At 50.2% G+C, this 68538-nt stretch overlaps 5 protein-coding genes across 13 annotated transcripts; 1 reads left to right on the top strand and 4 right to left on the bottom strand.

The window, feature by feature from the left end:
- Positions 1 to 4891: 4891 nt before the first annotated feature.
- Positions 4892 to 9769, bottom strand: Cdsn (corneodesmosin). 2 transcript variants are annotated; one of them, XM_085832869.1, is made up of 3 exons: positions 9685 to 9769; positions 7035 to 7130; positions 4892 to 6956 (listed from the first exon to the last, which is right to left on the bottom strand). In XM_085832869.1, exons 1-3 carry the CDS (start codon positions 9767 to 9769, stop codon positions 5500 to 5502), a joined length of 1638 nt encoding a protein of 545 aa, XP_085688995.1. In that variant the 3' UTR covers positions 4892 to 5499. The 2 variants fall into 2 exon arrangements, with proteins under 2 accessions (XP_085688995.1, XP_021005574.1); XM_021149915.2 differs by having other exon boundaries at positions 4892 to 7130.
- An 18410-nt stretch (positions 9770 to 28179) lies between these two features.
- Positions 28180 to 29204, bottom strand: Psors1c2 (psoriasis susceptibility 1 candidate 2). Its single transcript, XM_021150132.2, has 2 exons — positions 29150 to 29204; positions 28180 to 28532 (listed from the first exon to the last, which is right to left on the bottom strand). The coding sequence occupies exons 1-2, from the start codon at positions 29202 to 29204 to the stop codon at positions 28180 to 28182; spliced, it is 408 nt and encodes a 135-aa protein (XP_021005791.1).
- Positions 29205 to 31342: 2138 nt separating this feature from the next.
- On the bottom strand, positions 31343 to 45293 carry Cchcr1 (coiled-coil alpha-helical rod protein 1). Of its 5 annotated transcripts, none has more exons than XM_021149591.3 (19): positions 45170 to 45293; positions 44448 to 44596; positions 44105 to 44171; positions 43794 to 44007; positions 41227 to 41530; positions 37959 to 38122; positions 37734 to 37869; positions 37480 to 37590; positions 37158 to 37307; positions 36083 to 36193; positions 35858 to 35964; positions 34127 to 34239; positions 33921 to 33966; positions 33621 to 33769; positions 33343 to 33531; positions 33163 to 33264; positions 32035 to 32186; positions 31777 to 31933; positions 31343 to 31634 (listed from the first exon to the last, which is right to left on the bottom strand). In XM_021149591.3, exons 1-19 carry the CDS (start codon positions 45243 to 45245, stop codon positions 31501 to 31503), a joined length of 2631 nt encoding a protein of 876 aa, XP_021005250.1. In that variant the 5' UTR covers positions 45246 to 45293; the 3' UTR covers positions 31343 to 31500. The 5 variants fall into 5 exon arrangements, with proteins under 5 accessions (XP_021005250.1, XP_021005251.1, XP_021005252.1 ...); XM_021149592.3 differs by having other exon boundaries at positions 31777 to 31894; positions 45170 to 45292; XM_021149593.3 differs by having other exon boundaries at positions 31777 to 31891; positions 45170 to 45291.
- Positions 45294 to 45559: 266 nt separating this feature from the next.
- On the top strand, positions 45560 to 49612 carry Tcf19 (transcription factor 19). Of its 4 annotated transcripts, XM_029470867.2 has the most exons (5): positions 45580 to 45691; positions 45863 to 45893; positions 45973 to 46525; positions 47374 to 47920; positions 49166 to 49612. In XM_029470867.2, exons 3-5 carry the CDS (start codon positions 46288 to 46290, stop codon positions 49170 to 49172), a joined length of 792 nt encoding a protein of 263 aa, XP_029326727.1. In that variant the 5' UTR covers positions 45580 to 45691; positions 45863 to 45893; positions 45973 to 46287; the 3' UTR covers positions 49173 to 49612. The 4 variants fall into 4 exon arrangements, with proteins under 4 accessions (XP_021004888.1, XP_029326727.1, XP_021004887.1 ...); XM_021149229.2 differs by lacking the exon at positions 45863 to 45893 and having other exon boundaries at positions 45560 to 45643; XM_021149228.3 differs by lacking the exon at positions 45863 to 45893.
- Positions 49613 to 51764: 2152 nt separating this feature from the next.
- On the bottom strand, positions 51765 to 56247 carry Pou5f1 (POU class 5 homeobox 1). The gene is made up of 5 exons (XM_021149625.2): positions 55864 to 56247; positions 53091 to 53211; positions 52768 to 52898; positions 52155 to 52313; positions 51765 to 52028 (listed from the first exon to the last, which is right to left on the bottom strand). The coding sequence occupies exons 1-5, from the start codon at positions 56245 to 56247 to the stop codon at positions 51765 to 51767; spliced, it is 1059 nt and encodes a 352-aa protein (XP_021005284.1).
- Between the last annotated feature and the right edge of the window lie 12291 nt (positions 56248 to 68538).

The raw sequence follows: 68538 nt of genomic DNA on the forward strand, positions 1-68538 counted from the left end.
CATCTGGATACCCTGCCATAGCACCTTCGCCACCTACAGCTAGAATGAAGTGTTATCTTGTAACCTGTCAAACATCTGGATTCCCTGTCATCACATCTTTGCCATGTAATAGCTAGAATGAAATGTTATCCTGAAGCCTGTTGTACATTGTAATAAACTTTTGTAAAAAAAAAAAAATGAATAAAGTAAATAATGCAATGGCGCGCTGTCTCTAGTGTTCAGCAGTTCCTACCTCAGCTGTGAATTTAAAGTGAACTCAGTCAGGAATCCCACTAGAGCCTACTATTCCATCTTCATTGTACTCTGAATTCTGTATCACTTTGAATTAAACCAACTCCTTTAAAAACCTAAAAAAAAAAAAAAAAAAAAAATGCTCAGAGCACCCACGGAGAAGGGCATTTAAACACTGCTCTCAAATGACCATGACTTCAACCTTGTTGCAAGGGTGACAGGAGCTCATTAAGGATTGGTCAGGTTTTAAACACAGATGCTGTGGCTTACACATGCCTTGAGAGTGTTCCTCATGAGTCTCCAGTGTGGGGCTATTGAGAGATGCAGGACCTTTAAGAGGTGAGTCTATTGGAGGTAGGTAAGTCACTGGGTAGATTAGTGGGGACTTGTTGGCATGCACGAGTTATTGCCGTGGGAAAGGGTTGCTACTGGAGTGAGTCTTGCTGGCTCTGTCGGCCTCAGGTCTATAGTTTCGACTTCTTGGAGGCTGAAGTTGGAGAGTGACAAGTTCAAGCCCAACCTGGGCTACAGGGTGAGTTCAAAGGCAGCCTCAGCAGCACAGTGAGAGCCTGTCTGTCTCCAAAGAAAAAGGTTTAAAGGGGGAGAAAGGACACCGGCGTGATGGTCCATGGCTCGGGACACCTTGCTGCTCTTGCAGAGGCCTAGAGTTCAGTTCCTGGCATCCCCATGGAAAAGGTCACAACCAGCTCTTGGGGATCTGATGCTCTCTTCCAATCTCCTCAGGTATCCACGCTCATAATGCATATGCCCAAACACATATTAATACTAATACTCTTTAAAGTTTTGGGGGGGTTGTTTTTGGTTTTAGATTTTTATTTTTTATTTATTTATTTATTTTTTTAGAGCTGAGGACGAATCCAGGGCCTTGTGCTTGCTAGGCAAGTGCTCTACCACTGAGCTAAAACCCCAACCCTTTGTTTTCGGGTTTTTTTTATAGAGCAAGGGGCTGGAAAGGTGGCCTAGCAAACAGTTAGGAGCACTGACTGCTCTTCCAGAGGTCCTGAGTTCAAATCCCAGCAACCACATGGTGGCTCACAACCATCTGTAATGGGATCTGATGTCCTCTTCTGGTGTGTCTGGAGACAGCTACAATGTACTTACATATAATGAATCAATCTAAAACACAAACACACACACACACACACAATAGAATGCTTGCCTGTCATACAATAATTCAGTCCCCACCACTTTGAAAAATAAATTAATAAACAGCCAGGTATGGTGGCACACACCTTTGATCCTGTACTCCTGAGGCAGATACAGGCAGTTCTCTGTAAGTTAGAAGCCAGCGTGATCTATACAGCAAGTTTCAGGACAGCCAGGACCACATAAAAAGACCCGGTCTCGAAAAACAACCAACAGTGAAGCCAGCATCCTGCTCTGCCATGTGACCTCTCCTCAGTTCCTCCATGATGCTCAGAACTGGGCAGATGCTAGACCCATGCTCTTGAACTTGACCTGTGAGCTAAATTGACCTCTATTGGTACACATTCCTAGGTCTCGGGTGTTTTATTATAGCAACAGAAAGTGAGCCCATGCAAATGTATGTGAGGGGCTGGGGTGGGGGAGTGGCTCAGTTGCTACAGTCCCCGCCTGGCAAGCAGGAAGCCCTGCACCCAGCTCCTGCACCCCGTAAGACTGTACGCCGTGGTGCACACCTGTAATCGCAACACTCAAGAGGTAGAGGCAGGAGGATCAGGAGCTCTGAGTCACCCTTGTTGTCCTAGTTAGGGTTTCTATTGCTGTGATGAGACACCGTGACCAAAGAAAAGGACAGGGTTTGCTTGGCTCACACTTGCACGTCACTGTTCATCACCAAAGGAAGTCAGGTCAGAAACTCAAGCAGGATAGGACCCTGAAGGCAGGAGCTGGTTCAGAAGCCGTGAGGGCTGCTGCTGACTGGTCTGCTCAGCCTACGTTCTTATAGAACCCAGGACCGCCAGCTCAGGGACGGCATCGTTCATATGGGTCCTCTCCCATTGATTTCCAGTTTAAAAATGACCTGCCGGCTTGCCTTCGGGTCCATCTTATGGAGGCACTTTCTCAATGAAGGCTCCTCCTCCCTGCTCTCTTGAACTTGGGTGAAACTGACATAAGACTAGCCAGGACACTCAGCTTCATCGTGAGCTCAAGATCAGACTGAGCTACATTTAATCTTGTCTCAAAAATTAAATATATATATGTGTATGTGTGTGTGTGTTAGTCAGGGGTTGTATTCCTGCACAAAACATCATGGCCAAGAGGCAAGTTGGGGAAGAAAGGGTTTATTCAGCTTTCACTTCCACATTGCTATTCATCACCAAAGGAAGTCAGGACAGGAACTCACACGGGAAAGGAACTTGGAGGCAGGAGCTGATGCAGAGGCCATGGAGGGATGTTCTTTACTGGCTTGCTTCCCCTGGCTTGCTCAGCCTGCTCTCTTCTAGAACCCAGGACCACCAGCCCAGGGATGGCACCACCCACCATGGACCCTCCCACCCTTGATCACTGATTGAGAAAATGCCTTACAGCTGGATCTCATGAAGGCATTTCCTCAAGGGAGGATCCTTTCTCTGTGATAACTCCAGCTTGTGTCAAGTTGACACACAAAGCCAGCCAGTACAGTGTGTCTTTGACATTTTTTTAGTAAGAGGAGCTTATTGTTGTTTTATAATACTGGGACTTGAGCCCACATCCTCAGGCATGCTAGGTGAGCCCTCTACCACTAAGCTATGCCCCACCCTTCCCCCTGTTTGAAATAAGATCTGACGAAGCCTTCAGCTCATTCTGTATCCCAGGCTGGCTTCAAACTTGTCATTTTCCTGCTTCAAGTTTCCAAATAGCTGGGGTTACAGGCCTATACCACTAGGCACACTTAACAAAAAGTGTTTAGTTGCCTTTTTAATTTTTAAAACTAATGATTTTGTGCGTGTAGGACATGTGTGTATGTGTTTGTGCACATGGCACGGCATACATGTGGAGGTACAAAGACAGTTTGTGAAGTTGGTTCTCTCCCTCCAGATTTACAAGGGTTCTGGGGATCAAACTCAGGTTGCCAGCCCTGCGGGGCAAGCTTCTCTACCCACTGATCCATCTTGCTGGCCCTTGACCATGTTTGTTTTCTCAGTGTCCTCTAGAAAGCTGTTGGGTAGGTGTCCCTGGCTGCCTGAGGACACACACTGACTATTGGCTGATTTTTCTAGCTCCACCCCCACCCCATCCTCACCAGCCATCAGTGATAAGCCCTTCCCTGAACTAGCCAGCAGGGAAGCTTAAAGCTTAGTTCCCGGTTTTGAGGTGACATATACCAACTGCGCCCAATTTTGGTTTTGTTATCTTGAGACAGGGTCTTGCTATGTAGCTCTGGCTCTCTTGGAGCTTTGTAGACCAGGCTAGCCTCGAACACACAGATGCTTACCTGCCTCTGCCTCCCAAGTGCTGGGATTAGAGGCATGTGCCACCATGCTTGCTTTGGCTTTGTCCACATGTTTAACGTGAACTGTACCAGAGACTAGAGGAGTCCCATGTAAATTTCAGCTTCTCCTGAGTTTCTCATCCTTGGAGACTCTGAGGGCTGTGCCTCCTGGCACTGTCTGGACCAACGACTCTTTAAATATATATATTTATAAATTATATATATATATGTATACATATACATACACATATATATATAATTTCATGTATATGAGTAAACCACTGTAGCTGTCTTCAGACACACCAAAAGAGGGCATCAGGTCCCATTACAGATGGTTGTGAGCTACCATGTGGTTGCTGGGATTTGAACTCAGGACCTCTGGAAGGCAGTCAGTGCTCTTAACCTCTGAGCCATCCAGCAGATCAGTGACTCCTTAGTAGACCTTGAAGCCTGACTTAGATCCCAGGGCATCTGTGGTCAGTTCAGGGTGAAGCCACTGTGTACTCAGCACCTTCTCTCTCCTTCCTAACGGGAGGGGGAAGGGCCGGACATGAGGGCAGAAGTGAGCCTTGTGCATGGAACGAGGATCTTCCTAGAGGGACACACACACCCTTCTGTCCTTCCCAGGCTAGCGTCTGCCACAGTGCTCTCACCACAGAGCTTGGGCTGAGGAGGTGACACTGTGGCTTTGTCTATCACAGAACCTCATTAAGTAGGCCGGTGAGTCACCTCTCACGCTAGGATGTTTTCTCTCCCCACCCCCAGCTCCCAGAACACCCAGGCTCCTGCTCAGTCGTCAGGAATCTTGCCTGGCCTGGTCCAGCGTCCCAGAAACTCAAGATCGGCATTATGGCCTCTCAGAGATGTCGGAGTTTAGAAGGTGAGGCTCACTCATGGAGAAGGCTAGGCGGGAGAGGAGAGAATGAGGGCTTTTTGGAGGGAAGGGAGGACTTCAGTGTCCGTGGGGAGCACAGAGGGGACAAATTTCTTGGAGGTGAGACATGGAGAGGAAGGATCTGGACAGCAGGCAACTCGGTTGTCAGCTCAGTCAATATTTATTGTTTTCCTTCTCCGTGGGAGGAGGGGTAATATAGGAAACACTGAGCCAAGTTATGAATGGAAATGGGAGACGTGAGCCCTCTAGAGGCACGGGAGGTGTACTACCCAGGTACTAAGAGACCTTGGACCCCAAGAAGGCAAATAGTCTGCACAAAGTTCACAAAGTTTATTGAGCCCTGTCTAGGATCCAGAGGGAGCTGGGAGTCTGTGCCAGATTCTGAGGATGCTCTGGGGTACACACACACAGAGTAACATCTGTGCTTTGGGTGAAGCACAACCAGGCAGAAACTGACATGGAGAGCTGGGGAGGGGGAGGCACAGGTGTGCTGGAAATGGGTCTTGGTAGGGTGTGGTGAGACTCATGATGAATGGTGGGAACCCAACAATTTAGAGGGCTGGCTGAACGGATGGTGGGGGAGTCGCTGAGACATGCAGTTTGGTTCTCAGGCGATGGATTGGACTTTGCCTTATTTGGCAAACGGGCAGAGGCATGCTTGACTTATCCAGGCACCCAAGGTTGAGGTGTGCGTTCGAGGACTTCCCAGTCAAAAAAAGTGCGTTTTAAGGCAGGTAATCGGACAGAGAGAACACCCCAGCAGCATGGTGCAGAAGCACCAGGAAAGGACGAGGAGGATGGAGTCCACCATTTGGAGTGTTGAATAAAGTCAAGAGCATCATCTGGCTAACCGCAGCATGTGAGGCAGCTCTCCCGGGAGGAGGGCAGGAAACTGGGCCCCTGGACGTCTTCCAGTTGGGAGGTGACTGGCAATTGGAAAATAGCTGGCATGCGTGACTTAAGACTTCTCAAGTGGTTCTCCCTGTGGCTCTCCCTGTGGCAGAGAAACTTTGGGATCCATTAACTGGGGCCCCAAAGGCTTCACTTGGGTCAGAATGTTGCGGATGGAACGGCAGGGCACTCTTCCAGGGCTGTTGAGGCCACAGAGCTTGACACCCACGGAGGGGACAGGCTGAGGAGAGCCATTCAGACCCCCATTCAACGGGGAGGAGGGAACAGAAAGGCAGGGGTAACCCGAAGAGGTAGATTTGCTGCCGCAGGGCTGAAGGACGATTTTGCCAGAGGAGAGAGAGGAGCTTCCCCCACTGATGGAGCCGGTGCCTGGTGAGGAGCAAGGCCCCTGGGAAGGACCACCGCTGCAGGGGTGGTAGGAGGTACTGGAGCTGCTGGAGGTGATTTGAATTCTCGTACCCGAGCAAGGCCCCTTAGAGCTGACAGAGCCAGTGCCACAGGGCTGAACACCGCCAGAGCCCACGGGCTGGAACACAACGCCCACTGGGTAGCCACTGGAACTGGAAGAGCCACGGCTGGGGATGATGGGGTTGCTAGAGAAGTACTTGCCCTCAGACACTGGGGGCCCAGCTGCAAAGGAGGGGGCCCCTGGCGAGCCCCTGATAGGGTTGTCCTTGGTGAAGTAGCCCACGGGGTAGATTTTACCCCCACTGTAGGTCATGCCTGGGACCAGATAACTGTTGGCAGAGCCACCCACCACCTCATAGCCGCCATAGGGTTTCTGGACAGAGGTGATGGGAGGGCAGGGCTTACCTGCGGGGCCTCCATTGCTACAGGGCATGCCTTGAAACCCAGGGCCACCAGAGCCATGTTGCTCCACCACCACCACTACAGGTCTCTGGCCACCGGATACGGTGTGGGTGCCAGAGATGTAGGGCCCCGAGTGTGTGATGACAGGCCCCCCGCTGCAGGGAGAGTCGGGCACGTTGGAGCTACAGGGCCGCAGGTTGGAGCTGCTGCTCTGGGAAGTGTACGAGCCTCCAGACTGAGAAGTGCCTGAGCCTCCAGACTGAGAAGTGCCTGATGTCTTGTCACCGGTTGGTAGAGCAGAGCCACTTCCGGGTCTGTCCCGACTGCTTCCTGAACTTCCGGACTGAGAACTGCTGCTTACCCATTGAGAACTGCTGCTTACCCATCTTCCTGACTGAGAGCCGCTGCTTCCTGACTGAGAGCCGCTGCTTCCTGACTGAGAGCCGCTGCTTCCTGTCTGAGAGCCACTGCTTCCTGTCTGATAGCCACTGCTTCCTGACTGAGAGCTACTACTTCCTGTCTGAGAGCTGCTGCTTCCTGTCTGAGATCCACTGCCTCCTGGCTGGGAGCCGCCAGAGCCATAAGAGTAGCTACTCTGGGAATACCCTGTTCCTGGTTTATATATCAAGGATCCTGAAGAACTTCCCTGGGAGCTGCTGGATCCACCATGGCTGCTGAAACTGCTGGATCCACCTTGGCTGCTGAAACTGCTGGATCCACCTTGGCTGCTGAAACTGCTGGATCCACCTTGGCTGCTGATGCTGTTGGAGCCAGTCTTTCCAATGAGACAAGGGTCATTTGGAGAGGTGATCCTCGTGGGGTCCTTACAGGGGTCCGAGAGGGTCCCAATGCTCTTAGCCAAGATTCCTGGGGATGAGAGCAGTGATCTGTAAATATCTCTCACTCACCCATCAGCCCCATCTCCGTCATCTGCCCAATATCTCCCAAGAGGAAACCAGGCAAATTTGGAGGGAGAGAAAGGAAAACCTGGCTATTGTCTTTGAAGGTGTCTTTGAAGGATCAGGGACGTCTCATTGTCCAAGCAAGTTGGGGGATGAGCTTTTCGAAGAGCTCAAACTTTTCCAAGAAAAACAGATGCTGAAACTCTGAGGAGGTAGGCATTGAAGGAGTACCCTTCATAGTAGGCAAGGGAGCGAATAAGTCAGAAACGAGACAGAGTGTGGAGGCTGAAGCTATGGGGCAGGGCGGTCTGAGGCCATCGTGGGTCAGACCATAGAACCAAACGTAAGAACAGAGAGGCTGAGCAGGGTTTGGGGGCACTGGCTTAGCATGTGCAAGGCCCTAGATGTGATGGGGAAGGCCCTAGATGTGATGGGGAAGGGTGCTGAGCCAGGAAAGAAGATTATGACCCCAGGAAAAGATAATGCTAATGCAGAGGTGCCAGCTCCCAGAGAGGAGCACACTTACTTAGCTGATACTCAACCACCAGCTCCCTAGTGAGAGTCCAGACTGCATGAGGGGTGGCATCCCTGCTTCCTGTCCCAAGTGTGGCCATTCCAGTAAATCAGGGTGGGGGCCAGGATGTGGGGGCACTCACCTGTTGCTTCAGAACCTGCCAGTACCAGTGTGACAGGACACTGCACCCTGAGCCACCCATGTTCTCACTGTTCCAACCCAGGGACAGAAGCATGAAACCTCCAAAACACATGACCACTATCAACCCCACCCCCACCCCCCGCCCGGTATTCATACTGCAGTGCCTGCTGCCCCCATTTCCCTCCACATTGAAGACTCTTGCTACTTTGGATCATCTTTAGGGCTATCCTCCACTAACTCTCTGCTCCCAGCCGCATGTTCCTCTTCCCTCAGTCTGTCTGCACAGCTCTCATCTCAGTCAGTGCCTTCTGCCCACCCCAACCCCTTCAGAGCTACACATTAGCAAGTGACTAGCCTTTTCAGGTTTATATATTCAGTAAGGCAAAGTCGGCCACACCTTCCTACAGGCCACTGTGAAGACCATGTGACATCTCTCTGGACCATATATGAAAACAGCAAACTAGACATCACAGTTCATAATCAATACTCGTGCAAGAGCAGTCCACCAGCAGCCAGACGGCTACCACCGGCCACTTCCCCAACCCCATCTCAAAAAGAAAAGCTCTGAATGCTGAATGGTGGTAGCACAAGCCTTTAATCCCAGCACTTGGGACACAGAGGCAGGGTCTTGGATCTCTGGTCTCTGAGTTCAAGGCCAGCCTGGTCTACAGAGAAAGTTTCAGAATAATCAGAACTACACACAGGAGGAGGAGGAGAAGAGAAGAAAAGAAAGAAAGGAAAGCAGGCAGGCCCTGGTTTACCCCCACAACAAACCCTTCCCTTGCCTCTGTCCCTCTAACCTTAACACAGGCCACAAGCCACCCAACCTGGGCTCAGATTCCTGGATACCCTGCCTCTACATGCAATCTAAAGCCAGTTACCTTCCAGATCCTCAGCTGCAGAGTGGAAACAGCCAGCAGAGTCTACCATGCATATTTCAAAATGCTAATGTATTTAGAGTGCCAGCTACAAGGCTCTGGGCTAAGGGTGATACATGCCTGTAATCCTAGCTCTCAGGAGGCTGAGTTGGAGGTGAGGCTGGGCTACAAAGCAAGACCTTGTGTCAAAAAAAGAAGAAAAAGAAAGAAAGAAAAGGAAAAGAGAGAAAGAAAACAAAAAGGACCAAAGATCCTAGATCACTTAGCAAGCATGAGGCCTGGGGCTTCACTTCCAGAACCTCGGTAAAAAATAAACAGAAGAAAATAAATAAGTAGCCGGACGTGATGGCACACGCCTTTAATCCCAGCACTTGGGAGGCAGAGGCAGGTGGATTTCTGAGTTCAAGGCCAGCCTGGTCTACAGAATGAGTTCCAGGTCAGCCAGAGCTACACAGAGAAACCCTGTCTCAAAAAACAAAGCAAAACAAACAAAAAAAAAAAAGAAAGAAAAGAAATAAATACATGCAAGTTGATCTAACTAAAATGCGTGTAAAGGAGAGCTCTGAAAATGGTAGCAATTGTTACTTCTGTAAAATGAGCTGACTGTCTCTTCAGGTGGTCATATATAGCCACCTAGAACTTTGGCAGTGTCACATGCATCATTTGCGTCAGAAACTGAAGCTAGATGATATTAAACCCCCCTATAGGTTTCAGAAACAAGCTCAGAATGGCTTGGAGGATGGCCTGGCTGCAGAACACCCACCTGCTCAGCCACTGTGGGGCAAAGAACAAAAGAATTTGCCTGCAGTGACCACAGAGAGGGAGCCAGCAAAGATGAGGAGTAGTCCCAGATAGAAAGGTCAGAGTCTAGACCCCTACCTATGCCCTTGTTAGGGCCCTGTGCTCCAGACACTGGATCCCTCTAGCATCCCTGCCCCATGGTCTGTATCCCATACTGTCCCCCTCCCAAGGCCCCAGACTCCTACCTGGCAGAATAAGACCGGCCATCAGCAATGCCATCAGCCCGTGCCCTCCCACACGCCCCATCAGGGGTGCCCGAGAGGAACCCATTGTGCACAGTGTGGCCTCCTGACTGACAGAAGCTCATGGGCACCGGGACCTTTATGCCGGGCTGGACATTCTCTGGGCAGGAGTCACTGTGGGGAGGAGGAGGGGTGGAGGGGGAGGCTGCCTGAGGGAAGTTGGTGTGGCAGGAGAAGCTGAGGCAATCCGGTGTCACATCTGCCTACTCAGCAGAAGAGGTGACTGCAGTGCAGGGGACCTGGAGCCACTGGGCACTAGCCCCTACCCCAGCTGGCCTTCCTTAGCTCTCCATTGCCTAACCCAGAACCAGGTGCTCTGCCCCCGGGCCACCTCCTGGAAGCTGGCCACTCTCGCCCAGGGACCCAGTCACCCTGCTCTTCCCTCCCTGGCTTGCCCAAGGCCCAAGCTCCCAGTGTCCCTCCATCGAAGAAGAGTAGACAGCACAGCTTTCCCTCCTGGCCCCTGAGAAGCACCCTGCCTGCCCCTGCTCAGCCTACTATACAATACAACTCCACGGGGGCTCACACGATAGCTCCTATCAGCTTGGTTCCCTGGGATTCCATGCCTCAGCCTTCTCCTGCTTCAGATCTGAAGACCAGCGCCCCACTCCAGACTCCCCTAAAGCCACCAAACACCAGCCTGCCACAGGCCTATTCAATTGTCCCATTACCAAGCAAGCCTTTTTTTTCCTTTCAGAAACTGGGCATCCATACACTGAAAACCTGAGGGCTCTTTTCTGGGGGCTATTGGGTCAGCGGGGAGAGGGAGTATTAGGTACCAGAGCTTGGACCAGGGAGAGGTCTGGGTTGGGACCCCTGTCATAGCTGAGCCTCGGTGACTCACAGGCCACTCACAGTCCCCGTCCCATGGTAGTGACCCAGACTAAGGAGGATGAGCAAGAGGCCAATGAGGCTAATTGGGAAGGTGGTGGCCAGGCTGCCCATTAGCCTGCTCCTCCTCAGCCTAGATGGGCAAACCGAAAGCATCTGAGGCTTGTGCCTGAGTAGGATAAAGGACAGCCAGACCAGATCCTGGGTCCCTGGAGAACAGAAGGACAGAGCCGGACCCACTAAGAGGAACATCGTTTCCCCTGACCTGATGTCCTTCCCTCCTCCTGCAGTGCAGGCCCCACCCCAGCCAATTGCTCACTTGTATTGTGGGAGTATCAGTTTCAGAGGAAGGGCCCCGAGTTTCCCTTGCTCAGCCCCTCCTTCTTTCCAAACGTCCATCTCTTCACAAGGTATCTCTGTCCCTCCAGACCTTGGGTTGGTCCCTCCCGCTCTCCCTGCCCTGCCCCGATCTGAGCCATGTGGTAGTAAATGTGGCCTTGTGTCAGTACTGTCTGACACCCCAGCTCTCCCTGTGCCACACAGGACAAAAGCACTTCAAACGGTCGATGTAAGCCACTGAGTTCTTGTTTTATTTAAGTTTAAGTCTAAAAGACCATATGCAGGCTGGAGAGATGGCTCATCGGTTAAGAGCACTGACTGCTCTTCCAGAGGTTCTGAGTTCAATTCCCTGCAGCCACATGGTAGCTCACAACCATCTGTAATGGGGATCTGATGCCCTCCTCTGGTGTGTCTGAGGACAGCTACAATGTACTCAGATAAATAAAACAAATAAATTGAGAGAGAGAGAGACACAGAGAGAGAGAGAGACAGAGAGAGAGTGAGAGCCGCTGCTCAGCACTGTCTAGCCCTTCACTTCTCATTGGTGCCTAGAGGAGAGGATGGAAGGGGAAGAGGTCCAGGGAGCACCACAGAGAGTAGAAACCAGAACAACAAGCCCTGAGATGGGTAGTGGACGGTTTTATGTATAAAAAACTACATGCGTGTAGTTCCTGAAAAGGCCAGAAGAGGGTGTTGGCTGACCCTGGGACTGGAGTTACAGATGGTTGTTAGCCTGTGTGGAAAGTGCCGGGAATCAAACCCAGGTCCTCTGGAAGAGCAGTCAGTGCTCTTCGCTGCGGAACCATCTCTCTAGCCCACTGGAATTATTTTAAATATTGACTGCTTTCAAAGGCCCAAAGGATCAAACATGAGATGATCAGAGAGAATAAATTAAACAGGACCAGAATGCGGTCCCCTGCAGCGTGGCTCCCTGGCTGGAGCTCTCGGTTCCTCTCGCCTGTGTATTCCCTTTGGAAAGGCAAGGCAGACATTCACTCTCAGCCCTCACCCCGAGACAGGGATAGTGGAGAGGATGCTCTTTCTGGAGCCTGCGAAGTCTCCTCAGCCCCTCCCTAGACTCTCAGGCCCCAGCTAGGATCTGGGGAAGGAGTGGGGCCGAGGCAGGGTGAGGAGTGGCGGGAACAAGACAGGGAAAGGAGCCTTTGTGGTCTGAGAATGTGGGTATCCCCAAATGGGTGGAGAAAAAACAAACCGCTTTCCAGCACAGCTTCCCTGGAGCCTCAGAGTAGGCACCGTCTTGTTTTCTTCTTCACATTCCTCCCTGTTGCCGTCAGACCTTGGCCAACACAGCCAGGCTGGGGGAGGCACAGTCTCTCTCGGCCTCACGCCAGCTCCCAGCCACCCACGCAGTCACGTTCCTCACCCAGCCTCTCTCCTCCTGTCTTCTCTGTCCACCCTCTTCCCATCCTTCACCGCCCTGCCCATATCTGGGACCTGGAAGCCTCAATCTGTTCTCTGTGTTAGTACTGAAAGCTTGTCTGTTCCCCCTTATCCAGTCTCCCTCCCTCCCTGTCCATCATCCACAGTCTAAAAATAGTACATGGAAGAGGGTGGAGGGATGGCTCAGTGGTTAAGAGCACTGGCTGCTCACCCATAAGGAGCTCACAAATCCAACTCCAGGTCCTGGCGCACCCACATGATGCACTTACACATAAGGGCAAAACATCAATACACATTCATTAAGTAAATATTTCTAAAAAATAGTAACAATGCGGTAAATTGCAGAAATAAGCAATTTGTTGATCTGTGAATAACTCAATACAGTATATCATTATACTTGTCAGCTTAACTGTTTATCTTTTATTGGGTCTAATTCATAAATTAACCTTACCATAGTGTACAGAGGATGTTTGAGGCTACCTCAGGTATCATTACGCTCTTGGCTTGTACCCTACGCAGATAAAGGAGCTGCTATTCTAGGCCAGGTCTCTCCCTGTCACCATAAACCCTGTCAACCCAGGCTGCAAAATCCTAAAACCAGTGGGGATCAGAAGTTGAGGCAAGGGGTGTTAACTGAGTGACTGCACAGGCCAGGGTTACCTCTGGAGGCTGCTGGCTGGCAGAGGGAGACTCACTGGGTGCTCTGTCCGAGCGTGAGTGCTTAGTGGATTGATTGTGTAAGAAACTGGGAAGTGCAGAGCAATCCCTTCCCCAGAGGAAACCCAAAGTCAAAGCAAGAGCCTTCGGATGGGTAAAATTTCCACAGAAGGGGGTCTTTGTAGGCGCAGGCTTAGGCTGGGGAGAAGGAAGTGAATGACAAAGAGGAAAGGCTGAAGAGCCTTCCTGTGTAAGGACAGTTGGAGAGAGGTTGTCCTTAGCTCCTCCCTTCTCTCCCTGAGTCCTCAAGAAGAAGGTGACAGCCCTGGCCCCCTCCCACTGGGCATGTCCTCAGGGCTGTTTTTCCTGTAGTGGGGATGGGCGGCCCTGACCAAGAGCACTGAGGGACAGAATTTGTCTGTGTGTTCAGTCCCTACCAGACTAGGCCCCCTGTGACAGAAATCTCTCTCAGCTTCACTCATCCCTGGGAGCACTCTGCAGATATCTACAGTTTCTACCTTACAGAAGACAACCAGCTTTCTTCACTCTCTCCTCACAACCTGTCTGGCTCCCAAACACAAAGAACATTTCCGTAGGACCTCAGACTCTGGCACAGTGAGCGACAGATGTGTGTACCTGAATTGCCAGTACTCATCCTTGGGGGCACATGGTGATGTGGGGTGCATGTATTACATACATGTTCGTGTGTGTGTGTGTGTGTGTGTGTGTGTCCGAACAAATGCACACGGAAGCCACTGGTCTACATTGAGCATCTTCTCAGTTACCATCTACCTTTTAAATCTGTTCTTTGCAGTCAAGGTCTCTCACTGGCCTGGAGCTCACTCATTGGCCAGGCTGGCTGGATCCACCTGCCTACACCTCCCCAGACCCTGGAATACAGGCTTTTGTGTAGCTGCTATGGATTCAGACACAGGTTCTCAAGCTTGCCAGGCAAGCACCTTACTGACAGCCATCTCCGAGGCCAGTGGTCGGTGGTCAGTGGTGTTTTTTGGATTGTGGGTTGTATCCAAGCCACACTGCCTCTTGAGGCTTCCTCAAGGTTATACAGCACCTCTCTCTGGGTCTTATGCCTGCCTGCCTGCCTGATGCCCCTCCCCTTCCTGCCAAATGCAAAGCCCCAAGAAGTGCTAAGGGGGACCTCCAGGGGCGCCATGCTGGTGAGCAGAGCACAGATACCAGGCTTGGTTATTGACTCCCTACTGGGCCTCAGTCTGTGCTGCCCTCATTCCTCCCAGGTGATTGACTCCCCTAGGCCACTCTTCTCCCCTTGTGGATTATATTTTCCCCCAAGGGAAGCAACATGTCTCTGACACACAGCAATGCTCACATGGCTGCATTGAGGGTATACAGGCTTTCTCCTGAACCATGAAATGGTCAGATGCTGGGCTGGGATAGGGCAGTGCCCAGTATTGGAAATGCCCTAGGGGCTCCGATGGGTAACGCATTGCCCCTGGCTGGGAGTCACACTCTGAGAGCATCTATCCTACATTCTTCCCTCAGAAGGTTCTAGAGTGTGAGCTGTTATGAAATCTACTTCACTTTTCTGCCCCTCAACTCCTACCATCTGTTTCCTCCAGGTCTTCCCTCGTGAGCCTAACCTGTCAAGATTCCATTTTCCACACTGCCCATACCTGTCCCTCTCTTAGCCGCTCACTGATCCCTCCAGGGGACCCAAGTGAGAATAGGATCAGAGACAAATGCATCTTCAGGCTTGAATTCTGAAAGGAAAATTTGGTGAATGGGGGCCCCATGCACCAGGCTTCCTGCACCTGGACTCTTCTTCCTTCATACCACTCTCCCCAAAGCAGCACAGAGCCACCTGAGGGACAGTCATGTTCCTTGAGCTCAATACATGGCCCTATTTAAGTGACATCTAATTTAGCCACCACCCCTCTCATCCTGTGAAGAGACACAGAAAGAGGGTGTGACTCGCTCTCGGATTAACAAACTATTTTCCTCTTGTCTGCTTTGTGGCACACGTGCCAGGGAAACCAATGCTCATCACCTGCCAATCAGCACGCCTATTAAGTAGTCATTCTTCCATTGTGCCCCGGAATGCTTTTTAATTGGTCATCCAGAATCGGAGGTCCAGATCCCTTCCCAGCCAGGACTGAAATGCAAGAGAGGCCGAAGGGAGGGAAGGAGGGAGGGTCCGACACAGTCTGATGGTTTCATGGCCTCCAGGGAGGCTGGAAGGACGGGTACTGAGAGGGACTTCTAGGCCAGCATCACATCCCAGTGGGTCATCTCTGCTCTTCTGTTCTCCCTAGAGTCTGGTAAGTCAGCGAGCACACCAGATGAGCAGAGAACAAAGCCAGTCCCTGGACAGCATTGTCACAAACATAAATTCAGAACATAAATTCAGAACAGCAGCACGATGCCCTCCGCACGCCCTGGAACACCGACCCAGTAGGGAAGCACTGAACTGCGCAAACTCTGCGCATGCCACACATACTCCCATGATGCCTTGCTCCCTTGTTCCGGGCTGTTCTTGTCACCCATCATCTCCTCAGAAGGGTCTTTCGTGCCTTTTTTACTTAAAAATATGTCGACTGGGAAGATGACTCAATTAGAGTCCAATCCCAGCACTCCTACGGAGAGACAGGAGATAGAAATGCGAGAATCATCCCGAAGCGTGTGGACCACACAGCATAGAGTGTGTGCTATGTAGCAGATACCAGAGTGACCATGCCTCCATAGGGTGAAAGGAGAGAGCTAGCTCCTGGAAATTACCTCCTGACCTCCACACATGCTCTGTGGCGCACGCACATAAACGATTTTGAAAGTTTGTCCTAGTTACCACATTCCCAGTCCTGCACTGCGAGCCTGACTCACCGATTGTCTATCTCTGCCTTTCTGTGTGTATGTGTATGTATGTATGTATGTGTGTGTATATATGTATGTGTATGTATGTGAGTATGTGTATATTTGTGTGTTTGTGTATTTATGTGTGTATATGTGTATGTGTGTATATGTGTATGTGCATATGTATGTGTGTATGTATGTATATGTGTTTATATATGTATGTATGCATGGGTGTATACTATGTATATGTAAATGTGTGTATGTGTGTGTATCTTTATGTGTATGTATGTGTGTATGTATCTTTATGTGTGTATATGTGTGTGTATGTGTGTATATATGTGTATGTGTGAAAGGAGAGAACCAACTGCTAAAAAATACCTCCCGACCTCCACATGCATGTGCAAACACATAAATAATATTGAAAGTATGTCCTAGAAACCACAGAGACTGACTCCCTCTCACAGATACTCTGTCTGTCTGTCTGTCTGTCTGCCTGTCTGTCTGTCTCTGCCTCTGTTTGTGTTTGTTACTGGGCTTCATAGCATGTATCACTACATGATGTCCTATTCCAGCAACCTGTATGCACCTGTTCCACAGTCACCACATCCCCCACTAGGGGAGCAGGGCCACTCTCAAGTCCCCTAACAATTGCCACCAGCTTTAGAGTTGGTTTCTGAAGGAATGAAGAGAGTGGGTGAGAGAGGAATGGTTGTGGAGTCTGGGGACTTGCTGTGCAAGCATCCCCAACAGAACTCAGATCCTGTTGGAAGGGTGGGGTGGCTCTCCTGTAATCCCAGACTCAGAAGGTGGAGATAGGGGACCTCCAGATCGACAGGGCTAGCAGGGCTAGCCATATTAGTGAGCTCTGAGTTTGATTGGGCAGCCCTGCCTCAGTGAACAAGGAGGGAGATCAATAGAAAATGATTTTTAACATCAGGCTCAGCCTCCACCAGTGCATGTACACATGTGCACATGAATGGGCCACGAAGAGGGCATAAAGGGATGATTGTAAAACCAAGCAGACTATATCAGAAGTTTTCCTGAAGTCTCCAGTTTCTCTCACCTCACTTCAGCTGCCTGGCTTACCTCAAAGGGGTCAGTCCCCCTGTGCTGACAACAGCCTGAACCAAGGAGGGCTCCTGAATAAATACCGATTAAGAAGCTCTAGGCTGCCCTCTGGTGGCCGCTTGAGGAATACCCACGCACGAGAAATGAGGGCTCCGCCCAGCACTGAGTGCTCAAAGGTCTGGGTAGGGGTAAAGGTCTGCAATCCCAGAACTCTAGTAGTGGCGTCAGGAAGATCAAAAGTTCAAGGTCGGGCTGGTGAGATGGCTCAGTGGGTAAGAGCACCCGACTGCTCTTCCAAAGGTCCAGAGTTCAAGTCCCAGCAACCACATGGTGGCTCACAACCATCCGTAACGAGATCTGGCACCCTCTTCTGGAGTGTCTGAAGATAGCTACAGTGTACTTATTTATAATAAATAAATAAATCTAAAAAAAAAAAAAAAGTTCAAGGTCATCATATAGCAAGTTCAAGTCCAACCTGGGCTAGGTGAAACCAAGTCTCAAAATACAAAATAAAAAGCAAGGTGACTAATATCTACACTCAGAAATCTGAAGCAGGAAGATAGGCCACAAGTTCAAGACCAACCTGGGCTACAAATCAAGAATCTGACAAAACACAAATAAAACCTTAGTCCAGGTGTTGTGGTGTATACATTTAATCCCAGCACTCGGGAGGCAGAGGCAGGCAGATTTCTGAGTTCAAGGCCAGCCTGGTCTACAAAGTGAGTTCCAGGAGGACAGCCAGGGCTATACAGAAAAACCCTGTCTCAAAAAACCAAAAAAAAAAAAAAAAAAAAAAAAAAGCTGGGTCCTGTGGTGTACACTGGCAGACTCTAGACTCAGCTAGTCAGGTACTGAGTGAGACTGGAGTATCCTTTGATAATGGGACTCTGAGAACAACAGAGAGCAACCATGCCTTAATACTTACAAAGAGGAGCCGGGCGTGGTGGCGCACGCCTTTAATCCCAGCACTTGGGAGGCAGAGGCAGGCGGATTTCTGAGTTCGAGGCCAGCCTGGTCTACAGAGTGAGTGCCAGGACAGCCAGGGCTACACAGAGAAACCCTGTCTCGAAAAACCAAAAAAAAAAAAAAAAAAAAAAAAAATACTTACAAAGAGGAAGTCTGAGGTGTGACTCGGTGTAGAGTGCTTGTTTGCCTAGCATGCACGGAGTTCTGGTTCAATGCCTGGCACCAGGATGGTAGTGCAACCCCAGCAGTCAGGAGCTGAAGGCAGGAAGATCAAACATTTCGAGGTCATCACGAGCTACATGGGGAATTCAGAGACAGCAGAGGCCAAAGGAGACTCTGTCTCAAATAGGAATCGTCATAAGCACCCTAATGGGTGAGACTTCCGGTGTAGGGCAGGGTTCCTAAGAATCGTCCCAAGGATTGAAAAAGAAAGGAAAAAAATAGGGACAAATCAATAACAGTGTGAGAGAGAGGCTGAGCTCAGACAAAGCAAGCTGTCAGTCAGGGTTTGAACATGACACGGGCAGATGCCCTAGCTTAACTGGAATATTTCTTATTGCCACCACGATTGACGTGTTTATTTTTTTCTCTAGACACGGAGTTCCTTGAGGGCAGGGAGGACCAACACTGCTCCTGGATCTGCCACCACACCCACACCCCTCACACAGCAGGAGCTCAATAAATGCTGAGTAGGAGAAAACAGGAACGGATGATTGGTTAGAAGTTCCCTGCCTGACAACCGTCTCTCCTCACTGTCCCTCGGAGGACACTGTCCTGCCCGGAGGCTGGACTGCCGCTTCTATAATTAGATTATCCCACGAAACTAGCGCAGCTGTTCTGATGTGGGGCCAAACATTTATGGACTGCCAGTCATGTTCGCGTTGCTATTGTTATGTAAATCTGTTGTTTTATTTCATCATTTAATTCCATGACTCCTTGTTGACACAGGAGTGCCACGTCCCTTCTGCGTGCACTCTCTGGTGACAGAAGTCACATCAGCGGGCACAATGGCGCTCCCTGGTTAAGGATTCCTCACTGCCCAGTCCCACTCAGTTTCCTCCCAGCTAGTAAAAACATGCCATACTGTCAATGCAAATACAGCCTATTAATAGGAACTGAAACCCCCAGTTACATTATCTTCTCCGTCCCACTCAACCACCTAGTGCTTCCAATGGAGACCGGGTTGGAGCCAGCAGCCCTGAACTGCCTTATCCACACTAGCATGTCTCAGGCAGGTGAGTTACCTCTCATTGTCAGTGTAGACATCTTGGCCTCTCTCCCAACTTCTTCCCTCCTTCCATTTCTCTTTTCCTTCTTTCCTTCCTCTTCCTTTCCTTCCTTCCTTCCTCTTCCTTGAGACAAGCTCGCACTATACTGCCCAGCCTGGTCTCAAAGCTTCAGTCCCGCTCCCTCAGGCTCCCAAGCAGCTAGAGCTGCAGGCGCCCCACCTACTCCTGGCTTCATCACAGTATCCTAACCTTTGAAATGGGGCTAAGCACCTGCTTCGTTGAACAACTCGTGGCTAAGGATTACAGGAACAGAAGGAGAATACAGAGCCAGACAAGCCCCAGTCCCCGACTCAGAACGCCCACGCTTAGTAGAGAAAGGCACAGCAAACATAGGCAAGCGTGGATCGTGACGTCAACAGCTCTTGGTGGGCCACACCAGGGACCGAAGAACTATTTCATTCCTTCAGTTCCCTGTCTTGTGAGACATTAGCGTTGTTGTCGCCCCTTCTCCCAAGTAGGCTAAGAATGTGCCTCTGGAAAAAAAAAAAAACAAACAAACAAACAAAAAAAACTCCCCTAGGGCTGGAGAGATGGTTCAGTGGTTAGGAGCATTGACTGCCCTTCCAGAGGTCATGAATTCAGTTCCCAGCAACCACATGGTGGCGCACGACCATCTAAAATGGGATTTGATGTCCTCTTCTGGTGTGTCTGAAGACAGCCACAGTGTATTCACATACAATAAGTAGATAAATAATTTTTTAAATATCTCCCCAAGAGGCTGGAGAGATGGCTCAGCAGTTAAGAACACTGATTGCTCTTGCAGAGGTCCTGAGTTCAATTCCCAGCAACCACATGGTGGCTCACAACCATCTGTAATGGAATCAGATGCCCTCTTCTGATGTGTATGTCTAAAGACAGTTACAGTGTACACATATAAATAAAAATAAATAATTAAAAAAAAAAATCTCCCGGGCCGGGCGGTGGTGGTGCACGCCTTTAATCCCAGCACTTGGGAGGCAGAGGCAGGTGGATTTCTGAGTTTGAGGCCAGCCTGGTCTACAAAGTGAGTTCCAGGACAGCCAGAGCTACACAGAGAAACCCTGTCTCAAAAAAAAAAAAAAAAAAAAAAACAACTCCCCTAAAAAGTACCAGGGAAGGTTGACACAAAAAACAAAACAAAACAAAACCCCAGGAGTTCGAGGCCAGCCTGGGCTACATGAACCCTTTTTTTTTTTTTTTTTTTGGATGATGTTGTTTGTTGCTTTCAAGGGTGAGGGAGGAGGCTAGGAATGTAATTCAGAAGTCATGCCTTAAATACTCAAACCCCTAGACCAGATCTCTAGCATAGAAACTGGACATGGCAGTCACCCTCTGTAATCCTACTGCCCGAACGATGACAGAAAAAGATTCAGAAATTCAAGGGCCAACTTAGCCGCACACAGAGGTCATTGATGACATGACATGACATGCTGTCTATAAACGTAACTTTAGTCCCAACCCTTAGGAAAAGAGATATATGGATCTCTGTGAATTTGAGGCCAGCCTGGTCTACAGAGCAGTTCCGGGCTAACCAGGGCTATGTAGAAAAAACTTGTCTTAAAAATAAAGTCTGGGGGCTGGTGAGATGGCTCAGTGGGTAAGAGCACCCGACTGCTCTTCCGAAGGTCAGGAGTTCAGATCCCAGCAACCACATGGTGGCTCACAACCATCCATAATGAAATCTGACTCCCTCTTCTGGAGTGTCTGAGGACAGCTACAGTGTACTTACATATAATAAATAAATAAATAAATAAATCTTTAAAATAAAATAAAGTCTGGGCGGTGGTGGCGCATACCTTTAATCCCAGCACTTGGGAGGCAGAGGCAGGTGGATTTCTGAGTTCGAGACCAGCCTGGTCTAAAACTGAGTTCCAGGACAGCCAGGACTATACAGAGAAACCCTGTCTTTTTTTTTTTTTTTTTTTTTTTGGTTTTTCGAGACAGGGTTTCTCTGTGTAGCCCTGGCTGTCCTGGAACTCACTCTGTAGACCAGGCTGGCCTCGAACTCAGAAATCCGCCTGCCTCTGCCTCCCAAGTGCTGGGATTAAAGGCGTGCGCCACCACGCCCGGCTCGAGAAACCCTGTCTTGAAAAACCAAAAATAAAGAATAGATAAATAAATAAAATAATTTAAAAATTTCAAGAGAGAATGAATAAACAGAGAGGCAAAGAGTGGGGAGGTGAGGAAGGGCCTTGAACCTGGCACCAAGGCCTTCCCTAACAGCCTACCCCACAGTATCTGTCTCTTGTCCAGGTTACAAAGTCTTCCCAGCCACCCTTTCAGTCTACTCGCTTACCACTTGTTATCCAGCTCATAAATCATAAGATATGAATTAAGGGGCTGGAGAGACGGCGCAGCGGTTTAGAGGACTGGCTATTCATCCAGAGACTTTGGGTTTGATTCCCAGCACCCACAGGGGGGCTCACTTCAGTTCGATGGATCTCTGCCTTTTTGGTTTTACCTTAGGGGTACCAGGTACACACAGGGTATGCATGATATGTTTTGTAATGGGGGAGCATGCCGTGATGGGAGAGGGTGCCTCAGCAGGTACCCCTTCCCGGGCTACCAACCATACAACAGATCTAGTATAAAATGAAGTTTACTTTTTGACATGAGAAGGGGGTAGAGACAGAGAAAGAGAGGGGTCAGAGAAGGGGGAAAAGAGAGAGAGATGTCAGAGAGAGAGAAAGGAGAGAGAGAGAACAGAGGAAAGAGGACAGAAAGGGAGAGAGAGAGAAAGATTAGTGAGAGAGAAAGGGGTCAGAGAGAGAAGAGAAAGAAAGAAGAGAAAGAGAAAGAAAAAGAGGAGAGAGAGAGATCAGAGAGAGAAGAGAAAAAAAGAAGAGAGAGAAAGAGGAGAGAGAGAGAGAGGAGAGAGAAGAGAAAGAAAGAAGAGAGAGAAAGAGGAGAGAGAGGGAGAGAGAGAGAGAGAGAGGCCAAACAGTCCTTTAGAGTCCTGGTAAAGCCAGACTCCTACCTACCTGTTGGGTGGAGCCTAACAGAAATGCTAACAATACATACATACTTGAAGACAGAAATTCATACATTCATGCACATAAAAAAATGCATTTTATTTAAAATGTATTTAACAAACAAAAACAAAAACAAAAACCCACACACGCATTAAGAATGCAAAACAGAGCTGGGCGTGGTGGCCCACGCCTTTAATCCCTGCACTTGGGAGGCAGAGGCAGGCGGATTTCTGAGTTCGAGGCCAACCTGGTCTACAAAGTGAGTTCCAGGACAGCCAGGGCTACACAGAGAAACCCTGTCTCGAAAAAACAACAACAACAAAAGAGTGAGAGACAGTTCAGGGATGGGTTCTATGTGAGCTGTGCCTAAAAGGTTAGGGACAAGCAAAAGTATCGACTAAGATTAGAGTTCGTTCAGAATCAGCCCGAGTTCCCATCCCATAGCCATCTCCTGCAGGACCTTCATGAATCACTGTCCTCCCCCGGGCCCTGCTCTCCCCAAGATGGTGACTCCTGGACCCTGCCAGGACAGCAACCGATGTCAGGTGAGGACACAGAGCGTGGAGCAACCTCTTTGCCTCACTTTGCATGCCTGGGGCTCTCCATTGTGCTTTGGGGACCCTCCTAGTCCAGCGCACCCTTGCTCCAGGTCTCGAGGCAGCTTCCTGCTGTGACTACGCCTATTCACCTCCCTGTGACTCCTCTGAACTCAGGCGTTCCCACAGCAGAGCTCACATAGCTATTTAGTCTTAGGCACCTTACTCATGGTAGGTTACTTAACATGGGAATGCAAATCCCATTCTCTCTCCTGGCTTCAAGTTCAGGCCTGTGGAATCAGGTTTTTAATCTTTGATTGCTTTCATTTTGCTCCTTGAGACAGGGTTTCTCTCTGTAGCCCTGGCTGTCCTGGAACTCTCTCTGTAGAACAGGCTGGCCTCTGGCACAGAGATCCACCTGCCTCTGCCTCACAAGAGTGCTGAATTAAGGGCGTGCACCACCACAACCCGGCTCAGCTTGCTTTCTTACTCAACCCCAAATCACTTGTCCCATAGTGACAAAGACCACAGTGGACTGAACCCTCCCACATCAAGCCTTAACCAAGAAAATGTCTCACAGACTCTGCCTACCCAGTACTCTGCTGGAGGCATTTGATAGCTTGTATCAAGTTGACAAAACCAAAAGACTTAATTGACACTCTATGACTCTATGGGTAATTTTTTTATTTTCTTATTTATTTATTTATTTTTGGTTTTTCAGAGACAAGGTTTCTCTGTATAGCCCTGGTTGTCCCTTTGTCCTGGAACTCACTCTGTAGACCAGGCTGGCCTCGAACTCAGAAATCCCCCTGTCTCTGCCTCCCAAGTGCTGGGAATACCCAGCTCTCTCTCTCTCTCTCTCTCTCTCTCTCTCTCTCTCTCTCTCTCTCTCTCTCTCAACTTCTTATACTTTTTATTTTTGAGCCAAGATCTCATGTAGCCCAAGATAGTATTGAATTAACCCTTGATCCTCCTGCCTCAGCCTCCTATGTGTTGGGATTATAGATAAGAGTCACAACACTCTGTTTAGAGGAGTAATGCCATGAGCTTCAACTTCTTTTAGATTCTCTTCAACCCCAAACCCTGGTCACCTACTGGACTGACGCCAGATCACAGGGATGTATGGACTCCTGCCCTTTGAACATTGCTAATCCCTGAACAAATTTGAGGAACTTGTAACCCCAACACTTGGAAGGCTGAAGCAGGCCGTAGGTCAGAGTTTCTATTGCTGAGATGAAACACCATGACCAAAAGCAACCTGGGGAGGAAAGGGTTGATTCAGCTACTCTTCCACATCATAATCTATCACTGAAGGAAGTCAGGAACTCAAGCAGGGCAGGGACCTGAAGGCAGGAGCTGATGCAGATACCATGAAGGAGTGCTGCTTACTGGCTTGCTCATCATGGCTTGCCCAGCCTGCTTTCTTATAGAACCCAGGATCACCAGCCCAGGGACAGCACCACCTGCAGTGGGTGGGGCTCCCTCCCCATCAATCACTAAGGGAGAAAATGCCTACAGCTGGATCTCATTTACTCCATTGCTGTCCCCTCCTTTCAGACAATTCTACCCTGAGTCAAGCTGACATAAACTACCCAGCACACAGACAGATTTCTAATTGAAGGATAGACTGAGCCACATAGTGAGAGTTTATCTCGAAAGAAAGAAAGAAAGAAAGAAAGAAAGAAAGAAAGAAAGAAAGAAAGAAAGAAAGAAAGAGAAAAAGAAAAGAAAAAGGGAAAAGAAAAAAGAAAAAGAGCCAGGTGTAGTGGTTCATACCTTCTTTAATCCCAGCACTCGGAAGGCAGAGGCAGGCAGATTTCTGAGGCCAGCCTGGTCTACAGAGTGAGTTCCGGGACAGCCAGGGCGACACAGAGAAACCCTGTCTCGAAGAAAGAAAAAAAAAAAAAAAAGGCACAGAACCTTTTTACAGACAGACGCTAAGATATAAAGAAATTCTTGCAAACCTTTTAAGTTTTATTTTTATATGTATGAGTGTTTTGCCTGCAGGCATGTGTGTGTGCCAAATGGATGCATAGCCCATGGAGAAGAGAAGAAGGCATCAGAACCCTTGAGCCTAGATTCGCAGGCAGTTGTGAGCCACCATGTGGGTGCTGGGAGTGGACTTTGATCCTCTGCAAACCCAGTGCTCCTAACCACTGAGCCATCCTCCAGCCCTGCCTGTTAGCCATTCAGCCAGTGTGAGATTACCTGCTTCCTTGGATTTTTAGCTTCCCTCCTCTCCAGTCCCTGGAATTTCACTCGAGTGAAATAGATTTTTCACTGTATTTCTTTTTTCTTTCTTTCTTTTTTTTAATAAGAATTATTTATTATATGTAAGTACACTGTAGCTGCCTTCAGACACATCAGAAGGAGGGCGTTAGATCCCATTACAGATGGTTGTGAGCCACCATGTGGTTGCTGGGATTTGAACTCGGGACCTCTGGAAGAGCAGTCAGAGCTCCTAACTGCTGAGCCATCTCTCCAGCCCTTCTTCTTTTCTTAATTCTCTCATGCAATACAGTTTCCCCTCCCACCACTTCTCCCAGCACCCAGCTCTGCCTCCCTGTTTCTCTTCAGGAAAGAACCAGGGATAGGAACAGAACACTGCATAGCAAGATACAATAAAACTAGACACAAACCCTCATATCAAGGCTGGGCAAGGCAACCCAGTAGGAGGGAAAGGGTCCCAGGAGTAGGAATAAGAGTCAGAGACAGGACTGAAGAGATAGCTCAGTGGTTAAGAGCACTGGCTGCTTGTTCTTCCATAGTTTCTGAGTTCAATTCCCAGCAACCACTTGGTGGCTGCTCACAACCATCTGTAATGCGATCCGATGCCCTCTCTGATGAATCTGAAGACAGCTACAGTGTACTCTTATAAATGAAATAAATAAATCTTAAAAAAAAAAGTCGCCGGGCGTGGTGGCGCACGCCTTTAATCCCAGCACTCGGGAGGCAGAGGCAGGCGGATTTCTGAGTTCGAGGCCAGCCTGGTCTACAAAGTGAGTTCCAGGACAGCCAGGGCTATACAGAGAAACCCTGTCTCGAAAAACCAACAACAACAACAAAAAAAAAGTCAGAGACAGACCTACTCCCACCAAGCTAAAACAACCACAACATATATGCAGACCCATATGGGCTCTGTGATTGCCACTGAAGTCCTTGTGAACCCCTATGAGTCCTGCTTAGTTCAGTCTGTGGGCCATGTTCTCTTGGTATCCTCTGGCTCCTACAATTCTTCCTCACCCTCTTCTGCAGGGTTCTCTGAGCGAGAGAAGGATCCAGTGGAGATCCCCAGTTTGGGTTCTTCCTCCAGCTAATGTTTGGCTGTGGGTCTCTGCGACTGTTCCCATCAGCTGCTGTAGGGATGCGATTCTGCTGCTGTCTTTTGTGTTTGTGGCTTTGATACAGGATCTCTTGGTGTAGTTTGGATTCCAGTAGGTGCAAGCCCATTGTATTTTTAAAATTAACATATATATACATATATGTTTATGTGTGCATGTGTATGTATATATTTTGTCTGCATATACACCTGCATACCAGAAGGTGGCATCAGACAGTTGAGAGCTTCCATACAGATGCTGAGAATTGAACTGAACTCAGCACCTTCGAAAGAGCAGTGAGTACTCTTAGCCACTGAGCCATCTCTCTAGCCCCTTCTTTGTATTTCCTTCTTGTCTTTTCCTGCTACTGCATATATCTGAGGGTCTCGTGGATCTTGGACTGTCTTCAAAACTGTTCTATGGCCGTGCGTGCCAGGGAAGCTCTCTGCCAACTGAGCCACTCCCTTTTCTCTGCTGAGCCAGGGTCTCCTGGATTCCAGATGGCATCTGACTTGATGTGCTGTTGAAGATGAACTTGAACTGCTGAGCCCTCTGCTCTGCCTCCACTTCCCTAGTGTCAGCATTACAGATGTATATCACCATGACTGGTTCAGAAGACTTGTATTAAAGCAGGGCAGTAGTGGCGCACACCTTTAATCCCAGCACTCAGGAGGCAGAGGCAGGTGGATTTCTGAGTTCGAGACCAGTCTGGTCTACAGAGTGAGTTCCAGGACAGCCAGGGCTAAACAGAGAAACCCTGTCTCGAAAAACAAAAACAAAAACAAACAAAAAAGACTTATATTAAATAATTATTCTGCATTAAATTTATAGTACAACTATAAAACACAGATATTAAAGTTAAAAAATACTAATTAGATATGGAAAACGAACTTTTTATTTATTTAATTTTTTATTTTATGGAAGTACACTGTTACTGTCTTCAGACACAGAAGAAGGTATTAGATTCCATTACAGATGGTTGTGAGGCACCATGTGGTTGCTGGGAATTGAACTCAGAACCTCTGGGAGAGCAGACTCTTAACTGCTGAGCCATCTTTCCAGCCCTGGAAAGCAAACTTTCATTGAAAATGCATCTGTAGAGGCTGGGAGGAGTCGGGTATGATGATGCATTCTTTTAATCCCAGCACTGGGGAGACAGAGACAGGTGGATCTCTGTGTGTTGGGGGCCTGCCTGGTCTACACAGTGTCAGGACAGCTAGAACTACATGAAAAGATCCTGTACACACACACACACACACCAAAACAAACAAACAAACAAAAAAGAAGCTGGGAAGAACTGTGTTTCTTTACTGGGCACCCTAGCCAGGCTCAGTGTGGGCCAGAGACCCTGTTCCAGAAGGACCTTGAATGCACCCAGAATGGAGTTCCTTAAAACAAACTGCCCCAGCTGGGTGGTGGTAGCACACGCCTTTAATCCCAACACCCAGAGGCAGAGGTAGGTAGATCTGTGTGTTTGAGTCAGGCTTGCTCTACAGATTGAGTTCCAGATAGCCAGGGCTACACAGAGAAACCCTGTCTCTAAAACAAAACAAACTACTCATACACCCTACGGGTTTACATGTACCACCTAGGGCACACAAGCCACAGCCATTAGAGAGCGGCAAGCTTTCTCTTTCACAGGAACACTAGAGGAGCAAGACCATGGGTCTGCATACCCTTGTGATGTGAAATTACGTACTCAGCCCTCCTCCCTGCACACGTGCAAGACAAGAAACACACACCATTTCTAGATCTCTGCAAGCTAAGAGCTGAGAGGAACGCGGCTGAATATTTAAAAACCTAAGCAACGGTAAAAAATTAAAAAAAAAATAAAAAAAATAAAGCAGACTAGTTTCAGAAGAAAACGTAGCTTTTATTTTTCCATTGGAAGCACCATCCTGATCGACTGTCAGTTCCCAGTTAAGAACACCAGGGGGCAGCAGAGAGCACAGAGCTCAGGCTCTGCCTAGAAGTCCTCCAGGTCTAGACAAGCAAGAACAGGCTGAGTGAGGTAGGAGTGTGCTTTCTGCTGATCAAGAGAAGCGAAGGGACAACATAATGACTGAACACGGACCACAAAGTGGAGGGAGGGGGGGGTTGCAGAGCATAGACACTTCCAACATAGAACACAATTAAAACAGAGACTGAGGAAGGGAACTAAGGGATTAGGGAAAGTTGAGATTCTAAGGGGGGCAGCCAAAGAAAAAGGTGGGCTTTGGTGTGCTCTGTGGAGGCTCACGTTCCCTAGGGTCCCCTATCTATACTCTTCCTGGGGTGGGTCAAGGTCTGGCTCCTCCTGAGATTCATGGTCCATCTCAGGGGCAGGAGGCCAGGGGTTTTCTGGGGGCTGGGTTCCTGCTGGCCAGGGGTCATCAGGCAGAGGAGGTTTAGGGGGATCAGTGCTTGGGGGCTTTGGGGGCCAGGCACCACTGTCAGGAAGATCTCTCCAGGGACGGTTGGAGCCTGGAGGCGGAGGTTCATCAAACAAAGGAGGCGCCCCTGGCCAGGGATCACCAGGGATTGGGGGTCCCAGAGGCAATGGTGGGGAGTCCTCCTCTTCGTGGGTGTCTGTAGATCCGGGAGAAGGGTCACCATTGCCTGAAATGCCTGTAGAGGAGGAAGGAGAATAAGAGATACAGTCGCAGAACACTTCCCACCCAGCTTCATACCCAAAGGTTGAGCCTCACTTAGACTAGCACAGCCTGAGCCCCAAAACAGATCTCAGAGTGACCCCCAAAGTGCTCTCCATACATTTCCCAAACACTGAGGCCATCTTCACATGGTGTGAAAGCCCTAGGCTCATCGGGACCACTGACAGGATCATATTTCCAAATGGTTCTCTGTTCAACCTTGGTTGGGTTACTCTACTGGAACCTCCCCCAGGGTGGTCTGCACTGGAAGTGGTCTTGGCCCCACCTGTCACTCAGGCGCCATCTGTAATAACCAGCCCTCAGTCCCAGTGACTCCCTAGGCCTGGTGACTCCACACAACTCCACACAACTCTATCGCATCCCTCCACCTGACCCAGCAACATATTCAGAATCAAGGTGCCCCTGCCTGCAATCCCCTGCCTGAGCTTCCCCACTAGGGACACTCCAAGAATCCCTTCTGCTCTGCGTTCCTCTTACTCCTTTCCTCCTGGGGGCGTCCCCTCCCTAAGGGTGGGTCATTTCGACCATTTCCATCACCCCAGCTGTGCTCCTGGCCTCTTCCGGACGACTCACCTCCTGCACATAGGCAAAGGACCAGCAGGCCTAGCAGCTTCCAGGTGAGCATCATGGCTGTCTACTGGCCCCCAAGGCGGGGTGCTGGAGTCTAAGTGCTTGAGAACCCAAGAGGCTTTATAGCAGAGGAGGTAGAGGGGGTGGCCAGTCTGTGGGGAGGGGCCAGCTCAGCACCCTAAGGGATCCCTACCAGAGCCTAACTGGTCAAACCTGTTTACAAAGAACCTGCCAGTAAGCATCCCTCTTTTCTGTCCCCCAGTCCCGGGCCCGGGGCAGCCTTGTCTCCCTATGAGTGACCCAGACCCCAGGAGGCTCCACCCTTGTTTTCACACCTCCTCCATCCACACCCGGCAGGAATCAGGACCCACCTGTCATCTTTATAATCACAAGGAAGGCTACCTTTCATCCGTGATAGTTATTGGAAGCCACAAAATGGGGGCAAACCTCGCGTGGGGAAGCTTGGTAATTAGAGGCAGAGGCGGGACGCCTGGGTCAGAAAGCACCTTCTAGACTGGCATCTCAGCCTCTGGAGCTCCGTCCCCCCACTCCCCTCTGGACCATGCTCTCTGGCATGTCACCCCAGTCAGTCACTGGGAACTTCCCAGGCAGTGACATCTAAGGAATTCCAAGGGGTGCCACCTGGGTGACGGGAAGCCAGGATATCCTGGTTCCTGACCCCATGCAGAGGTGACTGCATCAACACCAAAGACTCAGGAAGAGCTCCCCCCACCCCACCCCACCTTGTAACCTTAGAAATCTTCCTTCTTCAGGATGGCCCTGAGCATCAGGGTCCTTAAGACACACCCACCACCACCACCACCACCACCACCACCACCAAGAGAGATTGCTTCAGAAGGCTTGAGAGTGTCTGAACTACAGCTCCATTCTCCACACATCTGTCCCCACCTGGTCGGTTTGGGATTCTACTTGTGGCTGATCAGGGAAACTTGTTTTCCACTTGATAGCCCTGTCCCCAGAGCATCCACCTTGATCCTGGACCATCTCCCTCAGGCTCCCAAGGTTTTAACCCATTGTTACTCTTCCTCCCTCCTCTCACACACAGATTTTTTTTTCTTTTTTCTTTCCTTTCTTTCTGGTCTACAGAGTGAGTTCCAGGACAGCCAGGGTTACACAGAGAAACCCTGTCTCAAAAAACAAAAAAAAAAAAAAAAAAAAAGAAGAAGAAAAAGAAAATGTGAGTGTTTTACATAAAAGTGATGCACAGGGAGGTCAGAAGGCATTGAATCCACCAGAACTGGAGTTATACAGTTGTTTGCCTCCATGTGGTTGTTAAGAATTTAATCTAGATCCTCTGGAAGAGCAGCCAGTGCTTAGGCCCACTTAGCCATCTCTCCAGTCCATCCCAAAGCCCTTCTGGAACTGTGCCCTGCCCCTGCCAGGAACCCCCTGCCATCCATCACAGTGGCCCTGGGCTAGGACAGCATCTGTTGAGATTCCTTGAATGTTGACTGTTTAGTATCTTGCTCCAGGCATTCATCAACACCCAAAGAAAGTGAAGACAAAGGAAACTTGGTCTGGGTAGCAGTGGCACAGGCTTCCAACCCCAGCACCGGTGTGTGTGTGTGTGTGTGTGTGTGTGTGTGTGTGTGTGTGAGTGTATGTGAGTATATGTGAGTATATGTGAGAGTGTGTGTATGTGTGTGTGAGTGTATGTGTGTGAGAGTGAGTGTGTATATGTGTGAATGTATGTGTGTGAGAGTGTGTGTATGTGTGTGTTGGCGGGGTGCACAACACAATAGCAGGCAGATCTTTGAGTTTGAGGGCTGCCTGATTCAAGAAGTGAATTCTAGGATAGCTAGGGCTGCACAGAGATCCTATCCTGGAAAAAAAAAAGGAGGAGGGGGTAGACAGAGAGAGACAGAACAGAATGAACTTGGGTCTCTGAGTTCAAGGCCAGCCTGTTCTACATAATAAGCTCTAAGGCATCCAGGGCTACTAAGTCTCAAAGGTCAAAACAAAAAACAAACAAAACCAACAACAAAATCTAACCAAACCTGGGGTGGGGGTGGGGTGTGTGGGTGGCGGGCTTCTCAGAACACTTCCAGGGCAGTTAGGAAAGAGGTTTGGAAAGAGAAAGGGTAGGGGTAGGAGGCCAAGCTTCTCACAGCCCCTGCCCCAGGAGCTGGCTCAGGGGAAATCCCGGTCTCCCAAACATCTCCAGGCAACTCCACTATTGCCATCTTTATTCATTACAGAGTTTGAATTTGGTGGAAGCTGGGGTTCCAAGGCTTGCTGGGGGGCAGGGCTAGGCTGGCCCCACCCCATTTCCTCCGACCCAACCCTCCTGGGGGTCCAGCTCCAGGCTGGCTTCATTCCTCCTCCTGACAGCTCTAGCTCAGCAGTGGATCTGAAGGAGGGTGCTTGGTGTTCTTGGTGTTCTGGTTATCTTCCACACAAATATCTTCATCTCTGGAAATGGCCTCGCTCAGGCCTTGCAGGTTATCAAGCAGGATGGTCAGGGAGCCTGAGAGAAGAGACATCATGGGGTGCACACCGGGGTGAGAGCAGGCTGCATGTTGCCCAGGGCACAGGGCTGCACTGGCTAGGAGGCCCTGAGGGAGATTCCTGGGCACTGGCAGCACAGATTAAAAGCCAGTGTATTCTACCTTTCACAGATTCCTTGCACGAAGCAGCTGCCGGAGACTCAGATGATGAGGACTCCACAGACCGGGGGCTGCACTTCTTATTCACTCCAGAGGGAAGCACTGCTAACAGGCGCTGCTGCTTGTAACAGAAGAGGAGACCCTCCTGCTTCAAGGTGGCCTGGGGAGGAGAGGGTGAGCCGCCGGCCCAGGCCAGCTACCCGCCCCTGCACACCTTACACACCCACCAGCTACCGTGACTAGCTCCCTGCTGTCCCCTACCAGCATCAGGTTCTTGTCCCTCTCCAGCTCCTGCACTCGCCGTGCCAGCCGCTGCCCCTCTTCCTTCCGGGCTTCATCCTGCAGGCGCCTGAGCTCCTGGTTGCGCTCCTTTTCCTGAGTGGCTTTGTGCTGGATCTGGCGCAAGGAAACCACTAAGGAGATGGGAGGGGGTTAGCCCAGAGCCCCAAAATGAGTCTTGAGCTCTCAACTCTGTCTCTAGGGGTCTCTTCCACACCACGGGTGGGCTGATGTCATGGGATCCTGAGCTCTCTGAGCCCCAAGTACTATCTCCATCCCTGATGCCAACTCCTTAGGCAAGATGTGGACAGGGGCGCCGGAGTCACATCTCCTGTAGCTAGTGCTCATGTGATCTGTTGATGTTGTTTTGAGACAGGTTTCCCTATGTTGTCCAGGCTAGCCCTAAACTATCCTGCCTCTTATTTTCAAGTGCTGGGGTGACAGGAAAGTGCCACCATGTGTGGCTAGGGCTCATGTTCTTACGACGCTAGGTATCATGATTAGATAATTTTCTATCTGTGGGGTGTGCAGCTAAACCATCATGTCTGCTGCAACTTACACAACTCAAATGCCTACACGTGTAACCATGGGAGCACAGGCGAGCCAGCAGGGGTTGACTGTGTTCTACTTAGGGAAGACATGAACATTCATCCAAGTGTTAAGTTTCTGGGGAGGGCAGTCGCCAGAAGTGGGGACACAACAGTGGTGTCTGTTGAGGGGCAGTGATGCAGGCCTGGAGCCAGAGTTGTTCCTGATCTGGTGCTGGCTGCTGTGTGTTCACTGCATAAGAACTCATTCATGTCAGTCCTACATTACTTCGCTACCTACACTTGTCAACAAAAAGCTTCAAAAAAGGTAGGTGTGCCGGGTGTGGTGGCGCACGCCTTTAATCCCAGCACTCGGGAGGCAGAGGCAGGAGGATTTCTGAGTTCGAGGCCAGCCTGGTCTACAAATTGAGTGCCAGGACAACCAGGGCTATACAGAGAAACCCTGTCTCGGAAAAAAAACAAAAAACAAAAACAAAAAACAAAAAACAAAAAAAGGTAGGTGGGCTGGGGAGGGGTTACCAGCCCTGTGTCTCAGTGCTACCTTCCTCCTGGCACATCTCACCAGCCTTGGCCTGCTCCCTCCGGGCCTCGTTCAGCCTCCTCTTTGTGTCTGAGAGCTGTTCCCGAAGCCGAGTTTCCACCTCGGCCACCTTCTCTTGCAGGGCTGCAGGTGAGGGTACGAGACAGTGTCAGGGGGAGCTGCCCATCCCACAGGGTGGCACACACAGCCACGCCCCCACACCTTGCCCGTAGATTTCCTGCTGCTGTGTCAGCTCCTGACGGAGGCTGGCAGCTTCCTCCGTGCTCTCCTGCTGGCCCCGACGTGCTGCCTCCAACTGCTGCCCAACGCTGGCCAGGGATTCCTGGGCACGCTGCAGCTCCTGCTCCAGCTGCTGGGCCACCTCGATCAGCCGTCGGCGCTCCACCTCCCCTAAAAGGAAACTGTGGTCACACAAGACCTCTTGCTGGCACCTGAGCCTCAGATGGTGGAGAGTCTCCTCCAGCCCCACGCAGGCATACCTTGATCCCGTGCCCGGCCCACCTCCTGCTGGATCAGGTGGGCGCTCAGCTGCAGCTCTGCATCCAGGCGGTTCCGTTCTTCCCGTAGCTGTTCCAGCTCAACGCTCAGGTCTGTGTCCAGTGGGGGTGCTGCTTCGGATGGGGGAGAGCTGGGATAGCAATAACAAGAGTCAGAGAAAATTCCCCCAGCAGCTACCTGCTTGGTGCCTCCACCCCTCCTTGGTCCCTCTGGGTCCTAGCAGCCAATAGATTGCCTCCAACATCCACACCCCCCTCCACCTCAACTAGCCTAGACTTTACCTCTCCATGCGCAACTGAGCAAGAGCCACCTTTCGAGCCATCAAACCTGAGAAGAGAAGACAGGGAGATGAGTATACATGGACAGAGGGTGGTGGGAGCACAGGACTGAGTGACAGTTACCAAGGCAACAGAGGATAAATGTGGGGTTAGATCCAGGGCTAAGAGCAAGAGGGCCAGGCCGGAAACCCCACAGTTGCTCTACGTACCCTTAATGGTGTGGACCTTCCGGACAGCATAGCTGAGTCGGTTGCTGAGGCTGGGAATCCGGGCTACAGCCTGATCCATCCTGGTCATGGTGCTCTGGAGTTTGGCCTGAGAGCTGAAGAAGATGTAGGCTGGCTGCTCACCGTCCTCCCTCCCCTCATCCCTTCAAGACCTGCAGGGTCTGGTGCAGAGGACACATTTGTCCTGAAGGCCCTGCAGGGTCTGGTGCAGAGGATACATCTGTCCTGTCCTGTTACATGAGCGGGGAAGTGGGTTGTTAAGTAGCAAGCAAAGGAGAAATGGAAGTCACCAGGAGAGGCAGTGCCTTGGCAGACCCTGCAGGTTAGTCAAGCTCCTTAGCAAACCTAAAGAGAATCTAAGTGCTTAAGCTTGGTAACTGTCAGGTTAAAAACATCCAGCTGAAAATGAACTCCTGCCACAAAACCTACGGTGTCTCATTTGGTCCCTTACAGTCTTCTTGTATGGGTGGGAGAGGATGAGAGACCATTAGGGTTAAGTCAGGGTGGCTAGAACTTCACCATCACGCTTGGCCTGCAATATCTATAATAACCTGCAGTGAGGAACCATTAAAGTCCATGGGCTCAACTCCTACCTGGATCTACATTCTGTAGCCCAGGAAAGGGCTCAGCAACAATTCTACAGCAGCGGGTACCAGAGGCTGACTGAACTCTGAGACCTGTACCTATAGGCTACCACTCAGGCTCCGGGCACTTGGGACCTGCCACAGAGCCCAGAAGGGCTTTCTGGTGACTTTTATTAAAAACCATGTCGGCCGGGCGTGGTGGCACACGCCTTTAATCCCAGCACTTGGGAGGCAGAGGCAGGCGGATTTCTGAGTTCGAGGCCAGCCTGGTCTACAAAGTGAGTGCCAGGACAGCCAAGGCTACACAGAGAAACCCTGTCTCGAAAAACCAAAAAAAAAAAAAAAAAACCATGTCTATGACCTGGCAGAAGGTAAAACCCATACACCACACCTCAACGCCCTCCTGGAGGCAGGCACCCCATATATGACACCCCGACGCCCTCCTGGAAACAGACACCCCATACACCATACCCCAACATCCTGCTGGAGGCAGGTACCCCATAAACAACACCCCAACATCCTCCTGGAGTCAGGCACATGCAGTGCTTTGAATCTGGTTCTTCCAAACTAGCCTGACTCTGTGCAAGTTAAAAAGTTTCATCTTAGCCGGGCGTGGTGGCGCACACCTTTAATCCTAGCACTCAGGAGGTAAAGGCAGGCGGATTTCTGAGTTCGAGTCCAGCCTGGTCTACAGAGTGAGTTCCAGGACAGCCAGAGCTACACAAAGAAACCCCCCCCCCAAAAAAAAAAAAAGCTTCATCTTTTTATTCTGGTGCCAGGGATTGAAACCAGAGATTCCTGAATGCTAGGCAAGTGCTCTACTACTGAGCTACAGACCAGTCCAGCTGTACAATTAGGGTGTCTCCCCCAGCCAGACCAGGCGAGTGTGCAAAGGAAGGAAGGAGGAAGGACTGCACATGGCTCCAGTTCCCATCCCTGAGCTCTGAAGCCACAGCCCCGCCTAGCTGTCCTACTTAGCTTCAGAGCGCACTAGACTGAAGTGCAGGAAGCAGGATCCTCTGCTCTGGCCCAGTTCACTGCGGGTGATGCTGGTGTGATACAGAGGTGACCCCCTCCACCCTGCACCCTCCTGCCCCTCTTCCCCGAGGCTCTTCCAGGCAACAGATACCTGTTCATAGCACCGACCACGAACTTCAGCTGCTCTTCAGCAGAGGCCATCTGCTGTTCCTGCCTCCGCCTGGCCTCCTGTGCCTGATTCAGCTCCATCTGCAGGCTCTGTGAAGGATGCAGTTTTGTGTGTACTTTTTCTCGAAGGCCTCCCTCCCTGGCACCTGGCCCACACACCCGGGCTAGGGTCTTCTCCACCCTCCTCCCTTAGGGAGCACCCTCAGACCTTGATGCTCATCCGCTCCACCTCCACCTGTGCGGTTTTGTCTTGCAGGGCACGCTGCAAGATGGCCTGCTCCTGGCTTTGGGAGGTCACTTGCTCCTGGAGCTCTGCTACCTACGGAAGCAGAAGGAGCTAAGCAAGGAAATCGAGAGCCAAAGCTATGGGAACACGGGTTGGAGGGGAATGAAGGAGACAGGGCAGGAGTCTCCGAAGTCGGGCTGCAGAGACGGCCCAGTGGCTAAGAACGCTGGTTGTTCCTGCAGAGTTCCATTCCCCTTTCCCACATGATAGCTCATAACCATCTGTAACTCCAGTTCTCGGGGAGCAAACACCTTCTGACTTCCGTGGGCACATGGTACACATACATACACGCAGGCAAAACATTTATACACACAAAACAAAATAAGCACAGCTTTTATTTCTTTCTAAGACAGGGTTTCACTATGTAGCCCTGGCTGTCCTGGTACTGACTATGTAGACCAGGCTGGCCACAAATTCAGAGATCCTCCTGCCTCTGCCTCCTAAGTGCTGGAATTGAAGAAGTGTATCACCACACCCAACTAAATTAATAAGTACTACAAAAAAACAAAAAGAAAAAAAAAACCCCGGTGTGGTGGGGCGTGTCTTTAATTCCAGCATGAGGGAGAGACAGGCAATCACTTATAGATCAGTACAGTCTACAGAGTGAGTTCCAGGACAGCCACAGAACATAGAAACTGTCTTGAATCTTCTCTCTGACTCAGGATGCACAAGCACACACTTTAGGAAACCATCCTGACCCAAACCTTCCCCTGACCGTGCCGTGTCCTGGTGGACGCTGTGGCCTCAGAGGCCGTCCCTGACCCTCCTATCCATCCACCTCAGTCTGTCACCACTGCTTTTCCGCAGCACTTATGACAATGTGACGCCTACCCATCTTTTTACGTATCCTTCTAGAACTCAAGCTCCGTGAGAACGGGGACTCCTCGGCTCGGGGCTCTGTGCCCTGCATGTGGCAGTCACCCCGAGACTAACTGTCATCACTGTGAGAGACACGGGGTGCTCCCGGGATGACAGTGACAGAGACGCAGCCCCTGACCTGGACCCTCAGCTGCGTCGTCGAGTCCCTGTGCTGCAGGTCCTGGGCTTTGAGCTGCACCATGAGGGCAAACACCTTCTCCCGCCAGTTGCGCAGCAGCGAGCGGCACTTCTTAGGAAACTCTGGTTCCAAGGGATCTAAAGGCTGAATCTGTACGGGAGAAGAGGGGGGATGGATGTTCTAAGAAAGTGGGGACCTTTGTCCTTCCTATCCTGCCGTCCACAGTGAGAAGTTTACGGGTCTCGGTGGCATACCACCCACTACCCCCAGAAAGGGAAGGCCTGCAGTAGGGCAGGGTCTGGAAGATGAGGGAGGGTCCTACCTTCCTGGTCAGCTCCTCTTCCTGCAGGGCGAGCATGTGTGTCAGGCTCTGTACTCGTACCTGCAGTAACTCCACGGTGGCCTGAAGGTCAGCCCGATCCTCCTTCAAGTGCTGGGAAAAGGAACTCCACCAGTCAAGATCCCCATGCTACCTCAGGCTGTGAGCAGTCTCAAGGGCAGCATGGCTTCCCCTCTAGGGCACCTGTGCTCTCTCCTCCCAGGCCATGCCCTGATCCCTGGTGTCTTTTCTCCCACCTTCAAGGTGTCTAGAAGCTCCTTTCGTTCCAGCTCCCATTCCTGGCTAGGAACCTCAGGAAGAACTTGTTCCCCGACATACTTCCTCAGATTCTCCACCAAGGTCACCTGAGCTTCCAACTCTTCTTGGGTCTTGCTAAGATTGAAACAGAAATGGATCAGTCCTCGGTAGGACAGCCTGGCGATGCTGCACCGCTCATTAACAGCCCTGCACAGCCCACTGACCTCAGCTGGTTCCTAAGCATGTCCGCCTCCTGCTGGGCCATAGCCAGCTGCTTGGCTTCCCCTGCCCGTTTCGCTTCCAGGCTATTCAGAGACTTCTCCAAGCCCTCGGCCTTGCTGGCCAGATTGTCGAGAGCCTTCTGGTGAGCCTGTGTCAGGGAGGACAGCTGTGGAGGAGGAGCATGCTCAGAGTGGGCCAGCCTGAGGGGCTGGAGAGCCCAGCAGAGCAGACCCAAGCTCAGTTCCCAGCACCCAACAGGCAGTTCAGAGGATCCAATGTCCTCTTCTGGCCTCTGAGGCCCTCAAACACGTGGTATACACTCACTGACACAACACACACTCACAAGCAAAAATAAATCTTCAGGGGGTGGGGCGGCTCACCCCACCTTGGGGCCTTGTCTCTCAGAGAGCCATCTAACTGATCATGCTGCTGTAAGCAATGGAGGAAATGTTGGCCTCTGGTTCTCCACAGTTAGTTTTAAACAATCGTCAGCTCCTGCCAGTTCACTTCCTGGTCTCTCCGTGTTCATTGCTAACAGCGAGAGTAAAGGACCCCACCTCATGCCTGAGTCTTTCAGGCTGTAGAGACTTGAGTTAGGAGCCCCAAAAACCTTTGTGAAAAACCTGGACAGGCCAGCATACACCTGTAATCACCCCTGCTCTGTGGGATGGGAGGAGACACGGGCAGATCCCTTGAAGCTCCTGGTCTGGCCTACATGATAAAGTTGCAGGTCAATAAAAGACCCTGTCAGCCTGGCATGGTGGCCCACGCCTTTAATCCCAGCACTTTTTTTTTTTTTTTTTTTTGGTTTTTTGAGACAGGGTTTCTCTGTGTAGCCCTGGATGTCCTGGAACTCACTTTGTAAACCAGGCTGGCCTCCAACTCAGAAATCCATCTGCCTCTGCCTCCGGAGTGCTGGGATTAAAGGCATGTGCCACCATTGGGGGGCAGAGGCAGGCGGATTTCTGAGTTCAAGGCCAGTCTGGTCTAGAGTGAGTCCCAGGACAGCCAGGGCTACACAGAAAAACCCTGTCTCAAAAAAACCAAAAAAAAAAAAAACACCCAAAAAACAAAAAACAAAGATGCAAAAATAAATAAATAAATAAGTAAATAAATAAATAAAAGACCCTGTCTCCAGTGAAAGGAGCTTGAGACCCACACCCGAGTTTGTCCTCTGACCCCTACACATGTGCCAGGCACCCTCACCCACAGACCCACGCCTGAATGTACACACACTCCTCAGTGCATGGTGGGAACAAATGTCTTCAACCCCACGTGCTGGCTCCTCTTTGGTCAATCTGACATGAGCTGGAGTTATTTGAGAAGGGTAACTCAGTTGAGAAAATGCATCCATTAGATCATGCATCCATTAGATCATCCTGTAGGCAAGCCTATGAGATATTCTCTCTGACGTGTGATTGATTTGCAAGGACCCCGGCCCACAGTCGGGTGGTACCACCCCTAGATAGGTGGTCCTGAGTTACATAGGAAAGCAGGCTGACCAAGCCATGAGGAGCAAGCCAGTGAGCAGGGCCCCTCCATGGCCTCAGCTTCCCTCAATGGACTATGAGCAGGGTGAGATAAGCCAGAAGCCCTTCCCTTCCTTCCCAAAGTTGCTTTCTGTCAGTGCTTTATCAGAGCAATAGAATTCTAGCACTTGGGAGGCTGAGTTGGGAGAACTTCCTCAAGTTCAAGGCCAGCCAGGGCTACAGATCAAGACTCTACCTTAATAGCCCTCTACCCACAGAAAACAGACTTGCTACACCCACAAAGCCTACTGCAGGAACAGCACACTTGCCAAAGCTCTCTCCTGTGGCTCTCCCTGCTCAGGCGCTGTTCAGCCCTCAGGGAGACCCCTCATCTGCCCTTTCCCTGCTGGCAGCTTTCTGAGCTCTAGCAGCAGGTTGGACCCTACTTCTGTGTGATCATGAGGATGCTCTGGGGAGGGAGGGTCTTTCTCACTAGACCCCAAACAGTGCCAGGGGCAGCAGAGCAGATGGAGCTGTGGAGCCAATGGGTAAGGGGCATGCCCTGCTTCCTCCTACAGGGTAGGTCAGCCCTGCCAGCCCTGACTCCATTACCAGTATCAAGTTTGCAAAGTCGAGCACAGGTGTTTTTAGACATACGAGCCTGACTCTGTTATTGCCCTCTTTTTGTTTTTGTTTTTTCTGAAGCTTGGCGTGGTGTCAAACACCTTTGATCCCAGCACGTGGGAGGCAGAAGCAAGAGTCAAGGCCAGCCTGGTCTACATAGGGAGACCCTGTCTCAACAACAACAACAATTAAACAACAAAAACCTCTTCTTTTCTGGTGACACGGGGGTGCTGAACCTGTAGCCTTGTGCAGAGAGCAGGCAGGCACTCTGCCCTGAGCTACAGCCTCAGTTACTTAGAACCTGCCAATGGCTATTTGACTTTACACTGTAGCTGTCTTTAGAAATATCAGAAAAGGGCATCGGATCCCATTACAAATGGTTGTGAGCCACCATGTGGTTCAGGACCTCTGGAAGAGCAGCCAGTGCTCTTAACCGCTGAGCCATCTCTCCAGCATCTTTTGACATTCCAGCAGTCCATCTCGCTCACAATGTCTGTCTAGAGCTGACTTCTGAATATGGTACCACTAATAGAGGTTATGGAACATCAGAGTAGGGCGCTTGCTTAGTCAAGCGACAGATTCAGAGAGCCTTCCTACGGGTAATTCACAGGCAACAAGGCTGTCCCTGCTCCCATATTACCAAGAAGACACTCATCTTTAAAGCCTCCCTTCCTGAGCTCTCCACCAGCCCGGGGTGGCCCTCTCTGTCCCTAGACTATGCTTCAGCACTTTCCCAGTTGCAACTGGCTATAGCTGCATTAAGTGTGTCCCATGCAGGCAGGCTGTCGGCGCGGCGGCGCCTTTCATGAGAGCAGACTCAGACAACTTGAATCCCTAGTCAGCTCCTACCTCAAGGACGGCAAAGAGAAGCGCTGGGCAGCCTGGCTGAAAAATCTACCTTTCCCAGTGTTCCCTACGACCCATACCACTGCCCCACCCCACCCCACCCCGACCCCAATCCTTCCCTCCGCCACGTTCTCTGAGTACAGAGGTTAAGAGCAGGTTACGAGCTCACTGGCTCCCAAGTAACAGGTGCAGCCTGAGGGAAACCAAAATACCCAAGTATTTTGGGGGGCTTCCCCCACCCCCCACGGGTCTGCTGCTCCCGAGGCTCCTTGCAATTTACTGGACAGCGTGCCCTGATATGTTTCTAAGCCCCTCCCACCCCCGTGTTCACCTGCTCTTGGTGCAGACTCTGAATCTCCTCCAGCTCCTTGTGCTTCGCCTCTTCCAGGTTCTTCCGAACCATTTCAGCTCCGGCCAAGGCAGTGCGCAGGCCCTCGGCCTCAGCTTGCCCAGCCTTCTCTGCCACTACCAGAGCATCCAGCTCCACGGCCTGAGTCTCCAACCTCATCTTCTGCTGCAGCGAGGTCTCCCGTAGGGACCGGACTTCCTCCTCCAGCCGCCGCAACTCTTGGAGCTGCCGTGAGATCAGCTCGGCCTGCTGGCTCAGGGCACTGGAGAACCCCAGCTCCAGAGACCTTCAAAGACAGGTGGGCACAGGTGAGCTGCTGGGAGGGTGGAAGCAAGGGGCTGAGCTGAGGCAGGAGGATATATTCATCTACCACACCACTGTCAATCATCCACCAAGTCCCTACTAAGCACAACGAGGTCATCCACTTTCTGGGCTCAGTCGACCTAAGGGCTAGTGAGATCAGGAGAAGAAGAACACCATCTCTCCAGAGATCCACACATAAGCAGGCAGATGGGTTAAACGGCAAACAAGCACATCGGAGGGCTTCATGTTTTGAGTTCGAGGATGTCTGAATTCTAGATGAGGGCAAAGGACAGGGTGAGGCAGCACTGGGGCAGAGGGACCTGAGCTTCTGCTACCAAGATGGTGGCAAAGCCAAGTGATTTTTTTTTTTTTTTTTTTACACTTTTGTTGTTTCATCTTGTTTGAGACAGGGTCTCATGTAGCCCAGGCTGACCCAGTACATAGCAGAGGCTAGCCCCAGACTTGGGATCCTCCCTGTGCACCAAGGCATGCATGTGTGCGCACGCATATCCACACGAGAAATAAGTATATAAATGCAACAGAAGAAGAAGGAGGGGGAGGGGGAGGAGGGGGAGGAGGAGGAGGAGGAGGAGGAGGGGGAAGATGAGAAGAAGAAGAAGAAGAAGAAGACGACGACAAAGTCACTCACATTTCCCGATGGTGTCTTCCACTTCCCTTCCTGATCTCTCAGTTGCCAGGGGACTTCCCTGACCTTGCACTATGTCAGCAGGCTGGCATCTGTCTTCTCTAAGACTTTTCCCAGGCGTAACTGGGATTACAGGCACTCACTGTTACACCCTGCTCTTTCGGTGCAGGCTTTTTCCATGAGTGTTTGGTACATTGCACAGGGAGTCTGAGGTGTCTGCATATCTGAATTAGTTATGTGGAGGCTCCAGAGGCATCTCTGTCCCTGAGAATGGCAGGATTTCCTTTAACTGGAGGCTAGCAATGACTTGCCACAGTTCCTTACTATCTGTCTCCTAACATCCCCCTCTGACAGAATGACACCCCAGGAAACTGGGGGAAAGACACAGACGAAACAAAAGTAAGAATTCTCATTCACACAGAGCCGAATATCCACGGGGGCTAAGAGTGCTTGCTGATCTTGCAGAGGACCTGAGTTCAGTTCCCAGCCCCCACCCCACCCCACATTCAAAGGCTGACAGCTGCCTGTAACTCTAACTACAGAGGATCCTTCACCCTCTTTTGGCCTCCAAGTACGAATGCTCACACACAGTCATACACACATAAATAAAGTCTTTGTTGCTGTTTTTTTCCGGACAAGTTTTTCTCTGTGCAGCCCTAACTGTCCTGAAACTCAATCTCTAGACCAGGGTTGGGGCCTTGAACTCAGGGATCTGCCGACCTTTGACTCTCTAGTGCTGGGATTAAAGGCAGGCCATACTAAGCTCAAAAATAAAAATCTTAAGGCTGGAGAGTTGGAGCAGAGGTTAAGAGTTCTTTAGGGGGCTGGTGAGATGGCTCAGCAGGTTAGAGCACCTGACTGCTCTTCCAAAGGTCCTTAGTTCAAATCCCAGCAACCACATGGTGGCTCACAACCATCCGTAACAAGATCTGACTCCTTCTTCTGGTGTGTCTGAAGACAGCTACAGTGTACTTACATATAATAAATAAATAAATTCTTAAAAAAAAAAAAAAAAAAGAAGAGTTCTTTAGGGGCTGGAGAGACGGCTCAGCAGGTAAGAGCTCCGACCGTTCTTCCAGAGGTCCTGAGTTCAATTCCTAGCAACCACACGGTGGCTCACAACCATCTGTAATAGGATCTGATACCCTCTTCTGGTGTGTCTGAAGAGCTACAATGTACTCATATAAATAAAACTAAATAAATCTTTAAAAAAATTTTTTTTAAACAGTCTTAAAACACACATTGACACCAGGCGTGGTGGCGCACACCTTTAATCCCAGCACTTGGGAGGCAGAGGCAGATGGATTTCTGAGTTCGAGGCCAGCCTGGTACAAAGTGAGTTCTAGGACAGCCAGGGCTACACAGAGAAACCCTGTCTCGGAAAACAAAAAAACAAAAAAAAAAAGAAGACATTTACATTCCTTATATAGTTGAGAATTTAAGTCCAATCTCATTAACCCCAACACATGTGGTCTATTCGTCATAGGGGCCAACAATGGTCTATAGAAAAACCACACAATTTATAGAACCAGGGGCTGAAATGAAGGCATGCGAAGGACCATGAGTCAATCTGAGGAAGAGGTGATTGGCCGATCCCTACCTGCCTCTCCGCCCTAGCCCCTGCCCATCTCCACAGAAATCCTGTCCCCACGTGGTCACTGTCGACCTCTGAGCATCTAGCCGTCTCTCTAAGACATCTTGGCTGGCCGGAGATTGGACCAAGGGAACCTCTGAAGCCCATGTCGGGGCCATTCTTGGCAGAGTTGGAAGGGGCCGAGCTTGGAAGTGGGAGGGAGGAACCAGCCCAGCAAAACCTGAGGGGTCACAAGAATAAAGACTGTCAGATTCTGAGAGAGGGAGGGGAGTGGGGAGAGGGAGATGATCCTGGCCTCCTTGACTAGCCTCACTGACCTGACGGTGGCAACATCTTCCTGTTATATGAATCCTGTAGATCTTGTCTCCAGTCACCTCTGTTTCCCTGGACAATAGGAGAAACAAGGATACTTCAGTTCAATTTTCAGGCCACCTTCCAAAGAGAAAGCCCTATAACAACAAAGTCATAATCCTTAAGTTACTGACAGGTCTATCGGGCTGTAAGCTTCTCTTTTCCTACTTCCCTAAGGCAGACGGTAACCAAACCACTTGCTTGTCCCAACTACGCTCCTGATAGAATGAACCAGGCAACAACCCTAAGGTAAATTTACTGAGATGAGGCTTCCTTCTACTTACAGGAATCTGGGTGGTGTGCCCTTACCTTCCTCCTTAAGTGTCTACGGTCCCTGCAGCTCAGGACTCTCTGGACACAGTATAAGGAGCCCACTCTCCACAGTCCTTGCCATGGAATGGTAGGGCCGTTGGGAAGCCCATCTAGGCACCATCGAGCCAGGATTTCTGAGTCATTTCCTATTAAAGAATTAGCCCAAGGCCTGGTCCCGGAAGAATGAGGCCACATGTGGGGTTAAGCGTCTTCCCGAGGATCCCTGAGGAATCGGAGCAGCCTGGAGCCCGTTGCTGGGAAGCCAGCTTCCTGGCAACTCATCTGGGCCTCTCTGTAACGGGCCTCAGTTGCTCTCTATCCCCTCGGCTTCCATTCCCGATGCATCTCTCTTCCGAGTCCTACAGCATCTTCTTTCCCCCACTTCCATCAGAATTCAAGTTTTTGGGTTTCTTTTTTTTTTCTTTTCTTTTTCACTCAACCCCCGCGATTCCTACCCGTTTCTCTTCCTAGACCTAGTCTGCGTCTTTTTCGATGGAATTATCTTGGTCGCTCCCTGTCCTGTCTCCCCCACTTCTCTCCCGCACACACCCCGGGCTAATCCCCGTCAGGACCCTGAACTCTGAGGCTGTCTTGACCTCCTCATCTATCCTTTGACCCGGCTCCTGCACCCCTCTTGCCCTGTGGATCCCCTCCGCCCCCCTTGCGCCCCCTCTCAGACTCTTCCCGCCCCCAACTGACTCTCCCCGAACGCCCCTTACCCAGCGCGAGATCCGCCCTCTTGCCACGCCCCTTACACCTAGCGCCCAGTCTAGACGCCACACCCAGATCACGCATGCGCGGGGCGGCGGGCTGCTCTACAGCTCCATTTCTCCCTACCGGAAATAGGAAGAAGAAAGGTGCACGCAGGCACCCTGACGCCCCAAACTTTCTCCGCGCCCTGACGGCCCCTCCTCTCCCCGGGAACCCGGGAAAACGTGCCGGCCAATCAGAAGTGGCGGAGAGCGAGAGATTGGCAACTCCTCCCCGCACATAGGCCAATAGAGCAGAGAGGTGCAACTCAGATAGCCAATCAGAAGCAGCCGGCGGGGGAGGCGGGCTCGCAGGCGCGAAGTCGGACCCGGGAATTCCGAAGGAGGAGTCTGCGCGGCGCGCGCGCGCGCGCCTTCGCCCAAGCCCCGCCTTCGGGGCGGCTTCCTTGGCTGTCAAACCTCGGCGGGAGCGCGGGACGCAGGGTACGGATTCCCTTCCTCAGTTTACCCCGCGAGCGAAAAAAGGAAAGGGTGAGATCCATTTTGTTACAGAATTAGGGACCCGTCTGCGCCGCCCTTTGCTGGTGACAGCGAATTCACTTCCCTTAGGGGAACTGATCCGAATAGCGGGTGTGGGGGGGTAAGATGGAAGGGGTGCTCTACTTGGATTAGAAAGTTTAACCATAAACTCCCTGACTCCAGGCTACACTTAGGGAGAAGACTCGTGTCGCACGTACGTTTGTGTACCAGGACCCCCTTCACCCACTCTGCCTGTTCTCAGCTGCGGTTTAAACTAGCTTTGCCTTGCACAGATTGTCGGAGGCTCCCGGATGTTGAGCGGCCTGAGGATCCGGCTTCACTGAGGTGCCACAAGACGTCTTCCAGGTTTTGCATCGCATCAGGACTTTACTAGAATTGTTTTTTAAACCACATCTTGACAGCCTCTGTCTTGGTGCATATCCAGGCCTCTGGCGCTCTGAATCTGCACTGCTTAAGTTGGCATTAGGCACAATACTTAGCTGTTGACATCAGAGAGAACTGAATTGAAGCCCACGGTGCATGACCGAGGAGTAGGAGAGGGAATGGACTTCTGAGGTGGGCGAAGTGGTGCAGAGGGGGCACCCCCCATGCTGCCCTGTTTCCAGCTGCTGCGTATAGGGGGCGGCAGGGGCGGTGACCTCTACACCTTCCACCCCCCGTCCAAGTCTGGCTGCTCCTATCGATTGGGCTGCAGGGCCGACCTGTGTGATGTGGCCCTGCGGCCCCAGCAGGAGCCCGGCCTCATCTCTGGAGTCCATGCAGAATTGCATGCTGAACTCCAAGGGGACGACTGGAGGGTCAGCCTGGAGGATCACAGCAGCCAAGGTAAGCAATGAGCAGAGAGCCCCAGACAGACATGAGTAAGAGGAGCCTCTGGGACCCTGCTACCTGCCTCCCAGAGTCCTGCTAGCTTGGTAAGCAGTCTTGGTTCTGTCAGCTCTACACAGGACTAAACCTGCTTGTCTGCTTTAGCTTACACCGGACCTAAGAGGGATGTGCCCGCAGTCATCAAATTCTACATTCTAGTATTTAGCTCAGATTTGACTGTTTCCATGTTTGCTGAAGCACCTTGTTCCTGTTAAGGCATTTATGAGTGTTTTAGTGATCTAGGCATTCCGTCCCAACCCAAGGCAGTCCACAAAGGCTGGGGTTTACCTCAGTATTCCATCTTCAGGTCTTAGCTTCCTAGACCAAATGCAAGGTTTGAAACCTGACCTGAGGTGTCATGGGCATTATTAGTCCCCAACAGGCAACAGTGAGTGCTTGCCGTTTATGGTCTGGGCCCTATTCTGTGTTAGATGTAGATGGATGCTGTCTGCAAGGGAAATGAGACACAAAGAGGCTAAGAGACAGCAAGGGGCAATCTCAGCACTTCAGAGCTGAGGCAAGAGGATCCTGAGTTCTGGGACTGTCTTCGGAAGAAAAAGAAATAAGCCCTTTATCAGAAGTTGTGTTTAAGCCAGAGCTAAGCACAGAAAAGCAGCCTCCCACTGTCATTGTTGAGAAAAACAGGCTTGTCCCTAGCCAATAAAGCTTGCATGTGAGGTTTTGAGTTTTAACGCTTAACCCTGTGTTCCCTTGAAAATTGAACAGCCAGCCAGATCATGTTAATTCTGACTACAAGCCTGTTCCTGTTCTTGTCATTTGTCTTATGTCTGTCTCATTATCACCAGGGACTTTGGTCAATAATGTCCGACTTCCAAGAGGCCACAGACTGGAGTTGAGTGATGGTGACCTTCTGACCTTTGGCCCCCAAGGTCAAGCAGGAAACAGCTCCTCCTCAGAGTTCTACTTCATGTTCCAACAAGTCCGGGTCAAACCTCAGGACTTTGCAGCCATAACCGTCCCTCGGTCTAAGGGAGAGGCTGGTGGCGGTTTCCAACCTATGCTGCCCCCGCAAGGGGCACCTCAGAGGCCACTCAGCACTCTCTCCTCTGCCCCCAAGGCCACATTGATTCTCAATTCCATCGGCAGCCTCAGCAAACTCCAGGCCCAGCCTCTCACCTTCTCCCGTGGTGGTGGCAGGCCACAGGGCCTAGCTGTTCCCTCTCAGCATGGGGAAGCACAAGTTTCGTCTGCTCCACCCACAAGAAACCGGAGGAAATCAGCTCATAAGGTGTTGGCAGAACTAGATGACGAGGTTTCCCCAGGCCCCCTGTCGGTCCTGACGGAACCCAGGAAGAGGCTCCGGGTGGAGAAAGCTGCTCTGATAGCCAGTGGGTAAGTGGGGGTCACCTGTCAGCACCTCGAATTCTAGACCTTTGAACAGCCTCAGACTGAGGTCTTAGAAGGCAGGGAAGGGGCGGGGGGGGGGTGCACAGGCACAGCAGACGCCCAGGTTAGCTTTCACCCATAAATGCATGACAAGCTACTACGTGGGAGCAATGGTTAGGACTGGACTATACAAAGCAACCTGGGAGACAGGGAACAAAGAGATGTCTCACTAGAAGAGCACTGCCTAGCAAGCACCTGACTTGCCCAGGTTTGGAGTCCCAGCAGTATACATAAAAAACCATACTGACACTGTCTCAAAACTAGAGAGGAGAGCAGGTCAACTCAAGGGTGATTTGTTTGCCTGCATGATTGGGTATCACTTGCATGTAATACTGGCAGAAGCCAGAAGAGGGCACTGGGTTCTCTGGAACTGGAGTGAAGGTTGCTAGCCGCTATGTAGGTACTGGGGTTCAAACCCAGATCCTCTCTGGAGGAGACACCCAACTCTTTTTTTAATACAAGGTCTCACTGTGTAATCCAGGGTAGCCTCAAATCCCTCATGTAGTCGGGATAGAGCATTCAGAATGGAAGTTGTATTGGATTGAAGACGTCAACAGCTCATATCCAAAGCCAAGTATCTTTTGTGCTATGTGTGTGTTCTACTTAACATCCTTAACCTCCAAGTTCCTCTATCCCAGTCCTTTAGCCTCCTGTTCTGGCTACCAGTTACCCAGAGGCGAGTTAATCAAAGGGTTTCTCAGGAACACTCACTCCCTTAGGGAGTCCTGTCCAGCCTCTATTTGCTAGAAGAGCCTGGGTTTGGTGTGATAGCTGTGACATCTGGTACCCTCTGGCCTGCACTGGCTACAGCATCCAGGATGCCATATTGGCATCTTGACTTTGCAGCCAGGACACAGATGTGACTCAGGGTCAGGCACAGTGTAAGAATGGATCTTGGGCAGTCAGATGGGCTCAGCAATTAAGGGCACACTGGCTGCTCTTCCAGAAGTCTGGAGTTCAATTTCCAGCAACCACATGGTGGCTTGTGACCATCTCTAAAAGGGATCTGATGCCCTCTTCTGGCCTGCAGGTGCACATACAGGCAGAGCACTCAAACATAGTAAAAAGGAATCCTAAGGGCTGAAGCATTGTGTGTGTGGGTGTATGTGTGGGTGTGTGTGTGTGCATGCATGCATGCAAAACATTCATTCAAAAGTTACCATGGCCTTTGAGAAATGTCTTTCTCCAAAGGGAATGACCACAGGGAAATGTCCATTGATATAAACTGACTCAAGGCTGGAGAATGCTTACGACTGAAGTGACAGAAATGATGGTTTCCTGCCAAAGATGTTGCAGCCTCCAAGTTACCAGTGAGCTACAAGCCCAGTCACAAGGAATAAAGCCTTGTCTCCATGGATGCCAGGATACGTGCAGTTAGAGCACCAGTCTCAGAAACCATTCCTAGAAGGTATGGTTTTATTTTGCTGATGCCAGCATACCAGGCAAGTGCTCTGCCACAATACCCTAACCCTACTCATGTTCTTGAATGGCATCACCAAAAGCACCCTGAAGGACCCAGAGCACATTCCCAAGGCTTCCTCATGCCACCGCTAGCTAGTACCACCACCAGCTGAGTCTCTGGGACTAGCTTTTCAGAGCTGTCTTTATTCCCAAATAAAGAATAAACTGTTTCATCTACTTGCGTTGAATCTAAGTCTGTTTTTCAAACGATGGGAAGATTAGATTTGGTGAGGTCTGGAGATGGAATTCTCCATAGCACAAGGGCTTGTGGAAACCAAGCGTGGAGTTGGGCAGGAGAAGACTATGAGTAAAGGCACTTGCTGCCAAGCCTAGTGACCTGGACTTGACCCACAGGACCTGTGGGTCCTGGTTCTCTCCTGTCCATGGAGAGAACCAACATTTTTTCCTCACATTGTGACAATCTCCACACATAAATATGCACATACTTACTGTGTCCAGGCCAGCTTGGTCTTCATGAGATACTAACTGGGGGAGGGGGGGGCAGAGATCTGGTAGGGCTGACATTCAGCAGCAAAAATGCTTCAAGACTTGGCTTTGGGGGCTGGAGAGATGGCTCAGTGGTTAAGAGCACTGACTGCTTGCTCTGCCAGAGGTCCGGAGTTCAATTCCCAGCAACCACATGGTGGCTCACAACCATCTGTAATGGGATCCATTGCCCTCTTCTGGTGTGTCTGAAGATAGCTCATATACATAAAATAAATAACATTTTAAAAAATAAAGACTTAATATGGGGGTGGTGGCGCGTGCATTTGATCCCAGCACTCAATGGGGATGCAGAGGCAAGCAGATTTCTGAGTTTGAGGCCAGCCTGGTCTACAAAGTGAGTTCCAGGACAGCCAGAGCTATACAGAGAAACCCTGTCTCGAAAAACCAAAAAAAAATAATGATGATAATAATAATAACAAAGACTTGGCTTTGAGTGGAAGAAGAAATGGTTCAGCAGTTAAGAGCTATGGCTAGCTGGCCTATGGTGGTACATGACTTAATCCCAGCCCTTAGGCAGGGATTGGCTGGATCTGAATTCATGGACAGCCTGGCCTACAGAGTTCCAGGATAGCCAGGGCTACACAGAGAAATGTCTCAAAACAAAAACAAAAAAGCCGCCGGGCGTGGTGGCGCACGCCTTTAATCCCAGCACTTGGGAGGCAGAGGCAGGTGGATCTCTGAGTTCCAGGCCAGCCTGGTCTACAGAGTGAGTTCCAGGACAGGCTGGGCTACACAGAGAAACCCTGTCTCGAAGAAAAAAAAAAAAAAAAAGCCAATGGCTCTTCTTGCAGAGGACCCAGGTTTGGTTCTCAGAACCTACATGGCTGCTCCCAACTTTCTATAAATCCAGTTCCATGAGATCTAAAGCCTTCGACCTATCCTGGCATTGTAGACATGTGTACAAACCCTACTCCCAGCACTACCACCCCCAAAAAAGGTGGTCATCAGCTAGAATAGAAGCATAACAATTTAGCCTAGAGTGGCACAGGCCTTTAATCTCAGCACTACAGAGGCAGAGGCAGGCTGATCTGAGGCCAACCTGGACCGCCAGGACTACACAGAACTCATCTTGAAGGAAAAGATAAAGGACTTTGGGGGCTGGAGAGATGGCTCAGCGGTTAAGAGCACTCACTGACTGACTGCTCTTCCAGAGGTCCTGAGTTCAATTCCCAGCAACCACATGGTGGCTCACAACCATCTGTAATGGGATCCGATGCCCTCTTCTGGTGTGTCTAGAAGACAGCTACAGTGTACCCATATAAATAAAATAAATCTTAACACCCCCCAAAAAAGTCTTTTTTTTTTAAAGTATAAGCCCACCAGAACTCCCAGAGTAACCAGAGGAAAGAAGGCGACTGCCAGACAATGGCTATGAGGTAATGTCCATCAGCTAGCAGAGACTTACCGCCTCTAGGATGGCGAATATGCAATGCCTTCCTTTATAGGTTGGGCTCCAACCCCAACTATCCCTGGCCATTTTGCAGAAAATCCAAGGGTTTCAATGGCGCCTGTTTTGAAGATCACCTAGGGTTTGAGAATCCATTACTGGCTTTCTCCAACCACAGGCTCTCTAGGAACTAAAGGAAAACAAAATTCAGCTATCTACTGTGTGTCCCAGTCTTTATTTAAAAACAAAATGATGAGTGACAGACAGGACAGGCTCCTGATCAACAGTATCACTGAGCTTCTTTCCCCATCCCACCCCCCACCCCTGTTGTGCTTTTAATCCCTCCTCAGTAAAAGAATTTAACCCCAAAGCTCCAGGTTCTCTTGTCTACCTCCCTTGCCTTGGCTCACAGCATCCCCAGGGAGGGCTGGTGCCTCAGTTTGAATGCATGGGAGAGCCCAGAGCAGTGACGGGAACAGAGGGAAAGGCCTCGCCCTCAGGAAAAGGGACGGAGTAGAGTGTGGTGAAGTGGGGGCTTCCATAGCCTGGGGTGCCAAAGTGGGGACCTGGGGGCAGAGGAAAGGATACAGCCCCCCCTGGGAAAGGTGTCCCTGTAGCCTCATACTCTTCTCGTTGGGAATACTCAATACTTGATCTTTTGCCCTTCTGGCGCCGGTTACAGAACCATACTCGAACCACCTAGGATGGGCACAGAGATGGACATCAGGTCATAAGCTCTGGGATGCTGCAGTCAGTGGCGGAGGGGCAGAAGGAATGGGAACAGGGAAACATCCGGGTACCACAGGGCAGGACCTGGGCACTCACATCCTTCTCTAACCCAAGCTGATTGGCGATGTTAGTGATCTGCTGTAGGGAGGGCTTCGGGCACTTCAGAAACATGGTCTCCAGGCTCCACCTCACACGGTTCTCAATGCTAGTCCGCTTTCTCTTCCGGGCCTGCACCAGGGTCTCCGATTTGCATATCTGGGCAGAGGAAGATGGGGGGCAACAAGAGCAACTTTAGTATTTGGCTGGGCAACAGCTCCACACTGAGATGGGACCGAAGAACAAACAGCTAAGGGATCGTGCTAAGGGAGCATTGACTGGATGTGGCCCCAGAGCCAGGGGTTACTGAAAGGGGCTCTGGAAGGGGCTGGTAGACCTAGGTCTGAGCCTTCACCAGCACTAGATGGGGTTCTGGGGAGGGACCACTGTCAGGCTGGTGGGGGCAGAGGGTGACTCAGAAGGAGAGAGCCTGATTGATTAGCAAATGTTAAGGCTCTGAATTCCAATTCCTAGCACCAGAATAAGGACAAACCCGAGACACAGAACTGCTCAGGAGAGCTCTGGTTGGAGAGGGAGGAGTTTCAAGCCAGGAATGGAAGCAGCATAAGGGACTGTGCCTGGCAGACATTGCACACATCCTGCCACTCCTCACCTCCTGAAGGTTCTCATTGTTGTCGGCTTCCTCCACCCACTTCTCCAGCAGGGGCCGCAGCTTACACATGTTCTTAAGGCTGAGCTGCAGGGCCTCGAAGCGACAGATGGTGGTCTGGCTGAACACCTTTCCTGAGAGGCAGGTCAAACAGGGAGAGTGAGGCAGCAAGTAGGGAGCCCAAGCCCCCACCTCTTACAGTTCAAGCTACAGTTCAAGAGTCTAATCCTCCCTTACCTGTGGAGGAGAGGCAGCTCCTAAGATGACCCACCCCCTTGCACCTACGTTAAGAGCTATGAGATCAGAACACGCTGGGGGAGACCCACCAAAGAGAACGCCCAGGGTGAGCCCCACGTCGGCCTGGGTGTACCCCAAGGTGATCCTCTTCTGCTTCAGCAGCTTGGCAAACTGTTCTAGCTCCTTCTGCAGGGCTTTCATGTCCTGGGACTGTAGTGAGAAAGGTAGACTTGTGAGAGTCACACCAGCTGGGACTGTGACCCTAGCTAGGGTGCCCCATGAAAAGGATCTCAGCCTCGCCTCGTGGGCTGGTCTGATTATATAAATGTCATTCACTCTATCCCTAGGTGACATAGATGGCTCTTCCCCCCACCCCCCAGAACCTAGCCATCTACAGTACCACACTACCCAGAGTTCTGTGCAGTACCCCAGCAAGTTCCTATCGGCTCACAGATTACTCAAAACCGCCCCACTGAGGACAAAATGTCACCCTATTCTGAAGAAGTTTTAAGGCTGCAAAATTGACCAGACATGGCACAACGAGCATGTAATCCCTTTACTCAAGAAACACATGGCGCCGGGCGTGGTGGCGCACGCCTTTAATCCCAGCACTCGGGAGGCAGAGGCAGGCGGATTTCTGAGTTCGAGGCCAGCCTGGTCTACAAAGTGAGTGCCAGGACAGCCAGGGCTACACAGAGAAACCCTGTCTCGAAAAACCAAAAAAAAAAAAAAAAGAAACACATGGCTCAGCAGTTAAGAGCACTGTCTTCTCTTCTGGAGGTCATGAGTTCAATTCCCAGCAACCACATGGTGGCTCACAACCATCTGTAGTAGGATCTGATGCCCTCTTCTGGTGTGTCTGAAGACAGGTACACTGTACTCATATTTAAAAAAAAAAATCGAAAAAAAGAAAGGAAGTCCCAAAGTATGATACAGTATTAGTGAAGATATTGAAACAGGGACTCGCTAGGAAGCTCTCCTGCCTCAGTGTCTCAAGGGCTGGGGTAATAAGATCCATCCCTCTCTCAGCTCTAAATGAAAACCTACACAGCACTCTCTAAGTAGCCAAATGTCCATGCCCCGGGAGCTGACAACACTCCCGAGTGCGAGGAAAACTCCTGCTGTACTAGAGTGCGACAGAGAAATCAAGGCAGCAGGCTAGAAGCCTCTGGAGGTGAGAAGCCTAAGATGATGATGAGAAGCCTTGAGGCCCAAACCACAGGAAATCATCTAACTCACCCTGGATTCGTAACCGGTACTGGCCGGAGGGTGCAGAGGACCACCTCTGACGCCCACAGGTGCACAGTAGCAGGCATGCACACACCACACACACACAAAAAAATTTTTTTTTCAAAGTTGAAACAGGGATATCAATCGATGTATGAGCAATAGAACGGCAGGGGCACTCAAGGGGTGTGGCTAAGGCTGCCTTCTCAGTACACAGTGAGGGTTGGGACCAGGTTGGGGGGGGGGCATAACAGATGGCCAGTTGAGTGTGCTTTCTAAGTTGCAGCGAATGAACCGGACTGCCCGCCCCCACAAAAAAAAAAAAAATGGCTGTCGGTTTCTTAGGCTTTTCTATCTCTAACAGAAGACAGAAATGGAGGCAGTCATCTGGGGAGACGCAAGTCAGCCTTGAGGGCCGAAGAGGAGCAGGTTGTTGGAGCAAAGGTCCAGGATGGAGGGCTGAGGTGCTCCACAAAGGCTGGCCAACCCAGGGGACGGACAGAAGCAGCAGCAGCCAGTGAGGCACACCTCAATGCCATTTCGATGGAAAAGGATTCTCTGGGCTTCAAACAGACTTTCATCTCCAAAGACCAAAAACTTGTAATCGCCCTCAGCTGTGTCTTCGGCTTTTCTAAATCCTGTTTTGGGGATTTGGGATTAGCTTTATCTAAGGTTCAAGTCTCTTGCTTCATTAAGGCCATTTAAGACGTGAGATAAACTATTAATGCCTTCCTAGGGGACTCCCGGCGGCTAACAGGACCTGAGATAACACAGAAACTGGCACTTAGGGAGGGGACTCCGGCTACAACAATTGCTAAGCTGTCGGGACTCCCGGCGGGCATCTGTAGCAACTCGCACCTTGTTCTTAAGGGCTAATTGCTTACACTTGCTCCAGAGTGCTTGCTGGCTGTAGGCCATCAGACACTAAGCAAAGCCCGTGTACAGTGCACACACAGAATGGTCTTGAGATGGCCTGGAGATAAAATTCTCCTACCCAAGGGTGTCCCTTTCTTGTTTACAAGGAAAGGTAGAAAGGCTGAAATCGATCAGATCTGCCCCTCAGGCACTACAAAAGTCTGCTCGTGTAAAAGGTGACTCATGGGGTCTGAGGCTAAAATAGACAGGCCGTAAACTTGACTGAAGGTGAGCCCTACTCCACACATGGCCCAAACAAGAGCTCCTATCAGCAGCCAGTCACACCCAACCTCTTCAGTAACAATAACTCCAGGATAAGCACCATTTTTTTACCCCCAACCCCCCAGCCATGTCTAACCTTAAGGCCAAGTTTCTGGGTCCAACTGTGATCCAAGTCCCCAGAGGAGCTGATATGGTTTTTTTTTTTTTTTTGGGGGGGGGTCTGATTTTCACGCATCACTGGTGTACAGACAGTGATGGCATGAAGCAAGTGTCGGGACACAGGCCAGGCCTAGGTGACCTACATGACAATGGCCAGGACGAAACAATCCAGGCCGGTTTCTGATTCTTGCAATTCTGGGTTCTAGTCCACACCGCGTCGTGCGTCTCAAGAGGCCCGGCAGCCATCACCATCTTTGGCAGGCAGGGTGACTACCCTGCATGTTCCCAATTCCGTTCACTGCTGCCTCAGCCAGCCCAGTCAAGTCCCCTTTCACTTACCTCCTCCGGAGTTGGTTCCACCTTCTCCAACTTCACGGCACTGGGGCGGTCGGCACAGGGCTCAGAGGAGGCTCCCTCTGAGTTGCTCTCCACTCGTGCTCCTGCCTGGCCCTCAGGCTGCAAAGTCTCCACGCCAACTTGGGGGACTAGGCCCAGTCCAACCTGAGGTCCACAGTATGCCATCCCTCCGCAGAACTCGTATGCGGGCGGACATGGGGAGATCCCCAATACCTCTGAGCCTGGTCCGATTCCAGGCCCACCTGGAGGCCCTTGGAAGCTTAGCCAGGTTCGAGGGTCCACCCAGCCCGGCTCCAGCCCTGCTGACCCATCACCCCCACCTGGTGGGGGTGAGAAGGCGAAGTCTGAAGCCAGGTGTCCAGCCATGGGGAAGGTGGGCACCCCGAGCCGGGGGCCTGATGGAAAGACGGCTCACCTAGGGACGGTTTCACCTCTCCCTCCCCAATCCCACCCTCTAGCCTTGACCTCTGGCCCCGCCCCCTGGGTGGGTGGAGGAGCAGAGCTGTGGGGGTGGGAGAAACTGAGGCGAGCCCTATCTGCTTGTGTCTTCCAGACGGAGGTTGGGGACGTCTGGACAGGACACCCTTAGGACGGGACCCCAGGGGGCCTTCATTTTCAACCTTCAAGGTCCTCACCAGACACCTCACCAACCAGTTGCTCGGATGCCCCATCGCACCACAAAGCCTCTTGGCATTGCACCCTCTCAGCCTGTCCTTACAGCCCACTGGAGAGCCTAAAACATCCATTGAATGTTCGTGTGCCAACTATTTCTGGGGCCACCCCTCAGTTCTTGCTTACCCACCCGTCTAGAGTTCTAGATACGGGTGAACCCACTATTTCAGCCCATGTCCAAGACCAGGACAAGACAGCCATTGCACCTCCAGTCCTCCAGAGTTTAGAGGCTCTACACCATGGGACCCCGAGCCCCAACCAGATATGTCCCCAGAGACCCCAGAGAAGTGCTGGTTCTGCGTTTTCAGAGCACAGTATTCCATCTTGTGTTGTCCAGGTTGGTAGATTAGACACTAACCACTCCCAACCCCCATAAGACCTGCACCCAGGCCCAGGCTCCATCCCCTCACGGTTAAGCAAGGCCTAGGCCTCTTTCCTCAAGATTCTCAATTCTCCCTCCCCCCACCTCCTCATCCCAGGCTTCCAGCCTAGTTCCTGGGTGGAGAAACCCAACGGGTGGGAGGTGGGTAGAGAGAAGAAATATCTGACTTCAGGTTCAAAGGGGCCTGGGAGGGACTGGGGGAAGGGGGCAGGACAATGGCCTTGGCTGGACAATCCTGGTCCCCAGAGGGGGCAGCTCTAACCCTAAACAACTACTCAACCCTTGAATGGGCCAGGATGGCTCCCCTGGGGACAACTTCCTGCTCCCCAACCCCCTCCTGAGCCCCAATCCCCTCACACAAGACTTCCCCAGCTCTCCACCTCTCCTCAAAGACAGAGCCTCAGATGGAGGTACCCTGCCTCCCTTCCTCCAGGGACTCCGGTGTTCATCCTCGTCACCTGCCCCTCCCCCATTCCTGTGCTGGCGGAAAGACGCTGGGGAGACGGGATTAGGAGGAGGGGGGTGCAGAGAGCCTACCCTGAACTTTCCTAGAGTGGTTTTCTGGGCCCAGTCTGAGGATCCCATTGCTGGCCTGGTGTTTAGTTATCTTTGCAAGAGAATAGCCCTCAGAGTGCCTGTCTGCAAGGGATGGTGTTTGTCTGTCTGCTCCGACACCATGCTCTGAACGAAGGCCCCAGGGTGAATCACACAGCCTCAAAAAAACCCAGAGCACCCCACAGTTGTACATAGCCAGGACAGAGTTCTGAGCCTGGGCCCAGCCCGCCTGAGCTGTTAGCTAGGGTCAGTGGCTCTAGGTGCCCTGGGGGGCGGGGGTGTCTCTTGATGGTAGTCTTCCTCAGGTAGTTAGAGATGGAACCTTACTCTATAAATCAAGCTGCCCTTGAACTCCTGATAACTCTCCTGCCTCAGCCTCATGGACTTCACCAAATTCACTCCGAGACTTTGAAAAAAAGATTGCGTTTTATTTTAAGGGTGTGTATGTACCTACACACAGCTACACATAGCACATGTGTGGAAGTCCCCTCCTTCTACCACATGGGTCCAAGCCATCCCCCAGGGTGGCTGAGGGGCCATCTCTCTGGCCCTCTCCATGAATCTTCCGTTTCCTCCACTCAGTCACGCTCACCTCCCAATTTCTATACATTCATTGTGGAACAGTGCCATAGGTTAGTTGGAAGACCTAAATAAAGGCAGGGAAGTGGGAGCCGCCAAGTTCACAAAGCTTGCTCACAAGCAGATTAAGGAAGGGCTGGGACGAGAGGGACCCCTCCCCAACCATCTTCTCTGCCCGCGGGGCGAAGCTATCACACACCTTTGTTATGCATCTGCCGTCTGCCCTGAACACTCAGCCTCCCTGGGGGGAGGGGCAGGGTCGGGCTACAACGTCCCTACACCCAGTTCCTCCCAGAGCCAGCCTCTAAGGCCTAGACAGCACTCTCCACCACAGTCCACAAGTGTGCCTGCAGCCCAGCAATCCTATCTGTCTTCAATACCAACCTTGTCTTATGGATTGTGATTTCTCTTTTGATAACTCACTGGCCAGGACAAGAGACATATTCTGAGTCCTTAACTGCCCAGTCACTGGCTTTGCAACCAGGTTAGCCCTAAGCATGCTTAGAGTATAATACAGTCCTTAACAGCAACTCTGTCTGAAGTCCCAAGTCTTCTTAGAACTAGCTTGAAACAGATGTGACCTGGCCTGGTCCCGAGCTGTGAGCCTGGTGGCCCTGAAGATGGGACAGCAGACCTGTTGGCTCATCTGATCCAGCTTCTCGCCTCCTGGGTCTTAGAGAATCATCAGACTAACTTTTGGTTTCAGTGGTTTTGGTTTTGATTCAAGGGCTCCCTACATAGCCTTAGATGGCTTGGAACTCACTCTGTAGACCAGGCTGGCCTTGAACTCACAGAGATCCACCTGCCTTTGCTTCCTGAGTGCTGGGATTGAAAACATGTGCCACTCTGCCCCCTTTAAGAGTCACCTTGGGTCGGATATGGTGGCTCATGCCTTTAATCCCAGCACTTGGGAGGCAGAGGCAGGTGGATTTCTGAGTTTGAGGCCCCCCTGGTCTACAGAGTGAGTTCCAGGACAGCCAGGGCTACACAGAGAAACCCTGTCTGGGAAAAAAAAAAAATCTGTCACCCTCTTCTGGTGTCTGAAGACAGCTACAGTGTACTTACATACAATAATAAATAAATCTTTTTTTAAAAAAGAAAGAAAGAAAAACAAACAAAAAAGAGTCACCATGGTACCTTAAATACCCCAAATTTGAGCTAAAATTCATTAACTCTCCACAAACCACCTGTATTTTAGAACCAAGTCAAGATTGGTCTCGGAGTTCTGTCTGGAGAACCAAAGACAGCAGAGAAGCCCACATGTTCCCTGCCAGAGATGGCCTACTATCATGAAAAGGTATCCTGGGAAGCCAGATGCGGAATGCCACACCTGTAATGACTGCCCTTGGGCGTTGGAAGTGATAAGAACAAAAGTCCAAGGCTAGGGGCTGGGAAAGAACTCAGCATTTGAGTGTACATTGCTCTTTCGGAGGACCCTTTTAAAATTCTGTCCCTAGCACCCATATTGGGTGGTTTACAGCTAGGAGGACAGAAATCTCTTGACTGCTCCGGTCATCTGCAGTTGCATGGACACACACATATACACATGATTTTCTTTTAAAGAGAAGTTAAGGCCAGCCTTAACCACAAGAGTCCTCCAGACCAGCTTGAGCCAGCCTCAGCAGGAGACCTTGTCTAAAACAAAACAAACAAACAATAGGCTTTGACCCTGCAGCTTTCTTACTGGGAGCTCAGCCACCCACTCACACACTGGGTGATCAGTTAAATGGACTCACGGAGGACAACTAGACTAGAGCTGGGAAATCACTCGTGTTAGCATTCAGGCTGGGTCTCCCTATGAAGCCATAGGAAGAAATGAGGAGTTTCAGAGACATGAGCTCAGTCAGGCCTGCCCCAGCCAGGAACAGCTTCCTTGCTGGTTAGCATCCCCCTCCCCCAACCCCAACCCCCAGCCGCCCTGGGACCAGCAACAACTCTTCCCAAATCCAGATGTTCTGGAAGGGAGGAGTTAGTTTCTCTGGCTGGCATAGATTCCTTAGCTAACTGCTTCTCCCTTTCCTTGTCTTGGTTTTCTTGCCTAATCAAAAAGACTTGCAGGGGGCGGGGGGTGGGGGGGGTGGGTAGGAGGGGGAGACTTGGGGGAGGCCTGAGAGGAACCTGAGGACAGCTCAGCAAGTAACCACACTTGCTGAGCCTAACAACCATGGATTTGATCCCTGGGGCCCATTTCAAAGAAGCATTTGATCTCCAGAGGTTCGATATTGATATTGCACTCAGATACACACACACACACAACACACACACACAATACAATAAAAATTAAAAGAAAAAACAAAGATCTAGAAGCGGAAGGTAGGTATAGGTCACCAGCAGAACAGAACGCTTGCGGAATGTGCCTGCTCCCTTTGAAATAAATGAGTTCTATTTCTCTCTTTTTTTTTTTAGACAGCGTTTCTCTATGTAGCCCTGGCTGTCCTGGAACTCACTCTGTAGACCAGACTGGCCTCGAACTCAGAAACCCTCCTGCCTCCGCCTCCCGAGTGCTGGGATTAAAGGCGTGTGCCACCAACACCTGGCTTAGAGTGTGAACCTTATGTGATGACTCTCAGGAAAATAAATCTTGTTATATTACTACATATAGCTACCTACTTGCTCACACCACCAGTGCTAGAATTCCTTGGGGGGTGGGGTCACTACCTTCCCTGGCCTAACTCTCCATTTTCTTCCAACTTGAAAAGAAAACTACAGCCCTATTCCCTCGCATCCTCCTGCCCTTCTCACTCCACATGGGTCGGGGTAGGGAGTTCTCCCTGTGCCTCTGTAAAGAAAAATTGGGCATTAGAGAGATGAGAGGGGCACCTTGTGAGATGAAAGCAAGTCTTCTCTACTCCACCTTCTACCGCCAACCTCCACACAGTCTTCTTGGGAAAGCTGGCAAAGTCTCTTCTCAAGCCTAATCAAACTAGACAAGACTTGAACAGTTTGCAAGCAATCGGGTGTTTGGCTTTGTCTTTCAGTACTAGTACATGGATGTCTGTGAGAAGAGCATCCCAAGCTGCAAGCTGAGCAAGGCAGCAAACTCCTGCAATCCCAAGTGGACACTGAGAAGATGAGGCACAGCAAACTGAAGATTAGCCTAAGCTACATGGTAAATCTGTGTCAAAAAAACAGAGAGGAGCCGGGCGTGGTGGCGCAGGCCTTTAATCCCAGCACTCACTCACTCGGGAGGCAGAGGCAGGCGGATTTCTGAGTTCGAGGCCAGCCTGGTCTACAGAGTGAGATCCAGGACAGTCAGGGTTATACAGAGAAATCCTGTCTCGAAAAAACAAAAAACAAAACAACAACAAAAAAAGAGATGCTGTGCTTCTGATATTTCAAAGGGAGCAGGCACATTCCGCAAGCGTTCTGTTCTGCTGGTGACCTATACCTACCTTCCGCTTCTAGATCTTTGTTTTTTCTTTTAATTTTTATTGTATTGTGTGTGTGTGTTGTGTGTGTGTGTGTGTGTGTGTATCTGAAAAAAAAAAAAAAAAAAAACAGAGAGGAAAAGGAAAGGAGAGATGACTCACAGGTTAAATGCACTGACAGCTCTTCCAGAGGTCCTGAGTTCAATTCCCAACTCCCACTTGGTGACTCACAACCATCTGTAACAGGATCTGATGCTCTCTCTCTCTCTCTCTCTCTCTCTCTCTCTCTCTCTCTCTCTCTCTCTTTCTCTCCTGGTGTGCCTGAAGAGAGAGGTAATGTAGATAATGTACTCACATATATAAACAAATACATCTTTGAAGATGCGTGGTGGCGCGTGCCTTTGATTCCAGCACTTGGGAGGCAGAGGCAGGCAGATTTGTGAGTTTGAGGCCAGCCTGGTCTACAGAGTGAGTTCCAGGACAGCCAGGGCTACACAGAGAAACCCTGTCTCGAAAAAAACAAAAAGAAAAAGAAAAAAGAAAAATGCTTGCATACATAAAATAAAAATAAATAAATAAACAAATGGGGGGGTTGGGAGGAGGGAGAGGACTCAGATGCTAAATGACCATTTGGGTGGTTCTAATGCTGTGAACAGACCTATTGTCTTGATCATTTACTTCTTCCATTGACAGGATTGCCTGTTTCCACCCTAACCCCCACCTAGCTTCCCCCCTCTCTACCCCCCCAGGCCCTATCCTGTTCATGTAAGGAGTAGACATTACAGATATTATACATAGCTTTTGGATCCTTTTTTTTTGTTTTCTTCAGGGTTTCACTGTGTAGTCCTGCCTGACCTAGAACTCACTTTGTACACCAGGCTGGCCTCCACCTCCTGGGATTAAAGGTGTGTACCTTGCCCAACCCAAGTTTTGAGATTCCTGCTATAAAAGAGTCTGCCGAAGAGCTGCAATGAGAGGAAGTCAGTGTATTACTGACACTTCAATGCACTTTGAGAGTCAAATTCAGGCATTAGGAGAGCCCAGCTATGGACTGGAGCTCCTGGAGGTATACTGGCTAAAAGAGGTGATTGCAGCTGAGGCTAAGAGTGAAAAAAAAAATTGAAATTTTTATTACAGTTAGGTGTTGTGATGGATATCCTTAATCCTAGTACTCAGGAGGCAGAGGCAGGAGCATCTCTAAGTTTGAGGCCAGCCTGGTCTACAAAGTGAGTTCTGAGACAGTCGGGGATACATGGAGAAATTATGTCAATAAATAAATAAATAAATTTTTAAAATTTGTGTGTGTGTGTGTGTGTGAGAGAGAGAGAGAGAGAGAGAGAGAACAAGAACAAAAGGGCAAGCTGGGCTTGGTGGCGCACGCCTTTAATCCCAGCACTGGCATTCGGGAGGCAGAGGCAAGTGGATTTCTGAGTTCGAAGCCAGCCTGGTCTACAGAGTGAGGTCCAGGACAGCCAGAGCTACACGGAGAAACCCTGTCTTGAAAAACCGGAAAAAAAAAAAAAAAAGAACAATAGGGCAACTTTAGGCGATGGGCTATCTTCTTCCACTGTGTGGGTGCCGGGAAATGAACTCCTGGTTATCAGGTTTGTCAAGGAGAGTCCCTACCCAACATGGCCAGAGGTTAAAGGGAAGGAGGACCTGCTGCTAGCCTAGGGCCCTTCTCTCCCAGCCCTCCCCACAGATGCCCTTAGCATCTGACCTAGCTCCCAGGATTTGACTCTCTGGATCAGGCAAATAACCTGACCTCCCCCTCTCTGTGGTCTGCTTGTTCAGATTCAAAGATTCCTGGGCACTGTGGAGGGCTTGCAGGGGGTTACGACTGATTACTTGGTTACAATTACATGGTGGATGTTTTTCTGGTAGCTCAGACCACCCTGGTTCAGAGAGTGGTTCTTCTTACCTCCTGGAATACCTGGGGTTGAATCCCGAGTCCACAGATAGACACTCATTCAGTCAAGCAGATGCCCAACTAAGGAGCCATGCTGTACCCTGTGTCCACTGCAGCCAGTGGCTCCCTCCTACACCACCAAAGACCTCCTTCACACCACCTATTATTCACTTTCCTCTTATGATGGAGAGATAACAGTCCATACCCCCAAGGGAAGATTGATAGAGCTTGTCTAGAGATTTTCTTTTCTTTTTTTTTTTCTTTTTTTTTTTTTTTTTTTTTTTGGTCTTTAGAGACAGGGTTTCTCTGTATAGCCCTGGCTGTCATGGAACTCACTTTGTAGACCAGGTTGGCCTTGAACTCAGAAATCCACCTGCCTCTGCCTCCCAAGTGCTGGTATTAAATGCGTGTGCCACCAAGCCTGGCATTTAGAGATTTTCAATGCTTAGACTCTGATCACGAGTGCCCCAAGAGTTCTACATAGCTTAGAACTTTTTGTTTTGTTTTTGGGTTTTTTTTTTTTTTTTGGATGATCTGGTTTTTTTGTTTGTTTGTTTTCGAGACAGGGTTTCTCTGTGTAGCCCTGGCTGTCTTGGAACTCACTTTGTATACCAGGTTGGCCTCGAACTCAGAAATCCACCTGCCTCTGCCTCCCAAGTGCTGGTATTAAATGCGTGTGCCACCAAGCCTGGCATTTAGAGATTTTCTTTTTTTTTTAAGATTTATTTATTTATTATATGTAAGTACACTGTAGCTGTCTTCAGACATTCCAGAAGAGGGCGCCAGATCTCGTTGCGGATGGTTGTGAGCCACCATGTGGTTGCTGGGATTTGAACTCTGGACCTTTGGAAGAGCAGTCGGGTGCTCTTACCCACTGAGCCATCTCACCAGCCTGAGATTTTCAATGCTTAGACTCTGATCACGAGTGCCCCAAGAGTTCTACATAGCTTAGAACTTTTTGTTTTGTTTTTGGGGTTTTGGGTTTTTTTGGATGTTTTTGGTTTTTTTGTTTGTTTGTTTGTTTTCGAGACAGGGTTTCTCTGTGTAGCCCTGGCTGTCTTGGAACTCACTTTGTAGACCAGGCTGGCCTCGAACTTAGAAATCCGCCTGCCTCTGCCTCCCAAGTGCTAGGATCAAAGGCGTGCGCCACCACCACCCGGCGTAGCTTAGAACTTTTTATATAGACCAGGTTACTTTTTATATAAATAGGCTGGTGTCAACTTCAGAGGTACACAGCCTTTGAGTGACTAGATCTATGTCATTCCTTACCACACCTAGCCCTGCTCTGATTTCCTGAGTTCTAACCCCCCCCAAAAAAAAAACCCAAAAAACAAACAGCTTTTTCTCTTAGTGCTTTTTTTCCTCAGACTCCTAGAGAGACATCCGGTGGAGTTTCTTTTTTTTTTTTTTTTTTTTTTTTTTTTTTTTTTGGTTTTTCGAGACAGGGTTTCTCTGTATAGCCCTGGCTGTCCTGGAACTCACTTTGTAGACCAGGCTGGCCTCGAACTCAGAAATCCACCTGCCTCTGCCTCCCGAGTGCTGGGATTAAAGGCGTGCGCCACCACGCCCGGCTCCGGTGGAGTTTCTTACTGGCAGGGGGTAAGGACAGGGATGAGGGGTGTGTGTGGAGGAGTGAAACCAGAGGAGATGGGCTGGGTGAGTTCCCTCTACCACCACCACTACCACATAGAATAAAAGAGACAATCCATGCAAGTATATGGAGTGTGGCTCAGCAGCAGAACCCAGGCCAAACACTCCAATGACCCTGGATTCAATCCCAAGTGTTGCAAAACAACAACAAAAACTGTACAAATAAGAATTTATAATCCCGCCGGGCGTGGTGGTGCACTTCTTTAATCCCAGCACTGGGGAAGCAGAAGCAGGCGGATTTCTGAGTTCAAGGCCAGCCTGGTCTACAAAGTGAGTTCCAGGACAGCCAGGGCTATACAGAGAAACCCTGTCTTGAAAAAAACAACAACAAAAAAAAGAATTTATAATCCCAGCCCACTTGGGAAGCAGAGGCAGGCAAATTTCTGAGTTCGAGGCCAGCCTGGTCTATAGAGTGAGTGGACAGCCAGGGCTACACAGAGAAACCCTGTCTAGGAAAAGAAGAAGAAGAAGAAGAAGAAGAAGAAGAAGAAGAAGAAGAAGAAGAAGAAGAAGAAGAAGAAGAAGAAGAAGAAGAAGAAGAAGAAGAAGAAGAAGAAGAAGAAGAAGAAGAAGAAGAAGAAGAAGAAGAAGAAGAAGAGGAAGAAGAAGAAGAAGGAGAGGGAGAGCGAAAGGGAGAGGAAGAGGGAGAGGAAGAATTTAAATTGAACACCTTTAATCCCAGCTCTGTGAGTTTGTGGCGGGCCTATGCTACACACACACAAACACACACACACACACACACACAGAGACAGAGACAGAGACAAAGAGAGAGACAGAGAGAGAATTTAAATAGCACCTGCTGCTCTTGGAGAAGACCTGAGCTCAGTTCTCAGCACCCGAATGAGGGATGACTCACAATCATTTGGAACTTCAGTTCCAGAGGATCCAATGCCCTCATCTGACCTTTGAGGGGAACAGGCATGCTCACAGGAAAGCAAAACCCTCATATACATAGCAAACTAAATTTAAAATAACAGTAATGCCAAGAGGCAGTGGCAAGCAGATCTCTGGGAGCTCAGGCTAGCCCCTGCTGCATAGTGAACACTTAGTAGGCCCAAGGTTATTTGCTAGGAAACTATGTATGACAGAAATAAGCTTTGTGGTCTGTCCTGGCTGGTTTTGTGTGTCAACTTGACACAAGCTGGAGTTGTCACAGAGAAAGGAGCCTCCCTTGAGGAAATGCCTCCATGAGATCCAGCTGTAAGGCATTTTCTCAATTAGTGATCAAGGTGGGAGGGCCCATTGTGGGTGGTGCCATCCCTGGGCTGGTAGTCTTGGGTTCTATAAGAAAGCAAGCTGAGGGGCTGATGAGATGGCTCAGCAGGTAAGAGCACTGACTGCCCTTCCGAAGCTCCCGAGTTCAAGTCCCAGCAACCACGTGGTGGCTCACAACCACCCATAATGAGATCTAACGCCCTCTTCTGGTGTTGTCTGAAGACAGCTACTATGTATTTAAAAAAAAAAAAAAAGCAAGCTGAGCAAGCCAATAAGCAGTATGGAAGTGTAAACTGAATAAACCCTTTCCTCCCTAACTTGCTTCTTGGTCATGATGTTTTGTGCAGGAATAGAAACCCTGACTATGACACCATCTTTATAACTGCTGGATCAGGGGAGGGGTACTCCAAAAAGAAAGCTGCTCCTGAATTTCAAAAGGCTGGAGTGGATTTTTTTTTTTTTCCCCTATAGGGAAGGCTAAAGGCAAAAGCTAAAAAGGTTGAAACCTATCCTCGAGGGAAGGAAAAGGGGTGATCATACATCTCAGTCTACCCCTTCCAGTATCTGTATGCAGGTGAACTCCTCAGGCAGAAGAAGAAAATAACCAAGATCTCAGTCAAGACCCAGAGCCCAGCTCCAGACCCAGCATAAAGAATTACAAATCCTATACAAAGGATAATAAAAACAGCTCCACATATTTTGGGAAGATTTTTTTTGTTTTTTTCAAGACAGGGTTTCTCTGTGTAGCTCTGGCTGTCCTGGAACTCACTTTGTAGACCAGGCTGGCCTTGAACTCAGAAATCCGCCTGCCTCTACCTCCCAAGTGCTGGGATTAAAGGCGTGTGCCACCACTGCCCGGCTGGGAAGATTTTTTAAAAATTTTGTTTTGCTTTTATGTGTGTGTGTGTGTGTGGGTGGGGGTGTAGGGGGGTGTTAATTTAACTTTTTTTTGAGATTTTAATATTATCACATCATTTCCCACTTCCCACCCCTCCTTCCAAATCCCCCCACATACCCCTCCCCACACTCTCTTTCAAATTCTCTTTCAAATTCAGTTAAGTATATATACTTAACTGTTGTTAAGTATATATACATGTATCTAAGTATATAGTCATAGATATAGCTGCACAGTCGTATAATGTTACTTATATGTCCCCACCCCCACCCCCACCCTGCCCTTGGCTGACAATTTGGTGTTGGGTGACCAACTCCTTCTGCTCTCAGCTTTCCTTAGTTACCTGCAGTCCTTTATGTAGGGTGGAGGCGTCATCATGGGCTTCCCCCATCTGCTCCTTGTCCAGTTCCTGTTTAAGTGATCATGTTGTTGAGATTTTGTGACATTATTAGAAGACAAAGTCTTTTACAGCAAACTGACTGATCCTCTGGCTGTTTTTTTTTTTTTGGTTTTTCGAGACAGGGTTTCTCTGTGTAGCCTTGGCTGTCCTGGAACTCACTTTGTAGACCAGGCTGGCCTCGAACTCAGAAATCCGCCTGCCTCTGCCTCTCGAGTGCTGGGATTAAAGGCGTGCGCCACCACGCCCGGCCCTCTGGCTGTTACAATCTTTCCATCCTTCCTTTCTTTTGAAACATTCCCTGAGTTTTAGGTGTAGGAGATTGGTTTTTTTGGTTTTGGGTTTTTTTTTTTGTTTTTTTTTTTTGTTGTTGTTTTGGTTTTTTGTTGGTTTTTTTGTTTTGTTTTTTGTTTTTTGTTTTTACGAGAGACAGGGTTTCTCTATATAGTCCTGGCTGTCCTGGAACTTACTTTGTAGACCAGGCTGGCCTCGAACTCAGAAATCCACCTGCCTCTGCCTCCCAAGTGCTAGGATTAAAGGCATGCGCCACTTTTTTTTCGTTTTTAAAGATTTGTTTATTTGTTTCATGTATATGAGTTGTGTAGCTGTCTTCAGAGACACCAGAAGAGGGCAGCTGATACTATTAGAGATGATTGTGAGCCACCACGTGGGGTGCTGGGACTTGAACTCAGGACCTTTAGGAAGAGCAGTTAGAGGTCTTAACCACTGAGCCTTTTCTCCAGCCCGTAGGGATTGTTTTGTAGATGCGTCCCTTAGGGCTGGACTCAAACAACTCCACATTTTGATTGGAAATGGTTTTTGTAATCTCTCTATTCCAAAGAGAAGTTTCCTTGGTGAGGGGTGAGAACTACGGTTATCTGGTTATCTGTGGGTAGAGAAACAAGTATTTAAAAGGTAGTTAGGGGCTCTGCTGGTTTGAGAAAGTAGTGATTGTAGATTCTCCTCCAGGATCCATGACTTCTGGAGCCCTGGGTGAAGGCTAGATTCCCATTACCAGGCATGGCTTCCTTCTTG

Source organism: Mus caroli, unplaced genomic scaffold, assembly GCF_978045245.1.
Source record: "Mus caroli unplaced genomic scaffold, Mus_caroli_1 scaffold_18, whole genome shotgun sequence".
Lineage (NCBI taxonomy): Eukaryota > Metazoa > Chordata > Mammalia > Rodentia > Muridae > Mus > Mus caroli.

Coding starts and splice junctions, on each gene's coding strand:
- Cdsn (XM_021149915.2), bottom strand. CDS start 9,769: ATGGGTTCCTCTCGGGCACCCCTGATGGGGCGTGTGGGAGGGCACGGG. Junction 7,131..9,684: donor GGCCGGTCTTATTCTGCCAG/GTAGGAGTCTGG, acceptor TCTCATCCCCAG/GAATCTTGGCTAAGAGCATT.
- Psors1c2 (XM_021150132.2), bottom strand. CDS start 29,204: ATGATGCTCACCTGGAAGCTGCTAGGCCTGCTGGTCCTTTGCCTATGT. Junction 28,533..29,149: donor CCTTTGCCTATGTGCAGGAG/GTGAGTCGTCCG, acceptor CCTCCTCTACAG/GCATTTCAGGCAATGGTGAC.
- Cchcr1 (XM_021149591.3), bottom strand. CDS start 45,245: ATGCGTGATCTGGGTGTGGCGTCTAGACTGGGCGCTAGGTGTAAGGGG. Junction 44,008..44,104: donor GAAGATGTTGCCACCGTCAG/GTCAGTGAGGCT, acceptor GTGACCCCTCAG/GTTTTGCTGGGCTGGTTCCT. Junction 37,308..37,479: donor AAGAGGAGCTGACCAGGAAG/GTAGGACCCTCC, acceptor TCTCCCGTACAG/ATTCAGCCTTTAGATCCCTT.
- Tcf19 (XM_021149229.2), top strand. CDS start 46,288: ATGCTGCCCTGTTTCCAGCTGCTGCGTATAGGGGGCGGCAGGGGCGGT. Junction 46,526..47,373: donor GGAGGATCACAGCAGCCAAG/GTAAGCAATGAG, acceptor CATTATCACCAG/GGACTTTGGTCAATAATGTC.
- Pou5f1 (XM_021149625.2), bottom strand. CDS start 56,247: ATGGCTGGACACCTGGCTTCAGACTTCGCCTTCTCACCCCCACCAGGT. Junction 53,212..55,863: donor TGGAACCAACTCCGGAGGAG/GTAAGTGAAAGG, acceptor TTCTCACTACAG/TCCCAGGACATGAAAGCCCT. Junction 52,899..53,090: donor CACCCTGGGCGTTCTCTTTG/GTGGGTCTCCCC, acceptor CCTGCCTCTCAG/GAAAGGTGTTCAGCCAGACC.